Source organism: Crinia signifera, chromosome 19, assembly GCF_055691185.1.
Source record: "Crinia signifera chromosome 19, ASM5569118v1, whole genome shotgun sequence".
Classification (NCBI taxonomy): domain Eukaryota; kingdom Metazoa; phylum Chordata; class Amphibia; order Anura; family Myobatrachidae; genus Crinia; species Crinia signifera.
In genome coordinates, this window is record NC_139226.1 from 135,261,054 (window position 1) to 135,333,142 (window position 72,089).

At 42.0% G+C, this 72,089-nt stretch overlaps 3 protein-coding genes across 3 annotated transcripts in view; 2 read left to right on the forward strand and 1 right to left on the reverse strand.

Moving 5' to 3' along the window:
- Positions 1–3,340: 3,340 nt before the first annotated feature.
- On the reverse strand, positions 3,341–12,982 carry LOC146042185 (nicotinamide N-methyltransferase-like). The gene is made up of 3 exons (XM_083162112.1): positions 12,847–12,982; positions 6,711–6,918; positions 3,341–4,377 (listed from the first exon to the last, which is right to left on the reverse strand). Exons 1-3 carry the CDS (start codon positions 12,950–12,952, stop codon positions 3,951–3,953), a joined length of 741 nt encoding a protein of 246 aa, XP_083018238.1. The 5' UTR covers positions 12,953–12,982; the 3' UTR covers positions 3,341–3,950.
- Positions 12,983–19,839: 6,857 nt separating this feature from the next.
- On the forward strand, positions 19,840–41,118 carry LOC146042186 (nicotinamide N-methyltransferase-like). The gene is made up of 4 exons (XM_083162113.1): positions 19,840–19,968; positions 21,282–21,470; positions 39,580–39,787; positions 39,994–41,118. The coding sequence occupies exons 2-4, from the start codon at positions 21,323–21,325 to the stop codon at positions 40,412–40,414; spliced, it is 777 nt and encodes a 258-aa protein (XP_083018239.1). The 5' UTR covers positions 19,840–19,968; positions 21,282–21,322; the 3' UTR covers positions 40,415–41,118.
- A 17,225-nt stretch (positions 41,119–58,343) lies between these two features.
- The window catches only part of LOC146042187 (nicotinamide N-methyltransferase-like), a 21,685-nt gene continuing 7,939 nt past the window's right edge, over positions 58,344–72,089 (forward strand). Inside the window, exon 1 of the mRNA XM_083162114.1 lies at positions 58,344–58,517. Coding sequence (XP_083018240.1) covers positions 58,370–58,517 — 148 coding nt within the window. The 5' untranslated portion in view covers positions 58,344–58,369. The remainder of the gene's footprint in view (positions 58,518–72,089) is intronic.

The window sequence follows — 72,089 nt, forward strand, 5'->3', positions numbered from 1 at the left end:
TTCCGGAAAGTCTCTGTAGATGGTAGAATATCAGATTTCCACAATTTAGCAATAATAGCCTTGTTGGCTATAAGGACATGTCCCAAAATATGCCTGTCGGCCGCAGAGAAATGTATTGGGCAAATATGGAGCAGCGCAAGAGCTGGGTCAGGGAGAATGGGTTGGTTTAATATTAAACTCATTAGCTGAAACACTTCCCCCCAGAGAGGCCGCAGGCGTGGGCACGCCCAAAATATGCGGAAAATATCCCCAATGTTACCACAATTTCTCCAACAGGAGTTAGAGGACGATGGCCGAATTTTATGCAGCCTGGCTGGGGTGAAGTAGGTTCTATGGATAAGCTTGAAGAACATTATCTGTAGATAGATGAAAAAGTCCTGTTTGGAGATGTTAAAGTTGTTTTGTAAATAACTGAAGGGGAGAGTAAAATATATATATTGTACTAGTTAGATCACGCTATGCACAATGATGGAGGACACGCTGTAGTTAGGTAAAAAGTTTTTATATAGACACAAATAATATAATACATGTTAAGGTGGGTAATAAACAGAAATTGGAATATAATTAACACACAAACATGTATATATTGCACTTATATGAGACAGTAAAAAAAACTTTCTATATTTAAAAGCAGACTTTGCACGATTCCTGTCAAAATGTCTGCTGGCGTCCCAGCAGATAACATAAAAATATATTGATCTGTATCAATAATCCACTCAAAGATGGCCGCTGGATAAAACAAATAGTTAATAGCCTTGGGTTAGTAAGCCAAGGAACCTGGGTTAGCAAGTAGGCTGACAAGCAATATATTCATGCAGGTATTGGCAAATGTGAATTGAACTTCTGATGCCTGTGTGTTAGTATAAGCAGGGGAGGCAAAGTTAGTGGTGTGCCCACAATGCAGGGGTCCCGGTGTGCCACTCGTGAATGCGGGTAATGGTAACACTCACTGATTGGAAAGATGTTGAAGCGGCACCTCAGTGGGTTGTTGGAGGTCCGTGTACCGGGATATTTCCCGCTGCAAGCGGCTTCATGTGTGGTTTGCCGTCGCTCAGATCCACGGCAGCGGTGGAGGTGGAGGTAAAGCCGGATGTGGATGCGGCAGGTCTCTGAGTGTGAGGGCGGAAGTCTGGGCCAAGTCTGCAGGTTAGCACTGGCAGAAGTGGGGCAACGCGTTTTGTCTCCCAAACGACTGGAGAATTTTTCAAGCTGTAATGAGCCTTTGCTAGTGCTTCATATTTATAAGCCAGAGTCAATTGAATAATTGATCCATTAACAACATTATTTAGTAATCAGGTATTCTGAATGTTTAAGAGCTGGTTTAATGCATTTAAGTTACAGCGTGTCCTCTAATAACAGAGATACATGATGAAGACTTATTAAATACATACATTATAGTCTAAATAAATTGTATCAAACTAGTTAATTGATAGTTAAATATATATATTTTACTCTCCCCATTGACAGCGCAGTGTGTATTCCCCAAATCGAATATTTGTTAGAAGAAAACTTTTTTTTCCTCTTTTTGGAGTCTGGCAGACTCTGGACACCTGCAGCAGCCATATAGGGTTTTCAATACATACAGGAACCTTTTATTTGCACCTTTGATTGTACATCCACTAGTGCCGGGGCTCTTGAGAGATTGGGATATTCCCTTCCTCTCAAGAAAAAAACTTTCAAATAACTGAAGGGCACAAAATTATCCGCGACATACAAGTCTCCCACTGAAATTATTCCCTGATTAATCCACCTATCTAATGGCAAATTAGGAATTAAAGATTTAAAAGCTTTTAATGATAAAAATGGGGGCCAGTAGGGCTATCTTTTCTAGAGAAGCCGTCATTTTATACCAGGCATCTAGGGTGGCTTTGATGGTTTTACAGAGGGCTGAGATTTTCCTCGTTTTAGTATGTGGGAGCCATACCAGGTCCGCGATGGGTGTAGGGTGGGAGTAAATTCTCTCCAACATCCCCCACGGTTTTGGGTCATTAAGATCGAACCAATCCCAGGCCTGGTTCAGCACACAAGAAGTGTAGTAAGTTTCAATATCTGGATAGGCAACGCCCCCTTCAGCTTTAGACCTCAGTAATATCTTCTTTGCAATTCTAGGTTTGGCCCCTCTCCAAATTTACTTAGTCAAAAGTTGGTTAAATTTGTTAAATAAGTTTTCGGGAGGGGATCTTGGGATAGAGCGAAATAGGTACATCAATTTCGGTAAGAGGACCATTTTAGCCGCAGCTACTCTCCCTAGCCACGATACATCGTGCATCATCCAGTCTCCAGTCAGCGCCGCAAAGGCCCTCAACAAGGGGTTATAATTGCATTCAAATAGATGGTTTTCTAGTGCCAAATTAATTCCTAGGTATCTCAGTGAATGGGTTGGTACTTGTTTCCTAGCACGGCCACAATCGCGGGCATCGTGTGCCTTAACTTTAAGGCACACGATGCCCGCGATGCCCGCGATTTCCCCATAGGCTTCAATGTTAAAATATTTTAACATTAAAGCCTATGCGCGTCCGACACGATGCCCCCGATTTCTCCATAGGCTTCAATGTTAAAATATTTTAACATTGAAGTCTATGTGATGGACCCGATTTGTCCATAGGCTTCAATGTTAAAATATTTTAACATTGAAAATGAGTGCATTTAACGGTACTTGTTTCCTAGCACGGCCACCACGATTTCTTTCGTGGTGGTCGTGTCGGGAAAAAAATCGCGTCGGTCGTGTCGGGTGCATACCAAAACGCACACGACGCGACCGACGCGATGTACCCGATTTCTCCATAGGCTTCAATGTTAAAATAATTTAACATTGAAGCCTATGGAGAAATCGGGTCCATCGCGTCCATGGTGTGCCGACGCAATGGACCCGATTTCTCCATAGGCTTCAATGTTAAATTATTTTAACATTGAAACTGAGTACATTTAACATAGGAAAAAAAGGTAAATGGCCCAATATGGGCCATTTCTCATTGGGTATGGTCCCGGCATGTGTGTAAAAAATTATGGCCCCCCATTGTGGCCGCCACCCCCACGATTGACGCGAACCCAAAGCGTGGCGAGCGCAGCGAGCCCGCGAGGGGCGGCGGTGCGCGTCCTCCGACCTTTTCATTCCCCTTCTATCCACGTCGGCGTGGAGTTGAGAATATATAGTGTGGCGAGCGTAGCGAGCCACCGAGCCCCGCGAGGGGACGCGGATACCTGTCAAGGCTTGAAATCGAAGCCTATGGGGAAATCGCGGGCATCGCGGGCATCGTGTGCCTTAAAGTTAAGGCACACGATGCCCGCGATTGTGGCCGTGCTAGGAAACAAGTACCAAAAATTAAAATAAACTGAAAATATTTACAGATGGAGCCGCTGTCATCAGAGTGGCTCCCATCTGCTGCCCACCACCCTGCTCCGTCTGCCAGAATGGGGCACGCGCATGTGGGATGGTCACATGCCCCTTTCTTGACAATGGACGCACAAACATGTGAGACGCTCGCACACCCATGTCCTGCCCCTGTACGCCAGATAGCCACCTGCCAGAAACCTGCGGATGGTGGTCTGGCGGCAATGCTGACAGAGGCCCATCACAAAAGAGCTGTATGGTTTGTAAGATTTAGTAAATGACTGAGTGCTATCGAAGTTAAGAATGGTTACAGATGCCGAACGCTTGCCAAATCTCACTAGCTGGTGAGCACTGGCAGAGGGAGGCCAGCAGACGGGGAAGCGAGAGCATCTCACTCGCTTGCATGTCCCAATGCAGAGAATGGGGTGCATGAGCATCTCATGCGGGCGTGCCCAATTCTGAAGCATGGTGGTGCAGGGCGGCGAATCCCAATCATCGCGCCGGGAGACGCACTAATGAGAGCGGTTCCATCTCTATACGGTAAGAATACCTAGAGTATTTCAGTTGTTTTTAGGAAGAATTTGAAGAAATCATCCAGACAATGGCCTCCACTCACATCCTAAATATTCCCCTTGACAGCTGTAAGAACCATCACTTGTTTATAATCTGTGAGATCACTCTCTACCTTTCTATCAAGTAACTCACAGGATCTAATTACAAATCCTTCATCGGTGAGGGTCTTTCTTACAAAACTTTCATTGTAATTAAATACATGTATCCTATCATTACCAGTGGTGTAATATGTCATATTTAAGGCTCCAATAACAATAAAGTATCCCCCAGGTTTAAGCATCTCTGACATCTTCCTCAGGTTTCTGATGTAATCTTGTTGGTCCTGACAAACCACATCCAGCATCCCCGCAGTCACTAGACAGTCGGCTTGTGGTAACACCACAGGATCTGTGAGATTCTCTTTGCTGATGTCACATTTCATAATGCATTTAATTTTTTCCTTTAACTTTTCTTCCTTTTTTTGTTCTTCATCACTAAAAAATAATTCATTATATAACACTATAGGTACAAGTGTCCTATCTTTATAAACACTTTACTTGTAACCAGTGATGGCTCTAGAGGAAGGGCTGCAGCTCAGTCCAAAGTTCAACTATGGGAGCCACGCCCACTGCAAGTGATTCAGTTTGGGAGGACAGTTCATGGCAGTTGGTGCAGTTCCCCCATTTTGAACTTCAGACTGCACCCACCTCCCACCTCTGGAGCCGCCACTGCTTGTAACTATTAGTTTACAGATTTGTCCTTATTTATGTAGCATTCATATGTCATGTAACATGCCTGGCTAGATTTGTCCAATATACATACAGTCTCAAATCATTGCATTCTTGTTTACCTCTTTCATTTCCTAGTGAAGGCAGACATCATGCAAACAATTTACAGTGAGTTCCAAGTTTGCCAATTATCTGCTTTCAGGCAGTCAGCAGATGCTGGAAAATAAACCTTCCATTGTTTGACTGAGAGCGATCCCACTCAGATAGAACATAAGTGAGCATCTGCGAAGGATTGTACATTGGGGATATAATTGGATAGGTACTCATATAGCCAATCGGTGCTATATGGCGGTGATCCACATGACAACCGTGATTTTGGGTAATGTTTGTGGATTAGGACATTGCATTCATTGTACACTGTATTTGGTCATTTGATTACTCATTCCACTGTCCATTCTACATGGACAGTGCACTGAAAATAGCCAAGGACCAGGTAAGTATGCAGTGTGAGTGTGCTTCAGACACTGTTAAAACAAACTAGAAAGAAATATTGGGGTAAAGTTGTTGGGGTCCCCCGTATTTCATTGAACCAACACTGGGTTCTTAAATCAGTCTTGAAGTTGTAGATATACTGTACAAGGATAAAAATGCCTCGGTATTATCCACATTTCCAGTAACCATCACTGGGTCCTAACTAAATGCAGTGGGATAATGCCAAAGTCAAACGACATGCTTGGTGAGGCTACCCCATCCAAATCATTAACCCCCAACTAGTACCCACAGCCTTGGGATTCCTCCTTCTGATGATCCTTTATGGCTAGGGTGAGGCCCAGGGCTTCCCCCAGCACCTATAGACAATATACACACATCATTGACAGTTCAAATGCTCACATACAGTATGTGTGTCCTTGTCCTTGGTACTATGAGGTCTACTTGTCCAGGGAGGAACCTCTACACGTGGGGAGGGGAGAATCCATACTCACCTATCTTTGCAGTGATTAGAGAAGGGCTGTATGTGTATACAAATATATATATCCTCTAGGTCCAGCCTGGTCTGGGAAATTCTTTTTTTTATTTTATCACCTGGATGGTACTAGTTGTGGACTGATCATCACAATGATAGGTGCCTATGGATTCCCCCTCCCATGTCATTGATTCTACTTGAAAAATTAGACCTAGTAGCACCAGAAATAAGGTAAGTACATTATATGGCAGTGTGATTGTTGGTATTAAAGGTATACTATAATTACTAGCAATTAAAGATGTTCTGCCATAGGATAATGTAACTATTTGACATAGAATTGGCACTGACTATGACTTTGCTGTAAAATATATGGTACTTGTGTAGTATCACGGCGCCCATTGCATCGCATACCAAAAGGCATGCGATGGTATGTGATGCGATATCGCGCGATGTTCTACAATGCGATGAGAGGGGCGGCGGTACGTGTCCTACGACCTTTTCATACCCCCACTATCCACGTCGGCGTAGAGTTGATTTTATAAAGTGTGGCGAGCACAGCGAGCCCCGCGCATATCTTCACAGGTATACGCGGCCCCTCGCTACGCTTCGGGCTCGGTGGCTCGCTGCGCTCGCCTCACTTAATAAAATCAACTCCACGCCGACGTGTATAGTGGGGGTATGAAAAGGTTGTAGGACACGTACCGCCGCCCCTCGCGGGCTCGCTGCGCTCGCCACGCTTCGGGTTCACGTTTATACTGGGGGGGTGGCGTGGGGGTGCATTTAACATTGTAAGCACCCATTAGGGTGCTTATACAATTTTTCATCGCATAGGGGGCTAAAATCGCATCGCATCGCAGTGCATCGGGTGTATGGCATGCGATGCGATGAAAAATCGCGCAATCTCATATCGGAGGCACCGTGATAATACACAAGTACCAAATTTATTAATGGCTTCCCATACACCTTCATTTACCCAAGTTGTATCTAGGGTCTTGCACTTACAGTACAGTAGATAACTCTCTGATCTCCATCAATTCTGTAACAATGACCTGTTACAGTATGTTGTCATTGTTAGAATGTTTGTTTTAATGTGACTCATCTTTTATGTTTTTATATGTTTAGAATCATATCTTACCTGATACCTGACAGCTCGGTAGCAATCTTACATACATGAGTCCAATCAAAAGCCCCAGTGCGGGTGTCCACCCATTTGTTGAGTTCCATAATACAGGAGTCTGTTGATTTCAGTATTGTGATCTCTTCAAAATATTCACAGACACCAAAAAGATGATGAACAGTGGATCCCATACTGATGTCAATCAAAGTTTCTCCTTTAATGTGACCTGCGGGGAAATACTCAGATAAGGAGGAATGTAACAGTCTATATAGTTATAGTGAGTCAACGGCAAAGACAGATAATGGGAGAAATTTACTAAGATGCCCTGTACGTATGAGTAGGACCAGAATTGTCTGTGCCCAAAAATAAGGCCTCAAAATTTGGAAAATTAACTATGCTGCCAAATTCTCAGTATTCAAATTTTCTGATGGTGAAGTCATTTGTATTTGTGCCGGCAGCCAAATACGGACGAGTCTAAAGCATCGCATGGATCAGTCTGATCCGTGCAGGCTTCTCTGTTTAAAAAATAAAAAAAATAAAAAAATAAAAAACACTGCGTGTGGTCCTGCCACGAGCATAACCATCCCCGGGCTCTTTGAGCCAGTGCTGGTTGCAGAAATACAGGGGAACAAAAACTGGAGTCCCCTGTATTTCCAAAAGCAGCGCTGTGCTCTTGGGCTGGTTCTTGTTACAAAAATACAGTGGCCAAAAGAACAGGGGTCCCCCGTATTTTTGTAACCAGCACAGAGCTCTAACAGCCAGTGGTGTCATGGCACAGCTTGTGGAAAATTTTATACAAGTTCTACCCTCCAGGGCACCACCATTCCAGGCTGAAGCCAAGGACTTTCCCCTGCACCCCTCTGCTGTGGGTTCCGGGCTGATGTTTATAGTGTAATAAAGTGACTCACAGTGCAAAAACTAGGATTTCTGGTGCCCAGGTAGAGGCAGTAATTTGGGTACTTGTGTAGTTTTACGGCGCCAGCATTTATGGAAGCAAATAGCATTTTAAATACTGCTGGCATGCGACGCGGTGCGCACAGCCAGCATGGCATCTTTCTATATCTTTGCAGTGGCTTCTGCTTCTGCCCACTCCCACGGCCACCTCACACTCCACCACTGGCTCTTTACCCCTCCCAAATCAGACTCATGTGCAGGTGGTGACAGCGTCATGATGTCACCCATGCGGTGTTACTGCCAGTTACACTGGAAGACGTAGACATCTTAGACATAATAGACCTTGCAGCCTGCTGCTGCAATGGGAAAAAACAAAGGTATGGTACCTGCTGTTCCTTGCAGACAGCAAAATGCGTCAGGGGCTGCCTATTCAGACACCCCAAACTGCCACTTTTATGCACTTGCACTTTATACTGGGATCCAACCAGCCGCTTATCTCTGGAGAACTTTCATACAACAAACAGATCTAAGTGAACTCCTTGCTTCATCTTCACTACCTCATGAGGATACTGCTGCAAATGCAATCCAAACCGGATATAAAAATCCCCTGATAAACTGCATTGGTAAATATACCCACCATAATAACTTGAATCCATATGGAAAATGCACCAACCTTTGTGATCTGAACTGGTCCTCCTTTCCATCTTTGAGGTAAATAATAGGAGCGGATCCCATTTTGTTTTACTATTACAGTGGCTTTCTGAGGGCGTTTACACTTGTTTTTAATGTTATTTGTGTCATTGTATGTATTATTAAGTATTAAATGTCATTTTTAATTTAAAACTCCTCATTGGTTTTAGCGCTACTTTTTTCTTCTCTCTTTGCTGCTGCAAAGGGCAGGAGTTCAGCGCCTGGGTCACGTACAGAGCTGCCACTAGGAATTTTGGGGCCCAGGACTGATTTCCAGTCTGGGCCCCCCCCCCCTCATTTCTCCCCTCTCCTTTCAGTTACTGCCGGCTCCTGCTGAAGGTCTCGAAGCAAAGGCTTCTTCAATGCAGGATGCCAGCGGCCAATTAAAATGCAGCACCGGCTGGTGAGCCAATCAGAGCTTGTGTACCGGCAGCTGCTCTAATTGGCTAATGGTACACAAGCTCTGATTGGCTCAAAAGCCAGTACAGCATTTTAATTGGCCGCCGGTGTCCTGCATTGAAGAAGCAGGTAGCAAAGCAGAGGCAGTCATGGAGGGGGGTTTGTGGTGGGCAAAATGAGCTTCCCGGGCCCTTCCAGAGTCCACGGCCCATGACAGCTGTAGACACAGCACATCCCTGTTGGCGGCCTGGTCATCACCCCCTAGCCCCCTCCTCCAAGTTACAGCCCTGCTGACATCACTGGGATTTCTCACATTCTCGTGGAGGAGCTGCTTGTATAAACAGTTCCATAGCCTGTTTGGTTCAGGTTGTTGTTTTTTAACGCCTAGATTGCCTAGTTTGGACCAAAGAGGACCGATCTACATCAAAGCTGGTAAGTATTTTTTTTTTCAAAGGTACCCATTTGAATTTCTATAGTAAAAGTGGACCAAACCTATTTGTCAAGATAGGTAAGTATGTATGTTAGGGTGGTGTGTTATAAACAGTACTATTTTTCTGGAAAAATAGGTTCAGGAACTCCAGGTCTGGGGGTGGATCAATTAAATAAAAAAAACAACATATATAATAGAGAGAGGGAGGGAGAGATAGATGTATAGATTGTATTTAGAAACAAAGGCACTCACAGGTGTCTTTAAAATAAAATGTATCTTATGAAAAGTCGATTTTCAGTTCCTGATGATGTCATATTTAATTAGAGGTTCAGGAACTGAGTTCCTGCTGGTTCCTGCTGAAAAATAGCACTGGTTATAAAGCTCAACTTTATTCATGTGTGTGTTATTTGGGTATTGGTTCTGTAGTGGGACTACAAGTCCCAGAAGGCCCATTGTGATTCTCCAAGTCCCTACATATGTGGGAGGCTTGCTAGGAATTGTAGTTCCACGACAAAAACCTAATATTTAGTTTAATCTTTCTTTTACACTTTAAGCATCAGCCAAGAACCCACAGTCCAAGGATGCTGGGGAAGCCCAGGGCTTCAGCCTTGGCCAGAGGTGCCCTGGAGGGGGAACCCTTTTAATGAGGGGTCCCCACTCTCAGAGATCCAGCCAGGGCTGACCAGCCAGGATTGTAATGCTTTGCCCGGGGGAACTTGTGTAAAATTATTCCCCCCAGGTGTGGCGTGACACTCCTGGCTGTTGGAGCACATGATAATATGGAGAACCCCTATTATTTTTGTCCCCTGCATAGGCTTGCCACCTCCCGCGATTAAGCCATGCCCCCCAAAATGTGTGGGTTTTTTTGTGTTATTATCCCCCCCTTTAGCAGCACACACCTACAGCATCTGTTATGCTGACAGCAGGCTCAGCATGAGCTCATGGGGTGGGGTGCTAATGCTGAGCCTGCTGTCAGCACAACACATGCTGTATGTCTGTGCTGCTGCTGCTGCCCAGAAGGGGTGGGGGCGTTGGACCAGGGCCCCGACGGGCACCTCCAGCAAACCCAGGCCAGGGTAATTAGTACTCGCTGCCCCCCTTTCGGCGGCACTGGGAATGCCCACACAGGTCAGAAGACATTGCCGGAACTCCGATACAGCTCACAATGCTGGAATCCCAACTGTCTGCATCCCAAACATAACAATGGCAGGGCTGGTTAAGAATAAGCTGCGGGGGGGGGGGGGTGGTAGCTTTAGGAAGAAAAGGAGGGTTAGGATTTGCCAGCAGACAGGGGCTGGAGTGCATGGAGGAATATGGTTTGGCACTAAGAGGGGAAAATTAGGCACTATGGGGGTATGGATAGGTTCAGGTTGGGGGCAGGGCCATCTTAACATTTTCCCGGGCCCCTGGCAAAATAATTCACTGGGCCCTCCCACACCCCCACACCTACATACAGGCAGCAGCATCCAGTAAGCAGCGTCCGGGCAGCAGGGGCTAAGAGCTTGTAGCGCTATTCGCCAGGTGGCGGGGCGGGAAGGAAGCACTGCTGATTTTGAAAAGACAGATGCTGATTGGCTGAATTCTCTCAGACAATCAGTGTCTGCCCAGTCTTTTCAAATTCAGCAGCACTTCCTTCCTGCCATCCTGTCCAACAAATAGCGCTACAAGCTTCCAGCCCCCACTGCCCACCACCCGCCGCCGCAGCCTCAGCAGCTCCCCCGGGTAGTGCCATCTTCCCTATGGGGGTCGGCCCCTAGAATCCTTGGGACCATGGGCAACTGCCCCTTAAGCCCAATGGGAAAGTCGGCACTGGCTGGTGGTTAGGCACTAAGGGGGTATGGTTAGGATTGGGATAGGGGACGGAGGGTCAGCTGCAGGAAAAAGGCTTTAGGGGGTAGGCTTAAAATTCTTACATTGGGAATCCAACTGTCAGCATCCTGAATGTAAGTAGTCTGGAGCTGGTTAGGGTTAGGCTACGAGGGTGGGGGAAAGGTTACCAGAGTGTAAGGTTTAGGCAATATAAGGGAGGTTAGGGCTAGGGTGCTGGAGGGGGGGTCTAAGGGTGCATGTGAGGGCTAGTTAGGGTTAGGCAATATAAGGCAGGTTAGGGCTAGGGTGCTGGAGGGGGGGTCTTAGGGTGCTGGAGGGGTCTAGTTAGGGTTAGGCACTATACAGGTATGGTTAGTTTTAGACTGTGGGGGTCAGTTAGGTTGTAATTTTACTCTGATTAGAGTTCTACGGAAGATGTGATGATGCTATTGGCAACCAATCAGATTTTATATATTATCTTATAGAAGGTATTAAGTAAATAAGAAGTAGAATCTGATTGGTTACTACGGGCAACATCCCATCTTCAAAATAACTTTCATATTAGTACATTTACCCCTAAGAGGGGAGGATTATGATTAGGCTGAGTAGGGACGGGTTATGCTATAGGAAGGAAGGGTTAGAGATAGGCTTGGGGGGCACATGTTAGGCTATAGGAAGGGAGAGTTAAAGATAGGCTTGGGGGGCACAGGTTAGGCTATAGGAAGAGAAGGTTAGGGGGTAGCGGATGCAGGGCCGGCGCCACCACTAGGCAAATCTAGGCATTTGCCTAGGGCGCCGGCCACTGGAGGGCGGCATTTTGCCCCCCCCCCCCCCCCCCCCCGTGCCGCGGGGGTACCTGTCCTGCGGCTGTGTATATAAAGCTTGCAGCGGCAGCAGCGGGGGGTCCCTGCAGTCAAGAAATAACGAGCGCTATCAGCCTGGCTACGCGGAAGCGCTTCTGTTGTGGAAACACTGGCCGCACGCTGATTGGCTGAGATTCAGCCAATCAGCGTGCGCTGTGCGGCCAGTGTTTTCACAACAGAAGCGCTTCCGCGTAGCCAGGCGGATAGCGCTCGTTATTTCTTGACTGCAGGGACCCCCCGCTGCCGCCGCCGCAAGCTTTATATACACAGCCGCAGGACAGGTACACACCCCCTACCCCCTTCCCCCCGGCACCGGGGCGCCCCCACCCCGACTCGCCTGGGGCGCTCTGGTGCCTTGCACCGGCCCTGAGCGGATAATAGAATTCTTACCACCCGGGTGTCAGGATCTGTGCTTCGGAATTCCGCTGTCAGTCTTCTGCCCATTGGCATCTTAAATGCCACGATGCTGATACCATCCCATACAGGATGTATATAATATATAATAAAAATGTGATCTTATCATTTTGATATTTATTGATACATTTAAAAACCTGTATAGGGGTCACATAAAGAATATACACATACTATGTAACATATATGATCATATGTATAAAATTGGAACCATAGGTGTAAAAACAGTGCAAAAGGTTCCTTGATAAATGGCACACCGGCCTACATTATTCTACTCCTCTCCGGGAGAAATGGCTATGGGGAGATACCTCGGTGATACCTCAGTGAGTAGTTGGCTTCTCACCTGTCCAGATCTGTCTGGGAGTAGGAGATAGAATATGTAGTTACCAAAGTGTTGCCGATGGTGAGTGCCAAAGACATGGAGGATGATTCAGTCCCACATGTAATAATGGTCTGCAGGAAATACTGGTGCAACCAAAGCACTTGCTGAGGGAATATCCTATGTGGCGTTTCCCTGGTAAATCAGCTTCTCCAAAGAAAAGTTTCTCCTGTTCCCATTACCCAGCTGAGGAGCAATGTATTCACCCTGTATGCTATAACAGCAGTCATATACAATAACCATATACAATATAAGGAAACTATGTACACTGATACGCACCTGATGCTAAGGCGCTGTGCATCTTCTCCATAACAAACACCACGGTCTCATCTCTGAATGCACTTTCTGCCTTAAAATACGAATTAAGGTAGTCCCTGGAATCCATCCCGTGCACATGGTAAAGCTTCAGGTCAGGTTTGGCTTCCATCCTCTTGTCTTCTGTCACACGGTGCAGGGCGGGACTCTGATCTGTAACATGTGCGACTTTTCCCTTTATATATATACTATGTGAGTTATTTACTCTCATCACAATGTTCTCATACTCAGCTGACTATGAATGTATCACTTTTGGCAGAATTGTTATTGATGATGATTAAATATTTGTCCTCACCATGTGATAATCATACGTTACAATGTGCTATAATCCAACTGTATTTTGCTTTTGTTTATGTACAGTATAACCCTCTACACTCCATCTTAGTAAGCATAGGCATGCGCAGCACATTTTATTAGGGTGTTCATCGTCTAAGGGGTGTGCCTAGCACCAACTTTAGGGCATGTCTAACATTGCCCATTGGGTGTGTCTAACACCACCAATCAGGCATGTCTACCATCATCTATTGGCACTCGCTACAATATAAAACGTCTCTCAGCGACATCATAATTTTCTGCCTATTTTTTAGGGCAGGATGTTCTAACATCCGAAGCCCAGCTCCGCCCCGCTTCACCCCCCTTTGCATACATAATTATCGCATATGCTCTAAATAATGCGATAATTATGGCAAAGGACAGCTCTTGCGTTAAGAGCTGTCCTTTGCCCTGAGAGTCAGTGGGTCCCATCGGGTCCCGGTGGCTCTCCCCTCCCTCCCTTAACCGGCGCTGCTGCTGCTGCGCTGGGCTCTCCTCCTCCCTGCACCCGGAAGAGGATCATAGTGCAGGGAGGAGGAGGTCTCAGGTCCGGCCAGCACAGCACTGTGCTGCCCGAACACAGGTGAGGGGGGGGTCGGTGCGGGGCGGTGGTGGGTCAGTGCGGGGCGGCGGTGGGTCGCGGTAGAAGTCCAAAGGCATCGATGGGGCATCGCCAGATTTTTATGGCGATGCCCGCCGTCGCGGTAACCCAGTGGGGGATGCTTAGAGCATCCCAAAATGCGGTTAAAACCCAATAACAGGATTTTTACCGCATTTTTAGCTTAGAGAATCTCCCCCTTAATCTTCTAATTACTCTGTGTAACAGTACATGCAAATACAGTCACAAACATATATGGATGACGCAGGTAGTATGTAGCGATATGACAGTGGTCGAATACAATTAACAATGTAAAACACACATTACTGATTGATGAGCGCTTCTTTTAATGGAATACAGTTAAAAAAGCTAAATGCTTTGGTAAAAGGTATTGCTGGTATTGCTAGGGGCAGGGTGGTGTTCATAAGGTCGGGCACAGCATTAGGGGGTGTCTGTGCACCCCTAACACTCAATGTGCGCATGGCTATGTTAGTTAGCTTGTTAAGACATTTTATATATTTGTCCTTAATCAATACAATCTACTGTAGTTGGTTACTTTATTGGTATGGGGCACTGGTCATGCCCTTATAGTGAGGGAAACAGAGGCATGGCTTGTGGCATAGCTTCTGGTAAGGCTACACCCCCTTTTATAGAGGCCACACCCCCATATCTGGACCACATGGCTTTGCCTGGCTTCCCCTATTTTGAAAGTTGGGCGGTTTGAGAAAGTTTTGTGACATTAATGCCTGTGGTTAAATTGATCTTGTAATCTAGTAGATCTTGTGATGAGCGAAGAGGTAGGGTTGGGAGATATTTTGAGATACTGTAAGTGAAGAGATGTATTTTGGTGTAGTTTGGTTTATCACCTTGTGTGCAAGTGAAAGTATTTTTATTGAATGTGGTAGAATTCAGGTAACCATAGGAGGGAGTGTGCTTTGCAGCTGTATTCAGGGGGGATAATAGTGGTGAGAGTCTCTATTTAGTACGACCAGTAAGGAGACTATTGCTATAAACAATGGAGGAAATGATAAGAGCATGGATTACAGTTTTTGTAGTATGTTCTGTATCTGTAAGGTTTGGTCATATATTGGGTATGTTTATTAGATGAATGTAACTTGATTTTGAGACAGATGGAATGAGGGGAACAAAGGACAGTTCAAAGTCAAAGATGACACTTGTTCTAAACAGTGATTGAAATATCAGGTTGGTAACTACAATTGGGTGGTGGAAATAAAATGTATTCTGTTTTTGAAATATTTAGTTTGAGGTGGCGAAATGACATTCAAGATGAAATGGAATAAAGACATTTAGGGGGAAATTTACCAATATGGATTCGTAAAAAATAGGTGTATTCGTAGGCAGAAATACACCTATTTTTTTACACATTTGTATTTTCGGGATTTACAATCCCGAAAATACAACAATTCGTATTCCTAAAGATGGGACATTCGTATTTGTATTTACAAATACGAATGTCTACACCATCGATAGGATACGACAGGAATCACCATTCAAAAGAATGGTGGTTACTGATGTACTAAGCAGCCGTATTGATAATACGGCTGCTAATTGGTGTAAAACAGCCACGCAAATACGACAGGAAAATACACCCTGATGTTCCTGTCGTATTTGACTTTAGCCTGCGGGAATCAGTCAGATCCGTGCAGGCTTCAGTGTAAAAAAAATAGAAAATTAAATAAATTAAAAAAAAAAAACAGCGTGGGGTCCCCCCCACAGCTGTAACCAGCACCAGGCTGAAAGAGCCGGGGCCGGTAATTAAAAATCAGGGAACCCGACAAATAGGGGTTCCCCGATTTTTAACAACCAGCCCCAGGCTCCAGGTCCGGGGCTGGTTCCCAAAATACGGGGGACAAAATGACTAGGGGTCCCCCGTATTTTAAGAACCAGCCCCAGGCCAAACCAGCCAGCAGGGTAATGCCACAGCCGGGGGGAGACTTTTTATACAAGTCCCCCCGGCCAAAGAATTAACCCTCTGACCAGTCAGCCTGGCCAGGGGCCCTGGGGGAGTGGGGACCCCCCCAATAAAGGGGTCCCCCCCTCCAGGACTTACCTGACCAGGCTGAAGCCTGGTGCTGTCCTTGATGCCCCTGGGCGGTGGGCATCGAGCTGATCTTGGTGTAAAAAAAAGATGAATAAACTATTGTTTTAAACTGTGGAACTATGAGTCCCAGCAAGCCTCCCCCGCAAGCTGGGACTTGGAGAACCACAAGTCCCAGCCTGCGGGGCATTAAAGGGCCCGCTGGCACTTGTAGTTCCACAGTAAAAAAAATAGTTAAATAAATACACACTGACACCTGAAAAATAAAAGTTTAATACATACATTACACACACCCTGATACTTACCTATCTTGATTCCGTAGGTAGGTCCCAGAGTCTTGATCCGGGGCCTTGTCCTGGTTCCGGATCATGTCGTCATTCTTCATCATGTCGATCTTCATGTCGGAGTCAGGTCCGGGTCCGAAGAAATCCATGGTGGACCTGTGGAAGGAAATCCAACTCACCCAGGTCCTCCATGGAAGTTCTTCTGGCTTGGTCCGACGTTGTCCAGGCCTTCTTCCTTCTTCTTCCATCTTCTTGCTTCTTATTCACGCTGCCAGCGACTCCAGCAAAGCTCCCCGAATGTCAGAGCCGCAGAGATCCTTCCTCCTCGGCGTCTGTACTAAGAATGAATTCTGGCCAATCAGGAGCCGCCTAGCGGCCAATCAGGAGCCAGGAAAGTCGGCTCCTGATTGGCCAGAATTCATTCTTAGTACTGACGCTGAGGAGGAAGGATCTCTGCGGCTCTGACAGTCGGGGAGCTTTGCTGGAGTCGCCGGCAGCGTGAATAAGAAGCAAGAAGATGGAAGAAGAAGGAAGAAGGCCTGGGCTACATCGGACCAAGCCAGAAGAACTTCCATGGAGGACCTGGGTGAGTTGGATTTCCTTCCACAGGTCCGAGAATACAAGAAGAGAAAGCACAGAATGTCTAATATGGTGCACCTTGGAAAAAATTGTACAATAAAATGTAACTTTTAATGAGGGATGTTTAAAAGGTTGCGAACATTTAAAAACACACTAACATACATATACACACAACTGGTGATTTAAAAGAGGAAAAAATCCTCATGCAGTGTGCCCCAAGATTGTAGTATAATTATCAATAGAAGATTTTATTATGTACGTCTCCTGGTGTGTGTACACCTAGGAGAGACCCACTTGTAAGTTGCTGTTTAACTCAAGAACAGTTGCGGTTTATACGCGACCCTTGAATAAGATCTACCATGAGGTCGGGTTCGTACGTGTCAGCTCAATCTGTGTTGTAGGGAGGCTGATTGCCTAAACCCTATCAACCGCGAGCACCTGAGGTATGTGCCCGTGCACGGCCTCAGGGGGATCAGATTGTTGCTTAGGTCGGGTGACGGCTGTCAAATCCTGACCTCTAAGCAATGGGGTTCCGTGTACCGCGGAGACCCTTATAGCACAACTGATACATCAATCAATAATACATGAATAGGTAGACTTGCAGTTAAATATAAATAATTATAAATAATTGTGGCTTGTACATAACCCTTAAAATAAGATCCACTATGAGATCGATTTCGAGGTGTACGCTCAAATTGTATTGCAGGGAGGCTCAAGACTGGTATATCGAGTATGACCGTGGTGCAGGGTGTGGAGAGTGTCTCCGTTACCTGCCCATGTAGCGGTCACTGTTACCATGTCTGAGAGAATCGCCTAATCTCTGCTGGTGGAGAGCGCCTGAGGTATGTGCCCTTGCACGGCCTCAGGAGGATCGGAGTGCTGCTTAAGTCAGGTGACGGCCGTCAGACCCTGACCTGTAAGCAGTGGGGTTCCGTGTACAGCGGAGACCCGTCAAGCGCAACTATACAGCAATCAAAATACAGTGGTAAGTGGGGAGGGGGTATGGGGGGACACACTGCGTGCGGTCGGCGCACGCTTCGCAAGAGCTTCGTCAGGACCACTCACAGGGCGTCCGGAAGCCATTTTTATACCTTAACTCCTCCTCATTATTATGCTAATTAGGGGAGCGGTTAGTCACATACTGAAAGCAGGTCATTGTTTGAATTGATCAATTCAATTGTTTAGCTGACAGTCTGAGTCAATGTTTAATATCTTTCGTATTTGTTGTTTTAAGAACACTGTCTCCTGATTGTATTTATATACATTGTGTCTATTTTGAAGTCAACAAAGACTGGACAAAAATGGAGCAGTGCAATGTATGATGAGTTGATGATGTTAATTGCATGATTAAGGGGTAATTAGTAAATGTCATCGTTTATTAACAAAGAGGTCTCCAAGAGGATAAAATAATTTCATGTTCCTTCGATATAATGTTTGGATGTAAATTAAAATCATATAAGAATGTACTAAGGGACAACATTCATGATGGTGTTATTTTTAGAATTATGAACGTTTAATGAGTCTGCTGTACCCCTAGGTGATGAGTGGCTGTGCCATGTTAAGTGTGATGTGTTGCGGCCAGGTTATCTGTCCAACATGATATGCTGATTTTGCCTACAGACCAGGCGATCTATAAGTCTGTACAGTTCTGTTCTCCAGATTCTTTGAAGATAGATATCTAATTGATTCTATATGGCGTATCTAGGAGTGTGGTAACACTGTAATAGTGTTCCTGGTGTGACCAGTACATTGGTGATAATTTATATACGCTCTAAGTTTTGTTATGATTCTGGGTGGTCACCCGCATCAACTTTGTAGTCTGTGCGTTAGCACAGTTTCATGCATCTCCATACCCTGGAACATAGGGGTAGCTAGATTATAGCATGTCTCGAGTCGAGAGGTGTGAGGTACAGTTAGTAAATCCCTTTTTCCCATCACCTAATACATAAGGTTGGTGATTTAAGGCCAATGACTGCATATAATTTCGCCAACTTCAAACAAATCTGCACCATAGGTTATCTTCAAATAATGGGGAGACCGTGAGTTCCTCCTAAGTCTCTGATGGGATACTGTTACAGCAATTGCATCTACCATATATACTCGAGTATAAGCCTACTTTTTCAGAACATTTTTTATGCTGAAAAAGCCCCCCTCGGCTTATACTCGAGTAAGGGTCCCACTTGAGTCAATAAGTTTTCCCAGTTTTCATTGTTGTGAAATTAGGTGCCTCGGCTTATATTCGGGTCGACTTATACTCGAGTATATACGGTAATATGCTTCAATTTAAAGAACAGAGAAAAAGATGATCTTTGATAGGGAGGATACGATCTTGAATCGGCCTGGTTTGGTTTATTCTAGTTCTGTATAAGTGATCTCCTTGGTGTCATATATGACAGCATGTGTTATTACATGTATAGTATAATTTGTGAGTGAGGTGTGAAAGAGGGAGTTACTTGAAAATACATGAGTGAAATCACTGTGATGATGGTGATTCGATAGTGTATACTACATTATGAGACAAGACGAACCTCACTTCATTATATATTTTTAGAAGACTAGCACATGTTCCCTACATATTAAGATGTCTTTTACCTAATGGTAAAATATTTACAGATTACTATCACCTGATGCATCTTGGTGTGCTGGGGAATATATGTTTTGCATGGCTTTTCAGCACCTGGGGGGAATTACTAATTACTGATTTCACTGATTCCATTTATGTTTCATGATATTTTGACACAAGACTGTCACCTGTGCATTACTTATTCACCCACGCTCATCACCTGTTCCCCTCATGTTTATACATGAGCACCATGTGCTGCACATTTACATGTCTGAGAACAGTTATATATTAAGGACAGGTATTGGGTATTCAGTGCTAAGGATACATCTTGGTATAACACAACCCACGGAGAAGATCTCTATAATAATTATTTTGTTCTGTTCAAGCGGCTCAATCACTTTGAAAGGTCTCTTTTTACCCTGTGGAATCATTGTCAGGTAAGATATTCTCTTGCTTTGGGGGAATTAATCAAAAGATAATTAATATCAGGAGTGACAAACTGATATTTTATGTGATATTTCCTTGTTTCTCATGCATTTCGTTTTCAGACAATGCAATTCGGCCACCCCCAAAAAAACTTTTCTACTGAAAACCTGCAAATGAGGGGACCTCAAAATCCTTCTTAGATAGACAAAACCATGTGCACTGCAGGTGGGGCAGATGTAACACGTGCAGAGAGAAATAGATTTGGGTGAGTTATTTTGTTTCTGTGCAGGGTAAATACCATCTGCTTTTTTTTTTACACTGCAATATAGATCTCACTTTGAAGTAAAACCCAACCCAAATCTAACTCTCTCTGCACAAGTAACATCTACCCCACCTGCAGTGCCCATGGTTTTGACCATGTAAAGGATTTTGTCAGAAATAGTGAACCAAAATAACCCCCTATGCCAGGTTATAGGGGATAATTGTATTTGTACAAGAAAAAGGGTTTGTATGTAGGCTTGGTAGGGTCAAAACCAGACCAAAACCACAAATCCTGGCGCTTAATGTTATATTTAGGATATATATCTCCAAAGGAATATATTTAAAACAGCTGCTGCATGCGTCAGGTGAGTTCTCCTAAACTCACAATTAAAGACTATAAGCATTAAAAAGAAAATATGACGCTATGCGCTGCTGGGTAAAAAATATTTGTTCTGCTGAACAAATATTACTGGGAACACATTATTAATTTCTTATTGTATTGTTTATTATTTGTGAATATATTTGTTATGTATGACCATTATGTTAGTGGCCATTATCTGTGTAATTACATTTTAATGGTATAAAATTTACACAAGTTGAACAGTGTGTCCAGTATTATTTGTTCAGCAGGAACTATTCAGAGTATCATTTTTTTTTATATAATTCTAGATCTTTATCAATTATGGAAAATAATAGTCTTATGTCACATGCTATATCTTTAGATGTGAGTGATAATAATAGTCCTATGTTGTTTGCTAGGTCTGTATAAATGATGGGTATGTCTTTACAAGCTTAAGCCCCGTACAAACGGGGGAGATATATTGCTCAGTTTCTCCTTTTCATCAGCGACCAGAGATGGTCGCTGATGAAAGAGAACCTCTGCCGGGCGGTGTCGCAGAGGTAATCAGCTGGTCACAGGAGCAAACTCATGCGACCAGCGATTAGAATGGGGCTGAAAACGGGAGCGCACACCCGGCGATTTATCGCCGGGGCACACTCCCAATCACTGGCAATATGGTCGCCAGCGACCATATTCCCAGCGATTTCAGCCCCTATCGCCCCCATGTGTACACAGATTTACCTAGATGGGGTGTGGGTGGGTAACCATAACCAAAACCAAATTATTGTTGCTTTATTGCACATTGTAACGGAACATTAACACATGGTGAGGTCATATATTTATTTAACCATTATTATCAATAACAAGTCTGCCAAAGGTGATACATTCATAGTCAGCTGAGTATGAGAACACGTTGATGAGATGAATTAACTTATATTATATTGTACATATAAATAAAAGAGTCATACATGTTACAGATCAGAGTCTCGTCCTGCACAGTGTGAGAGAAGACAGGAGGATGGAAGCCAAACCTGCCCTGAAGCTTTACCATAAGGATGGGATGGATTCCAGGGACTTCCTTCACTCTTATTTTAAGGAAGGCAGTGAGTACAGTTCTGAGTCCGTGGTGTTTGTTATGGAGAAGCTGCACAGCGCCTTAGCAACAGGTGCGTATCAGTATTGTTTCCTCAGATATATACAGTAGCATGTTATTGTAGCTGACATGGTGACCTTTATAACGTACAGGGTAACTACACTGATCCTCAGCTGTGCATAATGGGAACAGGTGAAACTTTCATTTGAAGCGGATTTATCGGGGAAACACCACAAAGGATGTTCCCTCAGCAAGTGCTTTGGTTGCACCTGTATCTCCTGCAAAACTTATTGCATGTGGCAGCACAGGATTAATGGGAGGAACCAGGAGATAAACACCCTGATTCCCCCACTTACTAACCCCCACCAGACAGTGCTCGAGTACAGGTACCTTTCCATCCAACTCCTGTCAACACCGGCGGTATCAGCACTCCCGGCAGTGGTAGCAGCTGCTGGTAGCAGAGTCTGTGGTCTGCGGTGCTGATTGCTTCCCTAGTACACCAGTGGCGGTGCTGACTATACCTAGTAACTGCTGGGTGATGTGCAACTGGGGCTACAGTAATGAGCAGCAGGGGGGTGGTACCAATGGGAAGCAGGGATCAGATTGACTTACTGGGACACGAAGTTCAACAGAGGTCAGTGTGTAAATATAGGTGGATTATTAAATGTATTTGATATGGTGGGTGTCAGAGAAGGCAATTAAATATATAAAGAGAAGAATTGAGAGGATCAGTAAATATATAAGTGGAGGGGGGATCATAAACTATATTAAGTAAGGGATTGAACTGATAAGTTGTTGGGATGAGAAAAGAGAAATTATTTTATTTGCAGAACCTTCCAAATGCAGCACCTGTCATCATCCAATCAGAGCTTGTGCATTGTATTCGCTGCCGGCCTGTGAGCTCTGACTGGTTTATGATTCTGTGCCATATTTGAAATGTGGGCATTATGTGTATGAGCAGCACCACTGGGGGCATTATGTGTATAAGCAGCACCTAAGAGGGCATTGTGTGTATAAGCAGCACCAAATGTGACTTTATGTGAATAAGCAGTACCACTGGGGGCATAATGTGTGTAAGCAGCACCACTGGGGGCATTGTGTGTATAAGCAGCTCCACTGGGAGAATAATGTGTGTAAGCAGCACCACAGGGGGCATTATGTGTATAAGCAGCACCACTGGGGGAATAATGTGTGTAAGTAGCACCACAGGGGGCAGTCTGTAAATACACCGGGTGCAACAATGCACAGTGAAGGCATAAAACATAAAAAATTCCACAGAAATAGATGCAACTCCAAGGACTAATCTGAAACAGGCTGGAATGCTGACAGAACAGACACTGGATTCACTAGGAACTGCAGTTGGGGAAGGAGAAGCAGTTACATGACCAAGGCAGTCATAACATATACTATAACCGGTGTGGATGAAGAAGCTGGGCAGGAATTTATTTGAGAATCCCACCATTCACCCGGCATGGGATCCATCAGATGTGACCATCCACCTGTGTCTCTGCCGCTGCTCAGGAGCCGGAAGTTTAGCCGTTGCCTAGCAAGGTCCCTGACAATGCCCGACACTTCAACCTGCCTGCCCAACAGATGCCAAAAGAACACAGTCTCCACTTAACACCATGACTAGGGACAGGCCACAGTGGGCATTGAGGTGTGTGTCATTATATGTATGGGGCATTATGGTGTGTGTGACATAATGTGTAATGGGCATTATTGTGTATGGCAAAATGTGTAGGGGCATTAAGTTGTGTGGCATAATGGGGTGTGTCGAATAATGTCTAAGGAATGAAAAATGTAAAATAATGGGGCATAAATCAGGTATTTTCTTTTTCCCCTGTGATGGCCAATGTACAGTATGGGCATGTGGATTGGTGCACTGGGTATAAGGGAGTTCTTTCCTGCAGTACCGTGTCTCTTGCAGTGAGGCCATGCCCTCTTTTTAGATACACACCAAATGCACAGATCCTGGCATCCACCAGGCATCTCAGCTGCCATGCCAGTCCGTCTGCCCGCATTCACATAAGTCCAGAACAACATGGCCGTGCGTTCCAACCGCCGGAAGTGATGCAGTGATGCATTCCAGATGGCCGGAAATGTAGCCACTGGAACTGATTCAGCAGCACTGGTCACCAGATGATATCAGTGACCAATGAATTAAGTACATATATACTCATGCTGCATTTTGTTTCATAGCGGCCACTAAGTATATATCATATAGAGAGGCAAAGGCACCATTAAAGCAAGTGGAAATGTAACAGCAACGGCATCACATATAATCACAAAAACAACATATAACATATATTATATTGTGCACACACACACACACACACACACATATATATATATATATATATATATATATATATATATATATATATATATATATAAAACACTAATTCTTTGGCCCTGTACACTACGTTCTTTATGAAGTTAATAAGATGATTACTCAATCACAAATGGTAGGTGTATATGTCTATTTTTCAATTATCGTTTAATTAAATTTATATTACAATCAATTACTTAATCCTATATATAAAAAAACTTTATGCCAACTCCTAGACACAGATTTACATGGGCAGATCATATGCCCATGCCAAACTAATACAGGTATATTTAATTAATAATTTTTTTGTCTCTAAGATGATAATATATACAAATAAATACACGTAAAACTTATATACTTTTCTAATATTATATTTATTTACAGTAAAATATTTTCTCGTTTTAAACTTCAACTACCAAGGAAATCCATTAAAACTCTAATAAAAGTTAAAATATCATTGAATTTTTAAAGGTACGTACCATGATATATCCTCTAAAAAAACTTTTCTATTAAAAGTCTATTCAAATGTTTTACAAATTCAATGGTTGTAAAACATTGGCAGATTCTAGGCCTTTTTCTTCTATTGTCCATTTGTTCCTAAATCATTCTGTTCTCCATTTGTTCATTTTCATTTATTAACCTGAAAAACTGATTGATGTTAAATAGAATTAATGTCTTTCCTATTGTATATGCTTACAATTATGGGTACTTGTTTCTTAGCACGGCGCCCGTTGGGGTTGATCTTAAGTTAAGGTACTTAAAACATGCGATGGACGCGATGGACCCGATTTTCTGACTTTAACAAGCTCAATTGCCGGTAAAAGTGAAAATCGCGTTGATCGCGTCCATCGCGGCCCCTAATAAGTTGCCGCGATGCGACCGACGCGATCAACCCGATTTTCACTTTAAAATTAATTTAACATTGTTCCCTATGGGAAAATCGCGTTGATCGTGTCGGTCGTATCGCGGCCCCTTATTAGGGGCCGCGATGGACGCGATCAACGCGATTTTCACTTTTACCGGCAATTGAGTTTGTTAAAGTCAGAAAATCGGGTCCATCGCGTCCATCGCATGCCTTAAGTACCTTAACTTAAGGCATGCGATCAACCCAAACGGGCGCCGTGCTAGGAAACAAGTACCCATAAGGGAACAATGTTAAATTAATTTTAAAGTGAAAATCGGGTTGATCGCGTCGGTCGCGGGCCATTATAATGGCCCGCGATACGATCAATGCGATCAACCCAATTTTACATAGGTGACAATGTGAAATGGGCCAATATGGCCCATTTCACATTGAATATGTGTAAAAAGTATGGTTAATGCCCCCCCCCCCCCAATTTTAAAGCCACCCCGGTATTTATACTTGGGGGTGGCGTGGGGGTGCATTTAAGCATTGTAAGCACCCATTAGGGTGCTTATACAATTTATAATCGCATCCCATCGCATTGCATCGCATGCGATATGGTCTGCGATGTGATGGGCGCCGTGCTAGTACACAAGTACCGAATTGATGACTCCTGATTTATTGTGCATCAAGAACTTTTTAAATAAATGTCATCAAAATGACTCTTGAGCTTATACTTTCTTTGGGCTGGGTGAAATTAGCCCTGGATTTGTGCTTAATATCTCTCCTTTAGACCGAAGTAGCGCCTGTTATAATATATAATCTTGCTCCCCCTACTACCAATTCTCTGATTGCCACTTCATCACACTGCATGTATCCTGAGGGTGGCTATCCCTCACAGGGAGGCACCAGAGCAAGTACAGGTAAGTGCGGCAAGACCTGAGACCTAGACATGACAAAAAGGACAAAAAGTACTCGTCAGGGTTGCCCGCTATCCCCTTTGGTTTTCGCCTTAGCGATAGAACCCCTTGCCGAAGCTATCCGATCCAATGCGTTGATCCGGGGCCCCACTGTTTTTGGCAAAGAATACAAAATTAGTCTGTTTGCGGACGATGTTTTACTCACATTAGTAGATCCAGAGGCCTCGCTACAACATTTACACGTGACTCTGGAACAATACTCCGCTGCCTCATATTATAAATTAAACACCTCCAAAACAGAAGCCCTTCCAATAAATTTTTCCTCTACCCTTCTCCAATCAGTGAAGACCCAATATAGCTACGCTTGGCAGGATAGAAGCCTGCAGTATCTCGGAATCCACCTCACCCCGAAGGTCTCAGACCTCATACCCACCAACTACCTCCCCCTCCTTCGCAAAATCTCCATGCTATTATCAGATTGGACGATGCATCACGTATCATGGGTGGGTCGCATAGCTGCTTTGAAAATGATGGTCCTCCCCAAAATGATGTACCTATTCCGAACAATCCCTATTTTACTCCCTAAAGCCTTGATCTCTAAATTTAACTCAGCTCTCATAAAATATGTTTGGAAAGGAAAAAAACCTAGGCTGGCTCGCACTACAATGTCACTCCCTAAATCAGAGGGAGGTCTATCATTCCCGGACTTACACCTATACCAAATAGCGTGCATTCTTTCCCCTATTAGCGCATGGTTTGCAGATAGCAACCCCAAAACATGGGTTCGATTAGAAGTAGGTTTAATTTCACCCCTCCCTCTAGCCGATGTCCTTTGGCTCCCAGAATGTGAGGGCCATAGTCTGTTGTCACGTTCGGTGGTGGTTCATTCGGCACAGAGGGCCTGGTTGGAATTAGTATCTAAAATAGATAACGTTCACCTTCCACCCCCTAACCTGTCGATGGCAGGCTTAGCGTCCCTGATCCCGGACCTGAATTTAGACTCTTGGGTATCTAGAGGTATGGTTTCACTCAACGAAGCAACCAGCGAAGGCCATCTCCTACCCTTTAGCCAACTTCAATCTAGGTTCTCCCTACCACATAGAGACTTTTATAAGTTCTTACAAATTCGCCACTGGTTATATAGCGTAACACAAGCCTCCAATAAAATGTATGTAATTCCAAATTACCTCCAAGATTTAATCTATAGAAAAGGTAGTAAAGGGGGGATCAGTAAATGGTACTCTTGCATCATAGACCTTTATTCACCCCAGAAATTAAAGGCCTTAGTAAAGTGGGAATCTGATCTCTCCTGCTTGAAGAGTGGCAGGGAGTGTTCTATAACTGTTTTCATGTGTCAAAATGTGCATCTCATATCGAACATTTCTATAAACTACTTCATCGGTGGTACCTCACCCCTGCCAGGCTTCACTCAATCTGGCCATCTCACTCAAATATGTGCTGGCGAAACTGTGGTGGTGTTGGCACCCTAATTCATATCTTCTGGTCCTGCCCTACCCTCGCCCTCCTCTGGTCGGAAGTTTTCAACCTCATATCTGATGTCCTAGGTTACTATATACACCCCCTGCCCAAACTAGCACTTCTACATATTTATTTTGGAACTCTCCCCCCGTCCGATAGGTACGTGATGGGCCATATATTAGTAGCTACCAGGTTACTGATTGCCCAATATTGGCGCACCCCCCAAGTCCCCACTTTATCAGCAGTCGAACACGTGGTCCAATCCCACTACGAATATGAAACTGCTGGTCTACTGTTACGAGGTAGCCCTTCTAATCAAACTCCCCGATGGTCCACCTGGCATGCTTATAGATCCCTTCACCCGTTAAAGTGAGCCTGCTGAACAGCTATCCTAAGATTCCATGCGACATGAATGCCCAGCCGACTCGTGACTTCGCCAGTTATTCCTTTATACTACAACAGATTCATTTTTCTTGTACTCGGTGCCCATGTGTAATTGACCAGGTAGCCACACCTTAATAGAATGTCTTGGTGTTTTATATAGTGTTGCCTTTATGCCTCATGACTATATTTTGTAATGGTAATTACGTGAATTTATCCCTATTCCCTACCGTCCCACCCTTCCCTTTTCTCTATTCTGTACCCTTTTCCCTATAAGTGTTTCATAAAAAAACTAATAAAAATTTAATTTTGAAAAAAAAAAAAAAAGGACAAAAAGACCTTGTTTGCACTAAATGGCAGCTGCACTCTATATAACATCTCTGTTAGTGGAGGTTGAAACAGATAGAAATGTATAGAATTAGAGTGTGCATGAATATTAACCACCACCTTAATATGCAATTACACAGTGGGAAAGCTTATATAAAATTAATTAGACCATAGAACATAAAACATATCAGAGTCAGATACAATATCCATTGATTTGTCCTTTTTTAAAGTTGATGGAATCCGACGTGTTTCATCATAAATTACTTCAACAGGGGAATAGACTGTAAATAGTAAACATATAAATAGCCGTTTGAACCATGATCAAAATTATATTATACAATATTGTAAGGTATAGCTAAGAATGTAAATACATACCCGAAGCGAAGTGGGGGTATGAAAAGGTTGGAGGACGCGTGCCGCCGCCCCTCATGGGCTCGCTGCGCTCACCACGCTTCGGGTTGGTGTTGATGGATCTTTTATCTTATGAATCTCATGGATCTTATGCATCTTATGGATGCATAAGATCCATGAGATCCATAAGATGAGATCCATAAGATGCGATATTGTACATACAATTACATTTTTTTTCAATTGAATAGATTGTATGCCTTAATTAAGTCATACAATCTTATGAGATGGGCGCCGTGCTAGAAAATAAGTACCCATTTAACAATAGAAAACAGGACTATCAAATCCATTTAATAATACAAATAAGTATATATTCATTCAGCAACCCACCAGAAATTGAAGTTTTGATCCTATGGGGGAAATTAACTAAGCCAAATACAGCTACAAAATTATTTGTATAGTAAAATAATTTTTTTAGGCATATTTGTATTTTTGGCATTTACTATGCCAAAAATACAATTCGTATTCATATTTACAAATACGAATGTATAGGCCATCGGTAAATGCGAATAGGAATCACCGTTCAAAAGAATCCTGATTCCTAATTTACTAAGTGGCCGTAAGGTAAACTGCCGCTAATTGCCGGCCAAATACACCAGGAAAATTAATTTTCCTGGCGTATTTGGCAGAAGCCTGCATGGATCAGTCAGATCTGTGCAGGCTTCAGTGTGTAGAAAACGGAAAAATAAATAAATAATTTACAAAAACGGCGTGGGTTCATACAGTGGTTAGTAACTGGGTTATTGAATGTCATTAAACTCTATAGCAGTGGACATGATGTGTTCCAGCATGCGTTCCACCGCGAGTCATTTCCTTCTCCGGGAACTATTCCTTACTTGATGATTAGGGTTGGTGCATTCGCAATTAGTGTGTTTCAGCGATTTGCGTATCACTAGATAGAATCCCGGTGTCCATTCACCATAGCTGATCAGTTTTAAACTGTGCGCTTGCACATATAGGGCCTTATTCTAGTTCACTCTTTTTGACAAAATCCTACTTAGATGGTCAAAACCTTGTCACTGCAGGTGGGGCAGATGTTACTTGTGCAGAGAAAAATTGATTTGAGTGGGGTTTTACTTCAAAGTGAGATCTATATTGCAGTGTAAAAATAAAGCAGTCAGCATTTACCCTGCACAGAAACAAAATAACTCACCCAAATCTAATTCTCTCTGCACATTTTACATCTGCCCCCCCCCCCCCCTGCAGTGCACATGGTTTTGTCCATCTAAGAAGGATTTTGTCAGAAAGAGTGAACTAGAACAAGGCCCTTAGTGCTGGTCCGTGAGGACACAAACCGGTAACGGATAACCTAAAGATAACCTATGACGTAATCATGAAAAGTCTCAGCTGGGTGTATAATATACATGGGGCTGCATGTGTATACTATGGTTTTTTTAATAAAACAATTTATTTTGGCGTATGTTCTAATATATAATAATATTTTAACTTACCCATATGTCTTTATAAAGACATATTAGAGCTTTTATTTAAAAAGGTTTATAGCCCTGATGACCATTCATGATCAATAAAGGTGTTCTGTTACATATTCAATTGACAATTGACGATGTTACATAAATAGTGGTTACATAATATCAAAATATTACAACAATCTTTATACATAGTTGTACTTGTAATGTGACAATAAGTGTTTAGATTTATTTATAGTAAATTATACTGCTTTCGCATTGCAGAAACGGGTATTGACCCTGTATTCTTTAATGGGACTTTAAAACGGTTCTGAACCTTAAGACCTTTCACATTGCAGGTTAAAACCGTTTTAAAAAGCATTTAATACCATTCACACATTCAACCTGTTTAACCCCCAAGGGACACGTTTCAAGCCATAGAAATAGAGCCGTTCACACTGCCTAAAAAACGGCTTTGAAACGTGTAGGACTCTGCTTTTTAAAAGTGTTGAAATATCAGTTAACTTTAACCAGTAAATCAACTCTGGCACCTTCACACTGCAGCCTTAAACGTTTTAAAATGGAAAAAAAACGGCAATATACCGTTTTAAAAGTGCAGTGTGAAAGGGGTATTAAACACAATCATATTTTGTTTGCACAGAATACTCAAACTTACTTATTGTTGACCCCCGTGATCTTCTATATGTGCTCGGCAGCAACTGTTACTGTAGGACAAGGCAACAGTGGGAGAATACAATAAATGTGCAATTGTCGGGGAAGAAATAAAAACACAAGCGCATGATTGGAAGATTGCATGGTCTGTATCATGGGTAGTGATTGGAAATCTTTAAATTAAGCAGATAAGTTATTGGAAATCTTTAAATTAAGCAGATATATCTAGACACACAAAGGTGTCTACCACACTGACCGATGACACACGGTGGTGTCAACATCTTGAACCTCAGTAAAGTCAGCCTGTTAGAATCCAAGCAAGGCTAACAAAGTTGTGGGTAACAAGTGCCCCTATGTAGTGTATCAGGAGCCAACAATATGATACCACCAGCGTGGGGTGTATGCAATCAAATATTAATGTCAGTAAAAAAGTGGGTACTTGCGTATTGTCACGGCGCCCACTAAGCTATTTGCTTAGTGGGCTATTCTGCATAGGAAAATCGCATCGCATCGCATGGGCCATTTTTAGTGCCCTGCGATGTGCGATGCGATTTTCCTATGTAATTTATTCACTGCTCTTTCAGCCCCGGGGGATCGCATTGCATGGCATCGCACCTCCCTCAAAATCGCATGCAATCGCATGAGATTTTAAATCACATGCGATCGCATGCGATTTTACAGGGTGTGCGATGCCATGACATATACCTTAAAATGATTGTATGACATACAATCATGTTTTAGGCACCCCCCCACACTATCAACGCCACCCTGAAGCGTGGCGAGCGGCAGCGGAACGTGTCCTCCGACGTTTTCATTACCCCACTCTCCACGTCGGAGTGGAGTTGATTTTATATTGTGTGGTGAGCGCAGCAAGCCACTGAGCCTGAAGCGTGGCGAGCGGACGTGGAATACATGTAAAGTAATCTGCGTCCGCTCGCCGCACTGCGCTCGCCGCTCTATATAAAATCAACTCCACACCGACATGGATAGTGGGGGAATAAAAAGGGCGGAGGACGCATTCCACCGCCGCTCGCCACACTTTGGGGTGGCATTGATAGTGGGGGGGACATGCGATGCGATGCCCCAGGGGTGAGAGAGCAGTGAATAAATTACAGTAAAAAATCACATCGCATCGCATGACCCTTAAATGGCCCATGCGATGCGATGCGATGCGATTTCCCTACGGTGCCGTACGTAGCAAAACTGGGCGCCGTGATAATACACAAGTACCAAAAGTGTTATGAAAAATAACAAACTTTGAAAAACATTAAAGAAAAAACAAGAAAAAAAGGGAAAAAGAATGAGATGACCATCATGTCAAGTATAAATGTCACAAGAAGCATCCCATTTTAAAGTCCTCATTAAGGCTCAGGGGGTCCTGGCAGTTAAGCCTGAAAATCCAGGCGAGTTCTCGTTGGAGTAATCATTTCTCTCTATCTCCACCACACTTGAGTGGTGGCGTATGATCCAGGATTGTACATTTCAAGTCTTTGACTTTATGGGATTTCTCCAGGAAGTGCCTGGCAAATTCTTGAGCTCACTCTGAGCGATGTCTGGACTTGTACTTTTCTTAATTCGGAGAATGGTGCTGATTTAGTCTCTCCTTCAGCATACGTGTTGTCTTTCCCAAGTATACCAGCTTGCAGGGACACTGGAGGGCATATATAACAAACTTGCTTTTGCAGTACAGCCGAAATTTACTTCGGAAACTTACTTCGAGAGTTTCCAAGTTTGTGGATTCTGTCATCAAGCACTATGTACCTGAACTAAACACATATGTGAGAGATTCCACTCGTATGTTACAACTCATTGATACCATCGTATGGGAGAGTGGCTGGAACTGGGCATCTATTGATGTCCAGTCACTGTATACAGCCATCCCCCATGAAGGTAGAATTGAGACAGTTAGATCAGTCCTTACTCGGGATCCATCTGTATCATTTACAGCTAGGAATTTTGTGTGTGATTGCCTTGGTTTTGTACTCACACACAATTATTTTTAATTTTTGGGAGATTGGTACATCCAGCTGTGGGGCACAGCGATGGGGACGATCTGTGCCCCCAGCCTGGCTAATCTATGTGTGGCTAATCTATGTGAACTTCTTAAAGGTACATTGGCCCCTAAAATTCATTTTTTTTCGTTGGTATATAGACGATATGATTATGATATGGAATGGTGATGAAATCGAATTTAACCAATTTATGATGGAATTAAATGTTAATCAATTTAACTTGAAATTTACATCTAACTTCCAGACTGCAAAAATCTAATTTCTTGATCTAGTGCTTAGTGTTGAAAACTTTCCCCAGGTATTCTATGTTAAAACTTGCACCTTTTTTAAAAGTGTGGATAGCAATAGCTATCTTGAGTATGAAAGCTGTCACTCGAAGTCATGGAAAAACAATATCCCATTTTCCCAGTTCCTGCATTTACGCAGGAACTGCACTAACCTTGAAACCTTTGATGCTCAAGTGGGTATTTATACACAGAGATTCAGGGAAAGGGGTTACCCCTTTAAAGTTGTGTAATCAGCACTTACAAAAGCCAGAGAGTCGGTCCAGGGAAGAAGTCCTCCAGTATAAAATGAAAAATAATGAGGAAAAAAAGACAGATTTTTTGTTCATCACTAAGTATAACGATGGTGAGAAACAAATCTCTAATATTTTGAGAAAGCACTGGCATATTCTTAAGTGTGACTCAGTCTTGGGTGCCCATATAGATGATGCTCCAAAAATTGTATTTACAAGGGCCAAGGCTATTAGCGCTTGGACATCAAAGAGTCAATCCTTTTTGTCTTTAAAGGGCTGTTTTGCTTGTGGCAGGTGCAAAATTTGTTCCTTTATACAAAAAGGTTCCTCTTTTATATCACCCAATGGTACAATATTTAAAATAAGCCAATATATTAACTGTAATTCGACTTACGTTGTACATTTGTTAACTTGCCCGTGTGGATTTAATTATATTGGAAAGACCAAGCGCCCATTGAAGGTGCGGATTATGGAACATTTGAGGAACATTAAACACAGTGTTATCAATCATAGTGTTCCTAGGCATTATAAGAACAGCCATAACTGTAACCCTTGGGGTACCAAGATCAAAGCATTGGAGATAGTACCTGTTAATAAAAGAGGTGGTGATCGGAATCTGGCCTTGCTTAGACGCGAAACCTTCTGGATTCTTACCCTGAACAGTCTTACACCTTCAGGGCTAAATGAAGAGTATGAGATTACCCCCTTCATTAATCGCAAAAGTTTATGTAATTTATATTAATTGCTTCATGATTTCATTTAACATATATATATATATATATATATATATATATATATATATATATATATATATATATATACAATGGATTGGATAGAGGTCTAAGCGACTACAAATACCTGTATAAGAAACGTGTTTCTTTTTTAAACATATAAGAATTTATTTTATACATATAAAAAATGCACAATAGCATTGAATATAAGAACAAACAGTACAAGAAATTAACATAGAAAAACAACAGTGTAAAAAATGCGAAGCTCAATAAAAAAATTGCCTACATGTGTTAGCGCTAAAAAAATCAGAGATATACAAAAAGTTATAAGACAAAGTGTAAAAGCAGAACTTATCTATTTAGGGAGGAGTCAGCAGGCAGTACCCAATGCGTTTCGTCATTTAAGACTTCATCAAGGGGTGAATAATTATATAGTCCAGAATAAGCCGCACTCCAGCCTTAAAATAAACAATTTTCTTTTAATAATCACAGCTTATGAGCTTTAACTTTTCAGACGGCAGATAAAGGAGGAGCCTTAGTGATTCAGGACTCCTCCAAATACCATCTACAAGTAATGAAACATCTACAAGACAAACTGCCAGTTACCAGCAGATCCATCTGCTAAATTCCATAAAGAATTAAAGGACATTTAAAGGACATTTTAACCCGAGCAGTGGAAGAAAAAATGATACCTACAGAACTGATGGAAAAACTACTACCTTCATATCCATTAGTAGCAACGTTTTATTGTATCCCCAAGATACACAAGTCCCTTGAAGACCTCCCGGGAAGGCCTATAGTGTCGGCCAGAGAGTCACTGACACATCGAAAATCAGTATTCATAGACGGCCTGTTACAACCGTGTATAAGGACTCACTCTAAATATCTGTTGGACACTATGACCTTACTGAATAGGTTGAAAGAGATCCTCAAGTTGGAGGGGGAAGTAGGGCTGTTCACTATCGATGTAAGCAGGCTGTACACAGCTATTCCCCAAAGGTTTATCACGGATAATGCTTATTACTCAGGCCCTAATGTATCACTCATTGTTGAATTATTGCAATTTGTATTGGAAAAAAAATTCTTTATTTACAGAGATATGTTCTTTCTTCAAAAAAACGGATGCTCCATGGGGTCGGCGGTCTCGCCATCCCTGGCAAACATTTTTATGTTTCAGGTAGAGCAGCAAGTATTTTTTAATCAGCCAGATGTAGCAGAGAGGATTATTTTCTTCTCTTGCTACATAGATGATCTGCTGCTGTTCTAGCAAGGGGATGCAGTTAAAATCCCGGCGGTCGGAATCCCGGCGTTCAGAATCCCGACCGCCGAAATCCCGGCACTTTCTCCCTCCGTGGGTGTCCACGACACCCCTGGAGGGAGAATAAATTAGCGTGCCGAGCATAGCGAGGCACCGGGCCCGCTGCATGGCGAGCGCAGCGATCCACGTCCCCACCTTGTCGGGATTTCGGCGGTCGGGATTTCGGCGGTCGGGATTCCGGCGTTGGGATTTTGAACGCCGGGATCCCGAACGCCGGGATTTCATACTGAATCCCTAGCAAAGACTAGTAACGGTGATCGATAAATTGCTGGAGGAACACAATGCGGGCCCCAGGCCAATTAAATTTACTTATGAAAAGTGCAGGTCGACCGTAAATTTTCTAGATGTCAAAATCTCTGTGACTGAGGGAATATTAAGTACCAGCCTTACTCCAAAAAAACTGACAGGAACAACCTGCTGTATGCAATGAGTTGCCATCCGAAGGGGACAATTTGCAGGTTACCCCGGTCCCAACTAATGAGAGTAAAGCGTATTAATTACAATAATGAACAGGCTGAAGTTCAGATGACAGACATGGTAGAGAAATTCATCAAAAGAGGTTACAACAAAAAAGCACTTAGTATTGCCAAAGAACAGGTGCAGGCATTAGACAGAGAGTCATTGTTAAAACCTAAGTTAAAACAGGTCACGTTAGAGAACCAGAGCATGGTGCCCTGGGTTAGCACCTACACCAATTCTAGCCCTGACATTACTAAGGTAGTAAAGAAACATTGGTCTCTGGTGAAATCAGATCCTGATCTAAAATTGTCTACAACCAGAATTTTATCGTGCTATAAAAGATAAAAAAATCTGCGGCATATGTTAGTAAAAACCTACACTCCGGCAGAAAAAAACAGCATAAGAAAAAAAGTGTTAGGGTGTATAAGGTGCACATGCGTAACATGTAAATTCCTTATCCCCGGTACTATGTTCTACCATCCCCAGTCAGGTAAACCACTGGAATTCAGACATACCTTAAATTGCAATTCTAAATTTGTAGTATATCAAATCCTGTGTCCTTGCGGAAAGAGCTACATAGGTAAAACGAAGCGCGCTTTCAAAGAGCGTATGAGCGCGCACCGTTCAGCGATCAAGGCAGCGCTTGTAACTGGGTCTAGTCCCCAACCAGGGGCTCGTCATTTTGCACAGATGAGCCATAGTTTAACGAGCATCAAATTTCGCATGATAGATCATGTGGAGGCATCAATAAGGGGTGGCAATTGGGGCTTACGCCTATTGCAATTAGAAAGTAAGTGGATCATGTATCTGGGCACTTTAGCCCCACGCAGCTTAAATGAAGCCTCAGGAGTAGGAGTTCTCACTTGATGTATATTTGATGTATATTCAATGCATTTTAACTAGTATGTAACATCAATAGGTCAAGCAGTTCCATGATATTAATATGTGCTGTGAATTGTATATGTTTAGATAGAGTGAAGAGTCAGCGCCAGTGCTGGATTCCTCTATTATATGTTTTTGTATGCACCATTTAAATTGTGAATTGTTTGCCTCATCACCATAGTAACGGCGAGTGACGGCTATTGCCGCACATTGGCCGCATCACATGACATCACTGGGGAGCGTCACGTGTCCCGGCGTCCACGTCGTTGGACAGACGCAGGTTGTTACACATAAAAGGTCAGTCATTTGTAGTGTTCACTAGCCTGAGGAAAATACTGAAAAGTATTGAAACGTTGCTGTTGCTGTGATTATTAAAAGAAAATTGTTTATTTCAAGGCTGGAGTGCGGCTTATTCTGGACTGTGTATTGCTGATTTATTAGCGGAATGCGGGCACCCGCCAAACAGAACTTTCAGTGGAGTTGCCGGACCCCCCCCCCCTCTGCTCCTGTGTGTATATATATATATATATATATATATCTATATTTATATATAGTCCAGTTACCCCCGGCACTCCGTTGCCCCAGATGACGGGGTGTCTTTGCCCAGGTGCCTTCCGTTAGTGGCCCAGCCACCATGAATATCGTGCAGGATGCGGCGGCACTCAGAGACGATCACACGTGGTTGAAAGTGCAAAAAACTTTTATCTACGTTTCGGGGTTCAAGACCCCTTCGTCAGGATCCTGACGAAGGGGTCTTGAACCCCGAAACGTAGATAAAAGTTTTTTGCACTTTTAACCACGTGTGATCGTCTCTGAGTGCCGCCGCATCCTGCACTATATCTATATATATATATATATATATATATATATATATGTCCTTTTTTCCCTCATTTACCGCAATTAATTAATTTTTTTAGTTCATTATATGTTTTTAAATGGTTTGTTAAAGATAGTATCTATGAGCTTTCTTTATCCTAGTTAGCACTAGATGAATCTATTGTTACAGTGTATGTATATATCACCGACTTATTCTGATTTATTCACACATGTTTACAGCGTGATTTATTTATACTTTTGGATCTGTCTCTTTAAATAGATCTGTGTTGGATTTATGTTATTCTAGTTTGAATAGCGTTATAGGTCCATATATATATATATATATATATATATATATATATATATATATATATATATAGATATATATATATATATATATATATATATATCTATAGATATATATATGTAGACAATGGATAAAGATAGCGGCGACTAATTGTTTAAAAACAGATTTAAAAAGAGGTTACTTATCTGGAATGAAAGAATATTTTAGAGGTATTCTTATAAAAATATTAAATTTATTTCAAAGGGATAATAAGGAGCAATTTCTTAATAAAACAATATGGACAATATTAAGACAAGTATATAAATATAAATATAAAAGTGAATGAATATATGAGATAAAATCGCTTAACTTAAGGATGTATTTGGAGGCTAGGATCACCCAACGCGTTTCGTCCTGTCAGACTTCATCAAACTTGATGAAGTCTGACAGGACGAAACGCGTTGGGTGATCCTAGCCTCCAAATACATCCTTAAGTTAAGCGATTTTATCTCATATATTCATTCACTTTTATATTTATATTTATATACTTGTCTTAATATTGTCCATATTGTTTTATTAAGAAATTGCTCCTTATTATCCCTTTGAAATAAATTTAATATTTTTATAAGAATACCTCTAAAATATTCTTTCATTCCAGATCAGTAACCTCTTTTTAAATCTGTTTTTAAACAATTAGTCGCCGCTATCTTTATCCATTGTCTACAGTTTTCCTATGAGCAGCTTACCACTGCTTTTTTCTTAAAGACTGGCAGACACCCTTTATTGAGGGTATATTGTTTATTTATTGGAATTTGGGTAAACACAAGTGGCGCTTCTCATCCAATCTTCACATAGATATATATATATATATATATATATATATATATAATCCAAGGGTTTCTCCGGGGAGAAAATAGGCACTCTCCTAAGTAAAGTCATAAACTTGTTGTAATCCAAATATTTTGATTTATTAGTCATCCAATAAATTGGTACAATATATTGTGCTCAATGATACTCCGACGTTTCGGTCAAATATAGGCGGACCTTTATCAAGGAGCATGAGTCAGCAAAGTACACATAATCATCGATGGGGCAACATGAAGTATGTTGGAAAACCTCCTACTGTGTCCTCCTGCAGTAGGAGGTTTTCCAACATACTTCATGTTGCCCTATCGAGTGGTAATCTGTTATACCACTTACCTGTCCTGACGAAGGGGGAGACCCCGAAACGTAGACGGACGTTCTGACTGAATAAACAGTCTCTGCTTTAACCACTAACAAGACCCTGAGTGCCTGTTCTTTCCCTGCTTATCTACAAGGGGCTGAAAGGTCCCTATCGCTGGCACCTGGGCACGTCTAACACCCTCTGGCTACCCTAAGTCCTGCTGTGCCGGATCCTTTCTCATATATATATATATATATATATATATATATATATATATATATATATATATATATATATATATATATATATATATAGTAAAAGTATATATATTGTTCAATTCTGATTTTATTTATTTTCTCTGTTTGTCCTTTATGCAAAAATGCTCTGTATATGCTTTATCACTATTGTGTAAAATGGTAATTAGTGATGCCGCACCTTTGAAATCTAATTGGTCACTATGAATTTTAAAACATTAAGCTGCCCATCCCCAACCACGCCCTCTGACAAAGTTTGATATGAAGTGCGTTAGATCTGGGTTGGTGACGGCAGCTTTAGCTGTACCTGGTTCACCCTGCCGCGTCCACTCTCGCTTGGAGTTGACGACATGCCGTTCCACCTGGTGTGTAGCTGGCGTGTGACTGTGATCCTGTGGTGCTTGGAAGGTGACAGGAGTTGTGCCCGGGTGCATCAATATTGAATCTTGTGGTAACAAGCCCACAGCGGTTACCCACTTGGTATGAGTCTTTATTGATATTATGTACTGTGACACAGTTTTGTGTTTTATTAAAAAATAGTTTTACAATATGGAGCGCACCTCTGCTTTTTTCTAACATATATATATTTTATATAAGTGGTGTTGCAGGGTTGCTTACTTAGGCAGTGAGAGCGCTGTGTGTATGATATTGTCTTTTTAAGGTATAATGCTAATTTTGTTAGCTTTTTATATCTGTACCATTACATTAAATTATATACAGGAATAATAATTAACTATTAAAATTAATCCAAAAACATTACTGAGGATTCCTTGAGAGGTGATATGTGAGGAGGTCTGTGGAGGTGGGGGCTGACCCTATGAGTTATTACACAACCCTAGTGAAGCCTCCTCCCCTCCCCACCTAACTCTTATTCATTAACATTAACATTAGTACATTAATGAATCTTTCTTTGCCGTTGAGTCACTATTACTATATAGAATGTTGCATTCCTGCTTATCTGAGTCTTTCCCCGCAGGCCGGATTAAAGGAGAAACTTTGATTGACATCAGTTTGGGATCCTTCGTTCATCATCTTTTTGGTGTTTATGAATATTTTCAAGTGATCACAATACTAAAACTGACAGAGTCCTGTATAATGGAACTCAACAAATGGGTGGACACCCGCACTGGGGCGTTTGATTGGACTCATGCATGCAAGATTGCTGCCAAGCTGGCAGGTATCAGGTAAAAGATTCTAAACAAATAAAAACATAAAGGATGATTCACAAAAAAAAATAACTCATGGGTATAAAATCACCCATGGGTGACTATACAATTAAAAATCTGGTCTTTACAATGAAAAATCGCATCGCATGCCTTAAGTAGTGGCATGCAATGATAAAATCGGGCGCCCAGATAATACATAAGTACCTGTTTTTTTTTTTTTTTAGTGCTGAAGAACATAAAAAGAAAGACAAGTTAAAGGAAACAATTACACACATTGGGAAATGTGACATGAAGCAAGATAATCTCGTGGACAACTTACAACAAGCCGACTGTCTAATAACAGTGTCTCTGCTGGATGTAGTTAGTCAAGACCAACAAGAGTACATCACAAACCTGAGGAAGATAACAAAGATGATTAAACCTGGTGGTCATATTATTGTAATTGGAACCTTAAATGCCACCTATTACACTGCTGGTAATGATAGGCTACATATTTTCAAATACGATGATATTTTTGCACGAAAGGCCCTAACCAATGATGGATTTGAAATTATCTCCTGTGAGTTACTTGATAGAAAGGTAGAGAGTGATCTCACAGATTATAAACAACTGATGTTCCTGACAGCTGCCAAGGGGAATATTTAGGATGTGAGTGGTGACCATTGTCTGGATGATTCCGTCAAACACCTAATAATACCAGCTGATCTCTTGTAGCTATTCTTACCTTCTATATCAATCAGCCATGTACTAAATATTACAAACTATTATACAATTCTTATCACGAGACATAAAGTTTATTTTAAAAAAATATTTCTTTTTTTAAATCTTTCTAATAATGCAAAATTATAAAAAGTATTTTGGGAAGTGGCTGCTTTTCACTGTAAAACAAATGAGGTTCTGCTCTATCAAGTACAGCCTGGCCTTATCAGCAGACTATCTGGAGGCTGGGTTACTGACTGGCTATATAGCACTTGGACTGGACTAATCTGTTGATACAATTTGCAGGAAAACTATAATAAACTATATTTAATGGTATAATTAATAGTTAAGTCTTCCAAATCCCAAATATTAAAATAGGGAAAATTACAAAAGATGGATCTGAAAAGATTTGAGCCCGAAACAGTGACACCTCTAATGGTTTAATGTACGCAAACTTGATTTAATAACTAAAATTCTTTAAAATATTATTTCAAATTATACCTAGACAGCATGCAATGCCCCATACACACTAGATTAAAGTAATTTAATTACTGGCTATATTGTGATTTGTTACATTAGCAATCAATGGGGAAAATCAATTACAGGTCGGGTATCCCGTATCCGGGCATCCCGTATCCGAATTATTCCAAAAACCGTGTTTTTTTGGAATAATTAAAAAAAAAATTGTCCCCCCCCCCCAACCCTCTTTTAATACTTACCAAGTCCTCCGGCGTCCATGGCAGGCCTTCAGCGTCACCGGCGCGCCTGGGATCTCGCGCAAAGGATGCTGAAGGCCTGCCATGGACGCCGGAGGACTCCATGTACCCCGAGGGACCATCAGGGACCCACCAGGGGCAGGTAAGTCTGCCTAAAAAAAAAATTATTCCAAAAACTGGAAAATTCCCTTATCCGGAATGCTCGTGGTCCCGAGCATTTCGGATAAGGGAGACTCAACCTGTATAACTGTACAATTAAAGCACATTTTTTGTAACAAATATTGTAAGAATTAATTAAAACTTCAAAATAGGCCTTTCTAAATAACTCATGTATTCTACAAGGCAATTGCTCAAATTATCCCTGTTGTATTCATTTATGCACATTGCTATTGTAATCTGATGCACAAGCAGCTTTTGCTAATTAAAATGATATACAGCAAGCCTATTTTATGTATGCTATTGTGACTGGATCTGCAGAAAAATGTTCTGATACAGTGTTTCCAGCTAATTTAAACACATCAGAACTAAACATATTTTTAGACTTTTAAAATAATTTATGTTTTATATGGAAACCTCAAAAACATGTTTTGGTTAAATAACTTAACTTCACTGAATTATTATTTTTTTGTGGTGGAAAAAGAATCTTTGTAACACAAACATAAATAGAGATTTTAAAAAGTCATTGGGACAATGTAAGCCCTGACCTCCTGGTGCCCCTCCTCCTACTGCCTCTGAAGAGTACTTCTTCTACAATGCCATCATCACCTGAGCTTGCTCCAAGATCCACTGCCTGTATTCCCTTGTCACGTGCCCTTGTTCCTGGGATACCTGCAACCTCTCCTGTATCATCTGGGTCAACATAGAAGACATGGCATGCACTACCTGAGAGAGTGCCCTGTGCCACTGTTATGTTGTAGTGCCACATTAGATGCCCAGTGAAGGCGATTGTGGTTTGATGCTCCAAAAGTGGTGGAGGAACAAAGTCAGTTTATCCACAGTGGGAACGGTGTCATGTGTGGTGGGTGATGATGGTTGCTACAACTCTGACTGGGGCACATGGTTGTAGGCTCCACCAACCCTAAAAGTGGCAAACCCAGAGGTGCTGGTGAGAAGGTGACGGTGGTGCTGACAGCACATAAGAAAGACCTGCAAATGATAGAACATTTTAAAAAGAAAGAAAAGAAAAATGGCCTGCTTCTGGGAAGCATGGGTCATGTGCGTCTGGGCACCTAGTGGGCATGGGAAAATCTTTTCCATGGCATGAACAGGGAGCCATTTTCTGCATAAAGCTACATGCAGATAAAGTATCCTCCTCAACAGGGACCTCCACAGCACTCTCCATCACCTCATCCTTCTCACACTCTTCTGGTTGTGTCCAACACAGGCTGCTACTAGGACATGACGTCCTTTTCTTCCGATTCCTTCTCCTCCAGCAGTAGCCTCCTACTCTCTCTGAAGCCTCTCCTGGAGCCGTGTGTGCTCCAATCCCTACAATACCTCTTCAAACAATACACCAACCTCTCTCTCTCTCTCTTCTCTCATTTAATAAATCCACCAATTTCATCTCACAAAAATGCCTACTACCATTCGAAGGAAAGAAGGTAGTATGAGGGTTATATAGAGTGTGTGCTACAGTACTTAAATCATGTTACATTGGCTGAGTTTTGGAGAAAACTTTGGACATTTTAATGTGAGCAAACGCTACATGCTATAATCGGCTCTCATTAAATCCCAGCCTCAGCATCCTACTGAGCCTAAATTAGAATATTTATATATGGGAGCACGATGGTAAGACTGACTCAGTATGTAACACACTCTTAGCCTACTGAGCCTAGATTACTAATGAGTAATGGGATCACCATGGTAAGTCAAACTCAGTATGTTACACACTCTCAGCCTACTGAGCCTAGATTACCAATGATATATGGGAGCACTACGGTAAGTCAGACTCAGTATGTAACACACTCTCAGCCTACTGAGCCTAGATTACTAATTATATATGGATAACTATCGTAAATCAGACTCAGTATGTAATGCACTCTTAGAATACTGAGCGTAGATTACTAGTAATATATGGGAGAATTATGATAATACAGACTCAGTATGTAACACAAAAGGGGGGAGGGATCAGTAGAGATTGGGTGGGTGCACACTGCAGGTAGTTATATAGGTCTTCCAACTGATACAATTCACTTTAAAATGTAACTTTTATTAATGATTTCTAAAAGAGAGATGTGCTACTCACATACTCTCATTATAATGATAGTAAGGTGAATAAAGATAAGAAAAAGTGATTAAAATAACCGTGATGTAGATATTCAGTTTAGTATGTAGATTACTGGCTCTTTATTTTGGTGCCCCTTACTTTAGGGGTTAATGTTGTTTTAAGTGAGACTGTTAAGTGTCTTTCCCAAAATATACCATTAGTAATCTAGGCTCAGTAGTCTGAGAGTGTGTTACATACTGTGTCTGATTTACCATAGTGCTCCCATATATCATTAGTAATCTAGGCTCAGTAGGCTGAGAGTGTGTTACATACTGAGTCGGATTTACCGTAGTGCTCCCATATAGCATAAGTAATCTAGGCTCAGTAGGCTGAGATTGCGTTACATACTGAGTTTAGGCACAGCACTGGTGGTGGGGAGCACACCTCGGGCTCCTGAGTTTTTTCAAACTCAAACTGAGTCTGATTTACCATAGTGATCCCATATATCATTAATAATCTAGGCTCAGTAGGCTGAGAGTGTGTTACATACTTTGTCTGATTTACCATAGTGCTCCGATATATCATTAGTAATCTAGGCTCAGTAGGCTGAGGATGTGTTACATACTGAGTCTGATTTACCTTAGTGATCCCATATATCATTAATAATCTAGGCTCAGTAGGCTGAGATTGCGTTACATACTGAGTCTGATTTACCATAGTGATCCCATATATCATTAATAATCTAGGCTCAGTAGTCTGAGATTGTGTTACATACTGAGTCTTATTTACCATAGTGCTCCCATATACCATTAGTAATCTAGGCTCAGTAGTCTGAGAGCGTGTTACATACTGAGTCTGACTTACCGTAGTGCTCCCATATATCATTGGTAATCTAGGCTCAGTAGGCTGAGAGTGTGACACCTTGAAAAAGCTCTATCATAGAGTGAAACGCGTTGGTGAACCTGCCTAAGTGACTGATTTCCAATACAAGACCCTAACAGCTGGCACCACCTGAGAGACCGAACCAGCCTCCAGACCTTGTTTTTGGCACCAATTGGGGAGAAAGTTTAAAATCTACAACCAAGCCATTTTCCTGGCACCCGAGGAAACAGCAGGAGTTCTAGTCACTCCCTAACACTGAGCTGCTTTTCCCTCCCCTCAGCCTTCCAGGTCCTACATTCGAGGCAAAATAGGAACGGATCCTAACGGGCACTTCACCCTTTGCCCGAAACCCAGCTGGACTCATTGCCCAAATATACGGTACCGTATGGACATATTTTTTCAGTCACTTTAGGAAGTATCAAACCTTCCACATTTTTTTCAGTGCTATATACCCATTGAAAGTTTTATGTGCATAATATATGTTTTTTATATCTGAGCTGCTATAAATGTCTATTTTTTACATTAAATCATGTCTAATTAATTTTTAGGTTACTGGCATTTCTTTTCACTTTTTATTCTTAAATTAGCGCAGTCTACTGTATTTCCTTTTTGTGTTACATACTGAGTCTGTTATACCACAGTGATCCCATATATCATTAGTAATCTAGGCTCAGTAGGCTGAGGATGTGTTACATGCTGAGTCTGATTTACCTTAGTGATCCCATATATCATTAGTAATCTAGGGTCAGTAGGCTGAGAGTGTGTTACATACTGAGTCTGATTTACCATAGTGCTCCCATATCATTAGTAATCTAGGCTCAGTAGGCTGAGAGTATGTTACATACTCAGGGCCGGCGCCACCACTAGGCAGGTCTAGGCATTTGCCTAGGGCGCCGGCCACTGGAGGGCGGCAGTTCGCCCCTCTCCCCCTGTGCAAAGGGGGTACCTGCTGCGCCGTCTGGGGAGCGGGCAGGGGGGTCCATGCCGGCTTCTGACAGGAGCCTGCAGTGGTGTCCTTGCCGCCGGGTACCTGCGGCGCTGTGTATAAAGCTGGCGGTGGTGGGGGGTCCCTGCAGTGAATAAGAGGGGTGGGGGTGGGGGGTACCTGTTGCATATACACAGCACCGCAGGTACCCGTGCAGCAAGGACACCACTGCACGCTCCTGTCAGATGCCAGCATGGACCCCGCTGCCCGCTCCCCAGACGGCGCAACAGATACCCCCGCCCCCACCCTCCGGCACCGGGGCGCCCCCACCTCGACTCGCCTGGGGTGCTCCGGTGCCTTGCACCGGCCCTGTACATACTGTGTCTGATTTACCATAGTGCTCCCATATATCATTAGTAATCTAGGCTCAGTAGGCTGAGATTGTGTTACATACTGAGTCTGATTTACCATAGTGCTCCCATATCATTAGTAATCTAGGCTCAGTAGGCTGAGAGTGTGTTACATACTGAGTCTGAGTTACCATAGTGCTCCCATATATCATTAGTAATCTAGGCTCAGTAGTCTGAGAGCGTGTTACATACTTAGTCTGTTATACCACAGTGATCCCATATATCATTAGTAATCTATGCTCAGTAGGCTGATGATGTGTTACATACTAAGTATGATTTACGATAGTGGTCCCATATATCATTAGTAATCTAGGCTCAGTAGGCTGAGAGTGTGTTACATACTGATTTTTATAGAAATAAAGGGAAGGGGAAGTGGTTATGTTCCGCACTGAATTCTTTTTGTTCGCCTATTGTGTACTTCAACTGCATCCTCTTAACGTTTATATAAGTATATATATATATATGATTATTCTCTATTCTTTTGTCTAGGTTAGGGAGTGGTGCTACCCTTCTCTAATCGTTAGATATATAGTAGAAAAAAGGGGGGAGGGATCAGTAGAGATTGGGTGGGTGCTCACTGCAGGTAGTTATATAGGTCGTCCAACTGATACAATTCACTTTAAAATTTAACTTTTATTAATGATTTCTAAAAGAGAGATGTGCTACTCACATACTCTCATTATAATGATAGTAAGGTGAATAAAGATAAGAAAAAGTGATTAAAATAACCGTGATGTAGATATTCAGTTTAGTATGTAGATTACTGGCTCTTTATTTTGGTGCCCCTTACTTTAGGGGTTAATGTTGTTTTAACCCCTTCCCGACATTTGACGTACATGTACGTCATGGTCGGGAAGGACTTCCCGACATTTGACGTACATGTACGTCATGACTTCTAACTGTCACTGCGTCTAGAGACGCAGTGACAGTTAGGTGATGTCTGCTGTCCCTGACAGCAGACATCCCCCCTCGCCGCCCAGGGGGGGCAGGGGTGCCCTCCCCGGTCGGCGATCGCTGTGATTGGCTGTTCAAATCTGAACAGCCATTCACAGCGTTTCCTGTGTTACCGGCGGCTAAGCCGCTCGGTAACACAGGGATCGGTGGTGATCGGTGCTGTCAAGTACAGCACCGATCACCTCCGATGTGCAGCCCCCCCTCCAACCCACCGGGCACTCACCCGGCAGCAGCAGCAGCTCCCCCGGCTCCCCCGGAGCGTCTGAAGCGCACGCAGCGCTGACCTCCTCCCCCCTCCCCCCCGCAGCAGCAGCAGCAGCATCAAGCTGCAGAAAAAGTAAAAAAAATAAATATATGCACTGAAAAACTATATATATATATATATATATATATATATATATATATATATACACACACACATATATATATATATATATATATATATATATGTGTGTGTATATATATGTATATATATATATATACACACATATATATATATATATGTGTGTGTGTGTGTGTGTGTGTGTGTGTGTGTATATACCGCACCGATCGCCAGCCCCCCCCCCCCTCCCACCCGGCAGCCCCCCTCCCTCCCACCCACCCGGCTGCCGCAGCACCAGCACCCCTCCCACCCCCCCGCCAGCCGCAGCGCCAGCCCCCCTCCCAAAGCTGGTGACTAAAATGGGGTCACTTGTGGGGGGGTTCCACTGTATTGGTGCTTCGGGGGTCTTGCTAATGCGACATAGCACCCACCATTCATTCCACCACCAAAAATCACTCCTTCCCTTCTGAGTCCTGCCATGCACCCAACTGGTATTTTTTGGTCACACGTGAGGCATTGCCGTACTCAGGAGAAATTGGGGCACAGATTTTGGGGTGCTTTGTGTCCTTCATTCCTTGTGAAAATAAAAAATTTTGAGCCAGAACTGCATTTTTCTGTAAAAAATTACATTTTTTTACACAAAAATGCAGATCTGGCTCAAAATTTTTCATTTTCACAAGGAATGAAGGAGACAAAGCACCCCAAAATCTGTGCCCCAATTTCTCCCGAGTACGGCAATGCCTCATGTGTGACCAAAAAATACCAGTTGGGTGCATGGCAGGACTCAGAAGGGAAGGAGTGATTTTTGGATTTTGCAGCACAGATTCTGGTTGAATGACCCCCGAAACACCCATACAGTGGAACCCCCCCACAAGTGACCCCATTTTGCAAACTACACCCTTCAGGGAATTCATCAAGGGGTATAGTGTACATTTCAAACCCCCCGGGGTTTCACCAATTTTGATACAACTGAGCTGTGAAAATGAAAAATTCTTTTTTTTCATTTTCACTGCCCAGTTGTACCACAATTGGTGAAACCCCTGGGGGTTTGAAATGTACACTATACCCCTAGATGAATTCCCTGAAGGGTGTAGTTTGCAAAATGGGGTCACTTGTGGGGGGGTACCTAACTTTTAGCATCTTATGGTGCCTAGAAACCTACATTGTGCCTAAAAAATAATCTCATAAAAAGGAGGCTCCAAAATCAAGTAGGTGCTCCTTCTATTATGAAGCCTGTGGTTTGGTCACCGTGCACACTAGGGCCACATATAGGATATTTATGAAAACCAAAGAATTGGGGGAATCAATTTTTAGTCACATTTCTCTAGTAAAATCTACTGTGTTCCTTAGAAAAATGTATTAAAATTGCAAATCTGCAAAAAAAATGAAATTTTGAAATTTCACCTACACTTTCTTTTAATTCCTGTGAAACACCTAAAGGGTTAACAAACTTCCAAAATGCTGTTTTGAATACTGTGAGGGGTGCAGTTTTTGAAATGGCATCATTTATGGGGGTGTCTCACATACAAGTCACTCAAAGTCACATCATAACTGACCTGGTCCCTAAAAAAATCAGAGTTTGAAATTTTCTTGAAAATTTGAGAATTTGCTATTCATATTTGAAGCCTCCTAGTGTCCAAAAAAATTAAAAGGAGGTTGAAATAATGATTGCAACATAAAGTAGACATATGGTCTTTGTTAGTTATTAACTATTTTGAGTGGTATGTTTATTTGTCTCACAAGCAGAAAATGTGACATTTTGCAAATTGCAAAATTTTCCATTTTTTCACGACATTTTGGTATTTTTCACAAAAAAACACAGACTGTATCGACCCAAATTTACCACTAACTTGAAGTACAATGTGTCACGAGAAAACAATCTCAAAATCACTGGGATAAGTTAAAGCAAAAAAAAGTTATCCCCACTTAAGTGAAACATGTCAGATTTGAAAAAAATGGCTCTGTCAGGAACGCAAAAACTGGCTCTGTCAGGAAGGGGTTAAGTGAGACTGTTAAGCTTCAGTCTATCACACTATGCCACCTTTAATTTAAGTAGGTGTCTTGTTGTAAATATTTATAGTTGTTAGCACAGTATGCTGTTTATCAATATGCTTAGAATTAAATGAGGGTATATATTACACTGAGCTTATTGTCCCTTTTTGGCACTTTGACTGGTGTGTGATCAGGGCGTGTTGGGTGCACACATTACCCGATATTGCTTGGAATCTAGAGTTTCTAGATCTTAATCTTGTAGTGTCCCATATTGGGTATTAGTGACGCTCTGTTAGTTTATTATAATCTCCACACCACATGCAGTCAGGATACACACTGTTGAATGGTACTTGATATCAGCGTTTTTAGGACCCACTCTGCAGCACCCTGTCTATTGTAGTTGGTGCCCGCGGCTCTGTGCATACTTAGAGGCGCATTTACAGTTGGTACTTTGCTGACATGTGTAGGGAGGCATCGATTAGTGCATATACACATTGTGCATGATTATCGCTCAGTGTGTATCTGATGTTCTGATCATCAGTATTTATCAGGGCTGGTGCTAATGTATCACCAGCATCTGTTATTTAAGCACCAATTGTTGGTGTCTTTTGCACTCAATAAAGGTGCTTGTACAATAAATTATGCACCAATCTGTGTTACTGTTTGCATATAATTATCATTCGAAAATGCACTATCTCCTAGTGCTGGTGCTGCGGTGTCAGCACACGCGCCCTGCCGCTTATATTCACATTAACAGTGTTTCCAGTACTAATGGGACATAGTAATTCTTTGCAACTTTGTAATTGTCGCCGAAAGTGTGTCTAATATTAAGACTGTCTGTGTCTCTCAGCGCTGGTTTTAGCGTTTGTCACCGGCGTCTGCATATACATAATAGTGGTACTAGGACAGTGAGCTGTATACCAATAGTTTTACACCAATCCTTTTGCATTTAATTGGGGTGCTAATACAGTGAATTCTGCACCCGTGTGTATTAGCGTTTACATGTAGCTGTCAGTCTTAATCATGCACGATCCCCCGGCATTGGTACCACGGTATCAGTGCGTGTGTCCCACCACTCGTATTTCTATTTACAGTATTCCCAATGTTAGTAGAACACAGTGATTTCCTGCAATTTCACAATTGTCGCCCGATGAATGTCTGATATTCAGACTATCAATATCCCTCAACGCTGGTGTTGATATTTATCACCGGCGTCTGCTCTCTTAGTGACACTCGTTATTATCTCGCCGTATTCGGCGGTCACTGATTCCCGCTATCAGGGGTATGCTTAATGTGGTGCTTGTGCAATAGACCATACATCAATAATTGTACATTCAGTAGTGGCGCTTATACACTGTGCTATACACTCATCAGTGTTAGCGTTTCATGCAGTCGCCATTTAACATGTGCACGGTACACACGCCGCCCGCATCTCCCGACACTGGTACTGCGGTATCAACGCGTGTGTCCTGCCACTCTGTTTTATTTCACAACATTGACTGCATTAAATAGAGCACAGTAATTAGTCACAACATTGTTTAGGTATATTCCTATATTTAGACTGATCTACATCACACGCCTATACGTATTTCACTGGCTGTGCCCGCTTCCTATGGGCAAGCCGAGTGACCCTTCAGAACGGATATTTATGTCAGGTCCCTAGTGGTTGTTGCCAGGGGGCGGATCAGAGCCCTTGATTTTGTTTCTGGTCAGTGTTTGGATCGTATATCATTATTTACTTCTATGTAGGTGAATCTTTTCACTCATTTATCATGGTGAATGTAGTTCCTCTTAATTTGATACTACCTTTTAATATATTCTTTTAAAGTTTATTTAGAGCTGTTTTGCAGAATATTTGGAAGTTATCTCAAAACAATTTGTCTTTTTGTGCATACCCTTGATATTGCCTATTAATTCTCGCTAGTACTCATATATTTTCATTGTCTGTAAATAATTGACAAACTTTATCATAATTTCGACGGTATTTTATTTGTTATGGATTGTTGAATTGGCATCTCTGGTTATTTATTATCTGATTGTTGTGGCTACATCTTCAATAATCATAAACATTTTTTCGATCATGTTCTTATGATGTTTGTATATAGTTGTACCTTGATATTGTATTGAATCATTCAGTTATATGTAGCTGAATGAGGAGACCCATATCTAGAATTTCATATCTTTTTAGTTCCAACATTGAATCATTAATTATAAGTTATTTATCTGATATTAATTATAAGTTATTATTCTGATATTATGTTGTCTTACAAGGATAATCATAGTTGCATATTTTATGATTAACAATCTGCTATATTTCTGTACTTGAGTAAAGGTGATCATAGTGAGTTTGTATGTGAAAATATATTTATACTATTGGATATGATTAGATATCTCCTGATAGATTCTATAGTGAATATTAGTGTTATTCTTAATTTTATGTTACTAGATATGTGACAGTAAACTATAGAATGTAGGGAGATGGGGAAATGCCACATCTCAAATTGTGAAAAAATGGGGAAAGGGAGGGGAAAGTGTTGATTATATTAAATATTTTGTGAATAAGTAAATAGATAAATAAGTGCATGGGGATACTGTGTAATATGTAATATTTGTGACTCTCACAGTATTATTGTGGTATTTATAGTATGTTGGTTATGATAATGATTATGGGTTAGTATGGGTACCCCTTGAGTCTCAATGTTTGGGTACTATTGATATCATTAATTAATGTAACGGTGTAGCTGTAATTTGCTGTTCTTTTCACATTAGTCCTCATTCTTTCTCTTTTATTTTATTATATTTTCTCCATTTCTTTCTCTCCATTATGTGTTGGTTCTCGTCCCTTTTTATTAATTGTTCGTTCTAATTTTTCTTCTTTTTCCTTTTTCAGAAGTGTCTTATCATCCATCTCCTTGGGACCTCATGGTTTCCCCGGTAAGTATAGGTTCTTTCCATTCTTTGTGAATATAATCAGGTGTTATCCTTTTTAGTTCTTCTTTCAATTGATGAACCTTATTGTCTTGTCTATCAGATTTATTATCTTATTGTCAAAGTCAGGGTTTCCGATGAGAGTCCTTGATCTTTTTTCTCTAATTTTTCAAGAGGGGTTCTTGATCTGTAGTGATAATGGTAATTTGATACATGAATTATTCCAAGTAGGTCATGAAATTGTTATTTTCATTCATGCCTTTTGGTATGATTGTGTCCATTTGAAATATAATTCTGGTCTCTCTTTTGGCCAGCTCCTGAGCTGCGTTTCCTCCTCTTATTCCCAGTTTGATTTTTTTCCAAGCCGTAGGCTTTCAAGTGGCCTGGCTGTCCTCTGACAAAGCTGCCTGGAGCAGCGAAACCGGTCAGGACTCAGGTTTCTATCTCCTTCCAGAATACCAAACTGGTACCCCTAAAGAACCCGGAAGTGCTTATTTGTGCACACACTTACCATCCTTTGTCCAATTGGACCACCAAGTCCTAGCAGCAAGGTTGAGGTCGAGGACTGTATCCCGCTCTATTCCATCCAGCGGAGGGAGTCGGTTATTTGTGCCATCCTGGGCCGCTCCTTATCAACATCTTCAAGTCCTCCCCACCATCTGCTACATTGGAGACATCCATCACACCTCACCAGGACCTTGGGGTCCCTTTGGGCCACTTACAGATCCCAGTCCGGTATTACCACCTCCATTGGTTCCATTTGGATTACAAATTCCTACAGTAAGGTAGAGGTAGAGGACCCATCCCGCTCCAGTCCATCCAGCGGAGGGAGTCGGCAATTCGTGTCAACTTAAGCCGCTCCTTATTCTCACATCTGGTCCTCCCTCCCTACTGCTCCAATTGGGCACATCATTGCAGCTCCATACAGGACGATTTACATCTCAGCCCTATACAGGACTCTTGGGACTCTCCGGGCCATACATTTTCCCCAGTTTGGTTGGTGAGATATGAATTTTATGTGATTTTAGAAAATTACCAATGTATTCTGGCTATATGTATTTTAGACATTAAATCTTTTTGTACTAGATCAACCAATCCCTCATTTTTTTCACCCAACTTTACAGGTTTCATTACCTCATTTTTTACAAAGTTATACCAAGCGCAGCTCAACACCCTTTTATTTTCTTGTTCATTCAGGACAGGACTAACTATCCTGTCTCGGAGCAGCAGCTAGGGAAACACAGCTCTAGCCAGGCGCACCTGCACCCAGACCCACTCAGTGTGGTCAGGGTTACCACCACCTTTTTTACCAATTGCCAAAGGGCACCATAATAATTAGTTACAGCACTGGTGCTGTGTAATGTGAATTAGTTTATGCAACCATGTGGTGTCAGTTGGAATGGGGTACTATTGTGTGGCCATGCACTGTCCCTTTGTGAAATATGAGAGGGCGCAAATTTATAGTTTGCAGGAGGGCGCCGAACACCCTAGCACCGGCACGTTATAGTCAGCACAGATGGTGTAATGACAGCATTTCTGACTCGCAGCACTTTTCAGACTTGTATATTCTCTCTGTGCTTACTCATGGTACCACAGTTTCCTTCCACAATCCAAAATTATGCTGGTAGGTTAATTGGCTTCCAACAAATAAACCCTAGTATGCCTGTGACACATATTCCACGGTCCTAGTAGCCAAACCAAGCAAGCATGCAAACCAAGCTGCTACATTGAAGATGTTGAAAGACCTCAAATTTCAATACAGAACCCGTCAAGAGATTCAGACTGAGGGCGGGATGTATTAATATACATCGCCGCCCTTCGGATGGCAGCCGCCGCGATGCTGCCACATATGTACTAACATATGCGGACAGCATCGGGTTGCAGTGACGGAGACCCCCGCGATACCTGTGATGTGGTCTGCATGGGTCTCCGTCACCTCTAAGCGTCTCCTCCTCCCCCCTGAAGCCGGATGTCCTGCTGGCTGTGACACCAAGGGGAGGAGGAGATCAAAGGGGGGGGCGCGGACGGCGGGCGGCGAAAGAAGCCCATAGGCTTCTATAGGGTATCGCCACGATACCCTGCCTTACGAAAACGGGGCGGACGGGTATTGATACATAGGAAAATGCGGTAAAACGGGTGTTTTACCGCATTTTCCCTTTAGTACGTCGCCTACTAACATATGCGGCTGGCATCGCGGTGCGGTGACGGAGGCCCCCCGCGATACCTGGAATGTGGTGTGCGGGGGGTCTCCGTCACCTCCCAGCCGGCACCTGCATCCCTCACGCGGCGTCACGCCGGGGACAGCTAAGCAGGCTGTCCCCGGCGCCTCCTCCCCCCCCCTGCAGCCGGAAGGACGTCCGGCTGCGTCACTAAGGGGAGGAGAGGTTTACCTTCCAGGGTCCAGGAGGACCCTTCAGGAAGGTTAGCCAGAGGGGAGTCAGCGAGGCGGCGGGTTTGCGTCGGCGGGCGGCGAAAAGAAGCCCATAGGCTTCTATAGGGTATCGCCACCCAAAGGTGGCGATACCCTTCACTGCGGTATCATTTTTGATACATAGGAAAATGCGGTAAAACCGGGGTTTTACCGCATTTTCCATTTGATACATCTCGCCCCGACAATGGTGCTCATTTTAGAGGCAATATGTCAAAGAATGGGACACTAAAAGGGGTGTATAATGGGTATAGCACATTCCATGTTACCCGCAGGCAGCAGGTCTAGAGTCTAGAAGAATGAATGAATGAACTCCTAAAAGACCAGTTTAGGAACAGGATTGTCAAAAACAAGTTGCAGGGATGGGACACAATCCTTCAGGAGACAGTGCAATGTTTGCATAACAGAACAGTTGGAGGAGATATTTCACAATTTGAGAGATTGTTAATGCCCCCAAATCCAAACCCTCCATATCAGTCATCATTAGGATAAGAACAACATAAAGCTAACATGTAGCCATGGTTTAGTAGTGAAAGCTCCTTTCTCTGAGGTGTGTGGGATGCAGAATGGATGAGCCGGAGTGTTTGTGTTATCCACTGAAATTACCAGGCTGGTGGAGGGTGATACTATTTAGTTTATTCCTACTACCAACATCAAAGTGAGCTGCACATGGGATGATAAAGTGAAGATGGGGAACATGAAGAGAGAACCTTGGAGTATGTGCTACATTTGTTCTAGAGGCAGGAGAACATTAGGTTTAATGCTAACCAAGCCTAATCAGCATCTTACTAGACAAGAAATGGAATACTCAGTGCCTGATGGGAAGGATTAGGTGCACCCTGATGAAGTGCAAACAGATAAATAAAAGGGAGGAAAGAGAACAAAGGATTACATTATCTGTTTATGGACGGCTCAAGCTCACCTGCATGGATGCCGCAGCCCGATGACGTGCAGCCATGCAGGTAAGCTTGAGCCGTCCTTTAGCAGTTACTCTTTCCTTTTGGACGTCTCCTACCAACAAGGCTCTAAAGCAGGGCTGGGCAACACTGGTCCTCCAGATGTTAATGAACTGCACATCCCAGCATGCCTTGCATCAGTTTCAGCATGGCCACATAGCAAAACTAATGCAAAGCATCCTGGGATGTACAGTTCATTAACACCTGGAGGGCCAGTGTTGCCCAGCCCTGGTCTAAAGGTATGATAAGAAATTGTGACCAAGGGTCTTGATACCAGCTGCCTGAGCCTTTTAATATTGTATGGAATCACGCCAGCTGACTGATTGGTCTTAGTGGATATAAATCTGCCATATTGCTTTGGACCAGAACTGTAGTGGGACATTGCACCCTAACAGGTGCCAAACTTCCACTTTATTACCTTAAAAAGCACTGTACACTGTATATCCCTGGTGGATATTTCTGAATCTAAATCAAATGTACCACATACTAATCATGGTTACATGTTAGCTTTATGTTGTTCTTATCCTAATGATGACTGATATGGAGGGTTTGGATTTGGGGGCATTAACAATCTCTCAAATTGTGAAATATCTCCTCCAACTGTTCTGTTATGCAAACATCATATTGTCTCCTGAAGGATTGTGTCCCATCCCTGCAACTTGTTTTTGACAATCCTGTTCCTAAACTGTTTTTTTAGGAGTTCACTCATTCTTCTATGATCATCCTGCGGGTAATATGTCCCATTAATTGACGTATTGCCTCTAAAATGAGCACCATCGTCAGTCTGAATCTCCTAAGGGGTTCTGTATTGACATTTGAGATCTTTCAACATCTTCAATGTGGCAGCTTGGTTTTCATGCTTGCTTGGTTTGGCTACTAGGACCGTGGAATATGTGTCACAGGCATACTAGGGTTTTATTTGTTGGAAGCCAATTAACCTACCAGCATAATTTTCGATTGTGGAAGGAAACTGGGGTACCATGAGTAAGCACAGAGAGAATATACAAGTCTGAAACGTGCTGCGAGGCAGTAATGCTGTCATTACACCATCTGTGCTGACTATCACCTGGTTACTATATTATGAGACAAGACTAACATCACTTCATTATATATTTATAGAAGACTAGCACATGTTCCCTACATATTAAGATGTATTTTACCTAATGGTTAAATATTTACAGATTACTATCACCTGATGCATCTTGGTGTGCTGGGGAATATATGTTTTGCATGGCTTTTCAGCACCTGGGGGGACATTAATAATTACTGATTTCACTGATTCCATTTATGTTTCATGATATTTTGACACAAGACTGTCACCTGTGCATTACTTATTCACCCACGCTCATCACCTATTCCCCTCATGTTTATACATGAGCATCATGTGCTGCACATTTGCATGTCTGAGAACAGTTATATATTAAGGACAGGTATTGGGTATTCAGTACTAAGGACACATCTTGGTATAACACGACCCACGGAGAAGATCTCTATAATAATTATTTTGTTCTGTTCAAGCTGCTCGATCACTTTGAGAGGTCTCTTCTTACCCTGTGGAATCATTACGTTCATTGTCAGGTAAGATATTCTCTTGCTGTGGGGGAATTAATATCAGGAGTGACAAACTGATATTTTATGTGATATTTCATTATGTTTCTCATGCATTTCGTTTTCAGACAATGCAATTTGGCCACCCCCCAAAAAAAACTTTTCGACTGAAAACCTGCAAATGAGGGGACCTCAAAATCCTTCTTAGATAGACAAAACCATGTGCACTGCAGGTGGGGCAGATGTAACACGTGCAGAGAGAAATAGATTTGGGTGAGTTATTTTGTTTCTGTGCAGGGTAAATACCGTCTGCTTTTTTTTTACACTGCAATATAGATCTCACTTTGAAGTAAAACCCCACCCAAATCTAACTCTCTCTGCACAAGTAACATCTACCCCACCTGCAGTGCCCATGGTTTTGACCATGAAAAAAGGATTTTGTCAGAAACAGTGAACCAAAATAACCCCCTATGCCAGGTTATAGGGGATAATTATATTTGTACAAGAAAAAGGGTTTGTATGTAGACTTGGTAGGGTCTAAACCAGACCAAAACCACAAATCCTGGCACTTAATGTTATATTTAGGATATATATCTCCAAAGGAATATATTTAAAACAGCTGCTGCATGCGTCAGGTGAGTTCTCCTAAACTCACAATTAAAGACTATAAGCATGAAAAATAAAATATGATGCTATGCGCTGCTGGGTAAAAATTATTTGTTCTGCTGAACAAATATTACTGGTAACACATTATTCATTGCTTATTGTATTGTTTATTATTTGTGAATATATTTGTTATGTATGACCATTATGTTAGTGGCCATTATCTGTGTAATTACATTTTAATGGTATTAAATTGACACAAGTTGAACCGTGTGTCCAGTATTATTTGTTCAGCAGGAACTATTCAGAGTATCATTTTTTTTTATAATTCTAGATCTTTATCAATTATGATAATAATAATTAATATTATTAATAGTCTTATGTCACATGCTATATCTTTAGATGTGAGTGATAATAATAGTCCTATGTTGTTTGCTAGGTCTGTATAAATGATGGGTATGTCTTTACAAGCTTAAGCCCCGTACATACGGGGGTGATATATTGCTCAGTTTCTCCTTTTCATCAGCGGCCAGAGATGGTCACTGATGAAAGAGAACCTCTGCTGGGGGTGCCGCAGAGGTAATCAGCTGGTTACAGGAGCAAACTCCTGCGACCAGCGATTAGAATGGGGCTGAAAACGGGAGCGTGCACCCGGCGATTTATCGCCGGGGCACACTCCCATCACTGGCAATTTGGTCACCAGCGACCATATTCCCAGCGATTTTAGCCCATATCGCCCCCATGTGTACACAGCATTACCTAGATGGGGTGTGGGTGGGTAACCATAACCAAAACCAAATTATTGTTGCTTTATTGCACATTGTAACGGAACATTAACACATGGTGAGGTCATATATTTATTTAATCATCATTATCAATAACAAGTCTGCCAAAGGTGATACATTCATAGTCAGCTGAGTATAAGAACACGGTGATGAGAGGAATTAACTTATATTGTACATATAAATAAAAGAGTCATACATGTTACAGATCAGAGTCCCGTCCTGCACAGTGTGAGAGAAGACAAGAGGATGGAAGCCAAACCTGCCCTGAAGCATTACCATAAGGATGGGATGGATTCCAGGGACTTCCTTCACTCTTATTTTAAGGAAGGAAGTGAGTACAGCTCTGAGTCCGTGGTGTTTGTTATGGAGAAGCTGCACAGCGCCTTAGCAACAGGTGCGTATCAGTATTGTTTCCTCAGATATATACAGTAGCATGTTATTGTAGCTGACATGGTGACCTTTATAACGTACAGGGTAACTACACTGATCCTCAGCTGTGCATAATGGGAACAGGTGAAACTTTCATTTGAAGCGGATTTATCGGGGAAACACCACAAAGGATGTTCCCTCAGCAAGTGCTTTGGTTGCACCTGTATCTCCTGCAAAACTTATTGCATGTGGCAGCACAGGATTAATGGGAGGAACCAGGAGATAAACACCCTGATTCCCCCACTTACTAACCCCCACCAGACAGTGCTCGAGTACAGGTACCTTTCCATCCAACTCCTGTCAACACCGGCGGTATCAGCACTCCCGGCAGTGGTAGCAGCTGCTGGTAGCAGAGTCTGTGGTCTGCGGTGCTGATTGCTTCCCTAGTACACCAGTGGCGGTGCTGACTATACCTAGTAACTGCTGGGTGATGTGCAACTGGGGCTACAGTAATGAGCAGCAGGGGGGTGGTACCAATGGGAAGCAGGGATCAGATTGACTTACTGGGACACGAAGTTCAACAGAGGTCAGTGTGTAAATATAGGTGGATTATTAAATGTATTTGATATGGTGGGTGTCAGAGAAGGCAATTAAATATATAAAGAGAAGAATTGAGAGGATCAGTAAATATATAAGTGGAGGGGGGATCATAAACTATATTAAGTAAGGGATTGAACTGATAAGTTGTTGGGATGAGAAAAGAGAAATTATTTTATTTGCAGAACCTTCCAAATGCAGCACCTGTCATCATCCAATCAGAGCTTGTGCATTGTATTCGCTGCCGGCCTGTGAGCTCTGACTGGTTTATGATTCTGTGCCATATTTGAAATGTGGGCATTATGTGTATGAGCAGCACCACTGGGGGCATTATGTGTATAAGCAGCACCTAAGAGGGCATTGTGTGTATAAGCAGCACCAAATGTGACTTTATGTGAATAAGCAGTACCACTGGGGGCATAATGTGTGTAAGCAGCACCACTGGGGGCATTGTGTGTATAAGCAGCTCCACTGGGAGAATAATGTGTGTAAGCAGCACCACAGGGGGCATTATGTGTATAAGCAGCACCACTGGGGGAATAATGTGTGTAAGTAGCACCACAGGGGGCAGTCTGTAAATACACCGGGTGCAACAATGCACAGTGAAGGCATAAAACATAAAAAATTTCACAGAAATAGATGCAACTCCAAGGACTAATCTGAAACAGGCTGGAATGCTGACAGAACAGACACTGGATTCACTAGGAACTGCAGTTGGGGAAGGAGAAGCAGTTACATGACCAAGGCAGTCATAACATATACTATAACCGGTGTGGATGAAGAAGCTGGGCAGGAATTTATTTGAGAATCCCACCATTCACCCGGCATGGGATCCATCAGATGTGACCATCCACCTGTGTCTCTGCCGCTGCTCAGGAGCCGGAAGTTTAGCCGTTGCCTAGCAAGGTCCCTGACAATGCCCGACACTTCAACCTGCCTGCCCAACAGATGCCAAAAGAACACAGTCTCCACTTAACACCATGACTAGGGACAGGCCACAGTGGGCATTGAGGTGTGTGTCATTATATGTATGGGGCATTATGGTGTGTGTGACATAATGTGTAATGGGCATTATTGTGTATGGCAAAATGTGTAGGGGCATTAAGTTGTGTGGCATAATGGGGTGTGTCGAATAATGTCTAAGGAATGAAAAATGTAAAATAATGGGGCATAAATCAGGTATTTTCTTTTTCCCCTGTGATGGCCAATGTACAGTATGGGCATGTGGATTGGTGCACTGGGTATAAGGGAGTTCTTTCCTGCAGTACCGTGTCTCTTGCAGTGAGGCCATGCCCTCTTTTTAGATACACACCAAATGCACAGATCCTGGCATCCACCAGGCATCTCAGCTGCCATGCCAGTCCGTCTGCCCGCATTCACATAAGTCCAGAACAACATGGCCGTGCGTTCCAACCGCCGGAAGTGATGCAGTGATGCATTCCAGATGGCCGGAAATGTAGCCACTGGAACTGATTCAGCAGCACTGGTCACCAGATGATATCAGTGACCAATGAATTAAGTACATATATACTCATGCTGCATTTTGTTTCATAGCGGCCACTAAGTATATATCATATAGAGAGGCAAAGGCACCATTAAAGCAAGTGGAAATGTAACAGCAACGGCATCACATATAATCACAAAAACAACATATAACATATATTATATTGTGCACACACACACACACACACACACATATATATATATATATATATATATATATATATATATATATATATATAAAACACTAATTCTTTGGCCCTGTACACTACGTTCTTTATGAAGTTAATAAGATGATTACTCAATCACAAATGGTAGGTGTATATGTCTATTTTTCAATTATCGTTTAATTAAATTTATATTACAATCAATTACTTAATCCTATATATAAAAAAACTTTATGCCAACTCCTAGACACAGATTTACATGGGCAGATCATATGCCCATGCCAAACTAATACAGGTATATTTAATTAATAATTTTTTTGTCTCTAAGATGATAATATATACAAATAAATACACGTAAAACTTATATACTTTTCTAATATTATATTTATTTACAGTAAAATATTTTCTCGTTTTAAACTTCAACTACCAAGGAAATCCATTAAAACTCTAATAAAAGTTAAAATATCATTGAATTTTTAAAGGTACGTACCATGATATATCCTCTAAAAAAACTTTTCTATTAAAAGTCTATTCAAATGTTTTACAAATTCAATGGTTGTAAAACATTGGCAGATTCTAGGCCTTTTTCTTCTATTGTCCATTTGTTCCTAAATCATTCTGTTCTCCATTTGTTCATTTTCATTTATTAACCTGAAAAACTGATTGATGTTAAATAGAATTAATGTCTTTCCTATTGTATATGCTTACAATTATGGGTACTTGTTTCCTAGCACGGCGCCCGTTGGGGTTGATCTTAAGTTAAGGTACTTAAAACATGCGATGGACGCGATGGACCCGATTTTCTGACTTTAACAAGCTCAATTGCCGGTAAAAGTGAAAATCGCGTTGATCGCGTCCATCGCGGCCCCTAATAAGTTGCCGCGATGCGACCGACGCGATCAACCCGATTTTCACTTTAAAATTAATTTAACATTGTTCCCTATGGGAAAATCGCGTTGATCGTGTCGGTCGTATCGCGGCCCCTTATTAGGGATCAACGCGATTTTCACTTTTACCGGCAATTGAGTTTGTTAAAGTCAGAAAATCGGGTCCATCGCGTCCATCGCATGCCTTAAGTACCTTAACTTAAGGCATGCGATCAACCCAAACGGGCGCCGTGCTAGGAAACAAGTACCCATAAGGGAACAATGTTAAATTAATTTTAAAGTGAAAATCGGGTTGATCGCGTCGGTCGCGGGCCATTATAATGGCCCGCGATACGATCAATGCGATCAACCCAATTTTACATAGGTGACAATGTGAAATGGGCCAATATGGCCCATTTCACATTGAATATGTGTAAAAAGTATGGTTAATGCCCCCCCCCCCCCAATTTTAAAGCCACCCCGGTATTTATACTTGGGGGTGGCGTGGGGGTGCATTTAAGCATTGTAAGCACCCATTAGGGTGCTTATACAATTTATAATCGCATCCCATCGCATTGCATCGCATGCGATATGGTCTGCGATGTGATGGGCGCCGTGCTAGTACACAAGTACCGAATTGATGACTCCTGATTTATTGTGCATCAAGAACTTTTTAAATAAATGTCATCAAAATGACTCTTGAGCTTATACTTTCTTTGGGCTGGGTGAAATTAGCCCTGGATTTGTGCTTAATATCTCTCCTTTAGACCGAAGTAGCGCCTGTTATAATATATAATCTTGCTCCCCCTACTACCAATTCTCTGATTGCCACTTCATCACACTGCATGTATCCTGAGGGTGGCTATCCCTCACAGGGAGGCACCAGAGCAAGTATAGGTAAGTGCGGCAAGACCTGAGACCTAGACATGACAAAAAGGACAAAAAGTACTCGTCAGGGTTGCCCGCTATCCCCTTTGGTTTTCGCCTTAGCGATAGAACCCCTTGCCGAAGCTATCCGATCCAATGCGTTGATCCGGGGCCCCACTGTTTTTGGCAAAGAATACAAAATTAGTCTGTTTGCGGACGATGTTTTACTCACATTAGTAGATCCAGAGGCCTCGCTACAACATTTACACGTGACTCTGGAACAATACTCCGCTGCCTCATATTATAAATTAAACACCTCCAAAACAGAAGCCCTTCCAATAAATTTTTCCTCTACCCTTCTCCAATCAGTGAAGACCCAATATAGCTACGCTTGGCAGGATAGAAGCCTGCAGTATCTCGGAATCCACCTCACCCCGAAGGTCTCAGACCTCATACCCACCAACTACCTCCCCCTCCTTCGCAAAATCTCCATGCTATTATCAGATTGGACGATGCATCACGTATCATGGGTGGGTCGCATAGCTGCTTTGAAAATGATGGTCCTCCCCAAAATGATGTACCTATTCCGAACAATCCCTATTTTACTCCCTAAAGCCTTGATCTCTAAATTTAACTCAGCTCTCATAAAATATGTTTGGAAAGGAAAAAAACCTAGGCTGGCTCGCACTACAATGTCACTCCCTAAATCAGAGGGAGGTCTATCATTCCCGGACTTACACCTATACCAAATAGCGTGCATTCTTTCCCCTATTAGCGCATGGTTTGCAGATAGCAACCCCAAAACATGGGTTCGATTAGAAGTAGGTTTAATTTCACCCCTCCCTCTAGCCGATGTCCTTTGGCTCCCAGAATGTGAGGGCCATAGTCTGTTGTCACGTTCGGTGGTGGTTCATTCGGCACAGAGGGCCTGGTTGGAATTAGTATCTAAAATAGATAACGTTCACCTTCCACCCCCTAACCTGTCGATGGCAGGCTTAGCGTCCCTGATCCCGGACCTGAATTTAGACTCTTGGGTATCTAGAGGTATGGTTTCACTCAACGAAGCAACCAGCGAAGGCCATCTCCTACCCTTTAGCCAACTTCAATCTAGGTTCTCCCTACCACATAGAGACTTTTATAAGTTCTTACAAATTCGCCACTGGTTATATAGCGTAACACAAGCCTCCAATAAAATGTATGTAATTCCAAATTACCTCCAAGATTTAATCTATAGAAAAGGTAGTAAAGGGGGGATCAGTAAATGGTACTCTTGCATCATAGACCTTTATTCACCCCAGAAATTAAAGGCCTTAGTAAAGTGGGAATCTGATCTCTCCTGCTTGAAGAGTGGCAGGGAGTGTTCTATAACTGTTTTCATGTGTCAAAATGTGCATCTCATATCGAACATTTCTATAAACTACTTCATCGGTGGTACCTCACCCCTGCCAGGCTTCACTCAATCTGGCCATCTCACTCAAATATGTGCTGGCGAAACTGTGGTGGTGTTGGCACCCTAATTCATATCTTCTGGTCCTGCCCTACCCTCGCCCTCCTCTGGTCGGAAGTTTTCAACCTCATATCTGATGTCCTAGGTTACTATATACACCCCCTGCTCAAACTAGCACTTCTACATATTTATTTTGGAACTCTCCCCCCGTCCGATAGGTACGTGATGGGCCATATATTAGTAGCTACCAGGTTACTGATTGCACAATATTGGCGCACCCCCCAAGTCCCCACTTTATCAGCAGTCGAACACGTGGTCCAATCCCACTACGAATATGAAACTGCTGGTCTACTGTTACGAGGTAGCCCTTCTAATCAAACTCCCCGATGGTCCACCTGGCATGCTTATAGATCCCTTCACCCGTTAAAGTGAGCCTGCTGAACAGCTATCCTAAGATTCCATGCGACATGAATGCCCAGCCGACTCGTGACTTCGCCAGTTATTCCTTTATACTACAACAGATTCATTTTTCTTGTACTCGGTGCCCATGTGTAATTGACCAGGTAGCCACACCTTAATAGAATGTCTTGGTGTTTTATATAGTGTTGCCTTTATGCCTCATGACTATATTTTGTAATGGTAATTACGTGAATTTATCCCTATTCCCTACCGTCCCACCCTTCCCTTTTCTCTATTCTGTACCCTTTTCCCTATAAGTGTTTCATAAAAAACTAATAAAAATTTAATTTTGAAAAAAAAAAAAAAGGACAAAAAGACCTTGTTTGCACTAAATGGCAGCTGCACTCTATATAACATCTCTGTTAGTGGAGGTTGAAACAGATAGAAATGTATAGAATTAGAGTGTGCATGAATATTAACCACCACCTTAATATGCAATTACACAGTGGGAAAGCTTATATAAAATTAATTAGACCATAGAACATAAAACATATCAGAGTCAGATACAATATCCATTGATTTGTCCTTTTTTAAAGTTGATGGAATCCGACGTGTTTCATCATAAATTACTTCAACAGGGGAATAGACTGTAAATAGTAAACATATAAATAGCCGTTTGAACCATGATCAAAATTATATTATACAATATTGTAAGGTATAGCTAAGAATGTAAATACATACCCGAAGCGAAGTGGGGGTATGAAAAGGTTGGAGGACGCGTGCCGCCGCCCCTCATGGGCTCGCTGCGCTCACCACGCTTCGGGTTGGTGTTGATGGATCTTTTATCTTATGAATCTCATGGATCTTATGCATCTTATGGATGCATAAGATCCATGAGATCCATAAGATGAGATCCATAAGATGCGATATTGTACATACAATTAAATTTTTTTTCAATTGAATAGATTGTATGCCTTAATTAAGTCATACAATCTTATGAGATGGGCGCCGTGCTAGAAAATAAGTACCCATTTAACAATAGAAAACAGGACTATCAAATCCATTTAATAATACAAATAAGTATATATTCATTCAGCAACCCACCAGAAATTGAAGTTTTGATCCTATGGGGGAAATTAACTAAGCCAAATACAGCTAAAAAATTATTTGTATAGTAAAATAATTTTTTTAGGCATATTTGTATTTTTGGCATTTACTATGCCAAAAATACAATTCGTATTCATATTTACAAATACGAATGTATAGGCCATCGGTAAATGCGAATAGGAATCACCGTTCAAAAGAATCCTGATTCCTAATTTACTAAGTGGCTGTAAGGTAAACTGCCGCTAATTGCCCGCCAAATACACCAGGAAAATGCACTTAATTTTCCTGGCATATTTGGCAGAAGCCTGCATGGATCAGTCAGATCTGTGCAGGCTTCAGTGTGTAGAAAAAGGAAAAATAAATAAATAATCTACAAAAACGGCGTGGGTTCATACAGTGGTTAGTAACTGGGTTATTGAATGTCATTAAACTCTATAGCAGTGGACATGATGTGTTCCAGCATGCGTTCCACCGCGAGTCATTTCCTTCTCCGGGAACTATTCCTTACTTGATGATTAGGGTTGGTGCATTCGCAATTAGTGTGTTTCAGCGATTTGCATATCACTAGATAGAATCCCGGTGTCCATTCACCATAGCTGATCAGTTTTAAACTGTGCGCTTGCACATATAGGGCCTTATTCTAGTTCACTCTTTTTGACAAAATCCTACTTAGATGGTCAAAACCTTGTCACTGCAGGTGGGGCAGATGTTACTTGTGCAGAGAAAAATTGATTTGAGTGGGGTTTTACTTCAAAGTGAGATCTATATTGCAGTGTAAAAATAAAGCAGTCAATATTTACCCTGCACAAAAACAAAAAAACTCACCCAAATCTAATTTTCTCTGCACATTTTACATCTGCCCCCCCCCCCCTGCAGTGCACATGGTTTTGTCCATCTAAGAAGGATTTTGTCAAAAAGAGTAAACCAGAATAAGGCCCTTAGTGCTGGTCCGTGAGGACACAAACCGGTAACGGATAACCTAAAGATAACCTATGACGTAATCATGAAAAGTCTCAGCTGGGTGTATAATATATGGGGCTGCATGTGTATACTATGGTTTTTTTAATAAAACAATTTATTTTGGCGTATGTTCTAATATATAATAATATTTTAACTTATCCATATGTCTTTATAAAGACATATTAGAGCTTTTATTTAAAAAGGTTTATAGCCCTGATGACCATTCATGATCAATAAAGGTGTTCTGTTACATATTCAATTGACAATTGACGATGTTACATAAATAGTGGTTACATAATATCAAAATATTACAACAATCTTTATACATAGTTGTACTTGTAATGTGACAATAAGTGTATAGATTTATTTATAGTAAATTATACTGCTTTCACATTGCAGAAACGGGTAATGACACGGTATTCTTTAATGGGACTTTAAAACGGTTCTGAACCTTAAGACCTTTCACATTGCAGGTTAAAACCGTTTTAAAAAGCATTTAATACCATTCACACATTCAACCTGTTTAACCCCCAAGGGACACGTTTCAAGCCATAGAAATAGAGCCGTTCACACTGCCTAAAAAACAGCTTTGAAACGTGTAGGACTCTGCTTTTTAAAAGTGTTGAAATATCAGTTAACTTTAACCAGTAAATCAACTCTGGCACCTTCACACTGCAGCCTTAAACGTTTTAAAATGGAAAAAAAACGGCAATATACCGTTTTAAAAGTGCAGTGTGAAAGGGGTATTAAACACAATCATATTTTGTTTGCACAGAATACTCAAACTTACTTATTGTTGACCCCCGTGATCTTCTATATGTGCTCGGCAGCAACTGTTACTGTAGGACAAGGCAACAGTGGGAGAATACAATAAATGTGCAATTGACGGGGAAGAAATAATTACACAAGCGCATGATTGGAAGATTGCATGGTCTGTATCATGGGTAGTGATTGGAAATCTTTAAATTAAGCAGATAAGTGATTGGAAATCTTTAAATTAAGCAGATATATCTAGACACACAAAGGTGTCTACCACACTGAACGATGACACACGGCGGTGTCAACATCTTGAACCTCAGTAAAGTCAGCCTGTTAGACTCCAAGCAAGGCTAACAAAGTTGTGGGTAACAAGTGCCCCTATGTTGTGTATCAGGAGCCAACAATATGATACCACCAGCGTGGGGTGTATGCAATCAAATATTAATGTCAGTAAAAAAGTGGGTACTTGTGTATTGTCACGGCGCCCACTAAGCTATTTGCTTAGTGGGCTATTCTGCGTAGTAAAATCGCATTGCATCGCATGGGCCATTTTAGTGCCCTGCGATGTGCGATGCGATTTTCCTATGTCATTTATTCACTGCTCTTTCAGCCCCGGGGGATCGCATTGCATGGCATCGCACCTCCCTCAAAATCGCATGCAGTGGCATGCGATTTCAAATCACATGCGATCGCATGCGATTTTAAATCACATGCGATCGCATGCGATTTTACAGGGTGTGCGATGCCATGACATATACCTTAAAATGATTGTATGACATACAATCATGTTTTAGGCATCCCCCCACACTATCAACGCCACCCTGAAGCGTGGCGAGCGGCAGCGGAACGCGTCCTCTGACGTTTTCATTACCCCACTCTCCATGTCGGAGTGGAGTTGATTTTATATTGTGTGTTAAGCGCAGCAAGCCACTGAGCCTGAAGCGTGGCGAGCGGACGTTGAATACATGTAAAGTAATCTGCGTCCGCTCGCCGCACTGCGCTCGCCGCTCTATATAAAATCAACTCCACACCGACATGGATAGTGGAGGAATAAAAAGGGCGGAGGACGCATTCCGCCGCCGCTCGCCACACTTTGGGGTGGCATTGATAGTAGGGGGGGGTCTAAAACATCATTGTATGTCATACAATGATATTATGGTATAGCTAATATCATGGCATCACATACCCTATAAAATCGCATGCCTTCACATGCGATTTTGTGAGACATGCGATGCGATGCCCCAGGGGTGAGAGAGCAGTGAATAAATTACAGTAAAAAATCACATCGCATCGCATGACCCTTAAATGGCCCATGCGATGCTATGCGATTTCCCTACGGTGCCGTACGTAGCAAAACTGGGCGCCGTGATAATACACAAGTACCAAAAAGTGTTATGAAAAATAACAAACTTTGAAAAACATTAAAGAAAAAACAAAAAAAAAGGGAAAAAGAATGAGATGACCATCATGTCAAGTATAAATGTCACAAGAAGCATCCCATTTTAAAGTCCTCATTAAGGCTCAGGGGGTCCTGGCAGTTAAGCCTGAAAATCCAGGCGAGTTCTTGTTGGAGTAATAATTTCTATCTATCTCCACCACACTTGAGTGGTGGCATATGATCCAGGATTGTACATTTCAAGTCTTTGACTTTTTGGGATTTCTCCAGGAAGTGCCTGGCAAATTCTTGAGCTCACTCTGAGCGATGTCTGGACTGGTACTTTTAGTCTCTCCTTCAGCATACGTGTTGTCTTTCCCAAGTTTACCAGCTTGCAGGGACACTGGAGGGCATATATAACAAACTTGCTTTTGCAGTACAGCCGGAATTTACTTCGGAAACTTACTTCGAGAGTTTCCAAGTTTGTGGATTCTGTCATCAAGCACTATGTACCTGAATTAAACACATATGTGAGAGATTCCACTCATATGTTACAACTCATTGATACCATTGTATGGGAGAGTGGCTAGAACTGGGCATCTATTGATGTCCAGTCACTGTATACAGCCATCCCCCATGAAGGTAGAATTGAGACAGTTAGATCAGTCCTTACTCGGGATCCATCTGTATCATTTACAGCTAGGGATTTTGTATGTGATTGCCTTGGTTTTGTACTCACACACAATTATTTTTAATTTTTGGGAGATTGGTATATCCCGCTGTGGGGCACAGCGATGGGGACGATCTGTGCCCCCAGCCTGGCTAATCTATGTGTGGCTAATCTATGTGAACTTCTTAAAGGTACATTGGCCCCTAAAATTCATTTTTTTCGTTGGTATATAGACGATATGATTATGATATGGAAGGGTGATGAAATCGAATTTAACCAATTTATGATGGAATTAAATGTTAATCAATTTAACTTGAAATTTACATCTAACTTCCGGACGGCAAAAATCAAATTTCTTGATCTAGTGCTTAGTGTTGAAAACTTTCCCCAGGTATTCTATGTTAAAACTTGCACCTTTTTTAAAAGTGTGGATAGCAATAGCTATCTTGAGTATGAAAGCTGTCACTCGAAGTCATGGAAAAACAATATCCCATTTTCCCAGTTCCTGCATTTACGCAGGAACTGCACAAACCTTGAAACCTTTGATGCTCAAGCGGGTATTTATACACAGAGATTCAGGGAAAGGGGTTAACCCTTGAAAGTTGTGGAATCAGCACTTACAAAAGCCAGAGAGTCGGTCCGGGAAGAAGTCCTCCAGTATAAAATGAAAAATAATGAGGAAAAAAAGACAGATTGTTTGTTCATCACTAAGTATAACGATGGTGAGAAACAAATCTCTAATATTTTGAGAAAGCACTGGCATATTCTTAAGTGTGACTCAGTCTTGGGTGCCCATACAGATGATGCTCCAAAAATTGTATTTACAAGGGCCAAGGCTATTAGCGCTTGGACATCAAAGAGTCAATTAGAAGTGATAACACCTTCTATTACCACTAATTGTCCATCATCCTTTTTTGTCTTTAAAGGGCTGTTTTGCTTGTGGCAGGTGCAAAATTTGTTCCTTTATACAAAAAGGTTCCTCTTTTATATCACCCAATTGTACAATATTTAAAATAAGCCAATATATTAACTGTAATTCGACTTACGTTGTACATTTGTTAACTTACCCGTGTGGCTTTAATTATATTGGAAAGACCAAGCGCCCATTGAAGGTGCGGATTTTGGAACATTTGAGGAACATTAAACACATTGTTATCAATCATAGTGTTCCTAGGCATTATAAGAACAGCCATAACTGTAACTTTTGGGGTACCAAGATCAAAGCATTGGAGATAGTACCTGTTAATAAAAGAGGTGGTGATCGGAATCGGGCCTTGCTTAGCAGTGGCGTGCGGTGGGTGAGGCAGGTGAGGCAAAGCCTTTCCTGTTATACTAGCGTATATGCCGGTGTTTTGAATTTATAAAGTATGTCAAAAATACAAATTATTTATTAAAAACTTCTTATTTTTATTATTCTAATCATTTTTATAGTCAAAACTCTGGAGTAAAAAGTCTATGGCAGGTGAGGCAGTGCCTCACCTGGCTACCTTTTCTGCACATCACTTATCAAAACTCATTGAATCTCCAGCAGTGTACACTGCTGCACATTTGTATAATGCTGGTATGTACCCCATGGCTCATATATTGTGTGCATATCTGGCTCTGGTACTTGCCAGGGACTCTTGAGCCATTTACCTCACTGCACGTCCCTGTTGCTTAGACGCGAAACCTTCTGGATTCTCACCCTGAACAGTCTTACACCTTCAGGGCATGAGATTACCCCCTTCATTAATCGCAAAATTTTATGTAATTTATATTAATTGCTTCATGATTTCATTTAACCGATATATATATATATATATATATATATATATATATATATATATATATATATATATATATATATATATATAGTAACACGCATCAGGTGGCACTCGGAGGCTGATTCAGTGAATTCAAATGGTGTTTATTCAAAACGACATCTACGTTTCGGGGCTCTTGTCCCCTCCTGAATCAGCCTCCGAGTGCCACCTGATGCGTGTTACTATTGTAAGGATTTCCAATCCTGCTGGAAGGCACCGGAGCACGTGAGTCCGGGGGACAGCAGAGTGCCGGGACGCACATCGTTTGTCTATATATATATATATATATATATATATATATATATATATATATATATCAGAGAAAAAAAAAGAGAAAAAAGACTCTCTCTTTGTTGGGGCACTCTTTGAAAATGATTACTGTTCAGTAATCGACAACTTGTAACGGTATGTTATGCGCTATGAGCAATAAATCATGAGTTACAACACAAACATGAGTGACAGAGTATGAGTGGCAGCCTCTAGTGGCCAATGTGACCAGGATATAATCGGCGAGTTAAAGAAACTAGTAACGCTTGAGGAAGTAGGTTGGATTAACCCAACTCGAAATATGGTATGAATTAAAATTTAGCTTTTATTAGATCTTATTAAAATATACACTAGACAAGAACGTTTTTTAGGCGCTCACACACAAACATATAACATATGTCGTATTGTATTTGACAAGTTCAGAGATTCACACTAACTTGTGTGCCCTGTGGGCAAAGCGTCCCCTGGTTCTGTGACACTTAGTATTATTTGCTCTACTGAGCGCAGACAGGTCCCGAAAATCAGGACTAAAGAGGTATCAAAAAGAGTGGGTCTTATGAAGTGAGACTAGTTTATTCTAGCTTTCTCCACAACCCGGTGAAATATCCCAGCACAATCAGTGCATTGGAGGGGATCGTCTGCGTATCACTTAAACAGGGTGTTAAGCTATGAGATTATCTGGGATTCGCTTAGTCAGAGCCACAGACTATCCATTCACGAGTAGAAGTGTACTGGATAGTTCAATACATAAAATTCCACCACAGTAGTTGATATGTATCAGAATGCTGTTAGAACAGTGAATATTTCAACATTG

Excerpts from the sequence above, each read along its gene's own strand:
- LOC146042185 (XM_083162112.1), bottom strand. The coding sequence starts at position 12,952 with ATGGATTCCAGGGACTACCTTAATTCGTATTTTAAGGCAGAAAGTGCA. Across the intron at positions 6,919-12,846 it reads GCACAGCGCCTTAGCATCAG|GTCACATTAAAGGAGAAACT; the intron begins GTGCGTATCAGT and ends ATTTCCCCGCAG. Across the intron at positions 4,378-6,710 it reads ACCGAGCTGTCAGGTATCAG|TGATGAAGAACAAAAAAAGG; the intron begins GTAAGATATGAT and ends ATTATTTTTTAG.
- LOC146042186 (XM_083162113.1), top strand. The coding sequence starts at position 21,323 with ATGGAAGCCAAACCTGCCCTGAAGCTTTACCATAAGGATGGGATGGAT. Across the intron at positions 21,471-39,579 it reads GCACAGCGCCTTAGCAACAG|GCCGGATTAAAGGAGAAACT; the intron begins GTGCGTATCAGT and ends CTTTCCCCGCAG. Across the intron at positions 39,788-39,993 it reads GCCAAGCTGGCAGGTATCAG|TGCTGAAGAACATAAAAAGA; the intron begins GTAAAAGATTCT and ends TTTTTTTTTTAG.